The 72,089-nt window shown below is 33.0% G+C and overlaps 1 protein-coding gene and 1 non-coding gene across 2 annotated transcripts; both read left to right on the forward strand.

Annotated features, from left to right (window-relative positions):
* The first annotated feature begins 16,922 nt into the window (after positions 1–16,922).
* On the forward strand, positions 16,923–19,248 carry LOC7453583 (protein RGF1 INDUCIBLE TRANSCRIPTION FACTOR 1). The gene is made up of 4 exons (XM_002325355.4): positions 16,923–17,108; positions 17,326–17,541; positions 17,860–18,075; positions 18,563–19,248. The coding sequence occupies exons 1-4, from the start codon at positions 17,046–17,048 to the stop codon at positions 18,791–18,793; spliced, it is 726 nt and encodes a 241-aa protein (XP_002325391.2). The 5' UTR covers positions 16,923–17,045; the 3' UTR covers positions 18,794–19,248.
* A 14,761-nt stretch (positions 19,249–34,009) lies between these two features.
* LOC112325378 (small nucleolar RNA R71) lies at positions 34,010–34,116 on the forward strand. The gene has a single exon (XR_002979433.1). It is a non-coding gene; the product is annotated as a small nucleolar RNA R71 (small nucleolar RNA).
* The last annotated feature ends 37,973 nt before the right edge of the window (positions 34,117–72,089 follow it).

Genomic DNA, 72,089 nt, shown 5'->3' on the forward strand with positions numbered 1-72,089 from the left:
TTAACACAAACTCAATGCCTAAAACAGTCCTAAAACATTGATTTTGGACCAAAACAAACCCAAACTAAAACATAAGCCATAAACTAAATGTAAATATCCGATAATAAAATAAAACAACAAATAAAACAATGAAATAATTCAGCCTAAAAGTCATCCCTCCTTGCTTGAAATCCTTTGTAGCTGAAATATAAATCCTTGTATGTTTAGGGTTGTCTTAGTCGTTCCTTGAAGTTCTTCCCTTGCATGGAAGATTCTGAATTAATTGATTGATACTTTTCCCTTGTTTATTACCCTTAAGACCTCTCAAATTTAGGAAGGAATAAGATTGATTTAATCTCTTTAAATTGCTCTGGCTTGATTACGAAGAAGAGGCTGTCTCAGATCATGGGCTATCGGCCGGTGTCAGCCAAAGAAGCGGAAATAGCTTTGCATAAGAATCCTTGTAGCTTAGGAAGTCCCTATAAAATAAGAAAAAATAATGGAAGAAATTTGTCTCTCTTGTAGATGCCTTTTACTTTCCAAGTTATCCATTGAATCCTTGCAAATAAAGGAAACATAATAATTACTCATCAGTTCAATCTTTGTTGCCACAAATAGACTCCCTTTGCACAAGAAAATTTCCCTCCTTAAGCATCCAAAAAGCCACCGGCCATAAATCCCTTTTTAGCTAGGATTTTTGGCAAATCCTTGTAGGAAAGGGATTATAACATTTTAACTAATCCGATACCAAATAGGATTTGAAATTGCCCAAACCAACATATATAATTAAGTCTCAAACTAGACCCAAAATATACTCCAATTAAGCATCATTTGCTACCCATTATAAACCAAACATGGGTTAATATGTTTTGGCCAAAATCAAGCTCAATATATTTTGACTGAACCCGACAACATAAAACTTCCAAGGTTGGTTGAAGTTAATCTAAGAAATAACCTCATATTGGTTTAATGGTCTCTTTACCAAAGCCAAAGACAAAATCGCATGCATTCTTGAAGAATACCATGGTTAAACCTTACCAATGAATGAAGTTACTGTCTTTATTTTTGTTAACAATATCTTAATGGAATGTTATACAAGACATTTAAGACATAAAAAGCGATTTACAATTAAGCTATTCAATTATTACCTACCTATAATAACCAACAAGATAACCATTGAAGCTTATTTTGTCATTTGGGTTAGAATTTATCTAAAAGGAACATGAAAAAAAAGCAAAAAAGAAAAAAGACAAAGATTTACATTTATCACAAAAAAGGAGAATAGCTTGTAAGCGAACATGGAATAAACAAACACATACACATATATGTAATATGTTTGGGTGTGATGAACTAGATGATGGTGCACAAATTTTCTAAAAACAATTAATAATTTTGCAATTGTTTGGGTCAATCTGGATGATTAAAATTTCTAACCCAACATCCAATATTGACAAAGTCTATTTCTGACCCTGCATATCTTCTATATATTTTATTAGGTTCTCAAGAGCTGTGCACACAAACTTTTCATGCACATAATTTTTTCTATTTACACTTGATTTTTTAATATAGAGCAAGCATCATTTTTTTATGCCAATGACACTACCCATCAAAAAAATCTCCACCAATAATGTGTATGACACAACAACCATGTTACGACACAATAACCAACAACCACCATAGTTAGCTAATGGTAACACACAAATTTATCCACCAATAATATGTTCTCCTTCTCCATTAAAAAATTCTTAGACTTGGGTATGTATATTTATACACCTAATCATACGGCAAGTAATAAGGATCCTATCCTTAGCCATGTAGTGATAGCCATAGAAAACAAGGCCACAAGCTAACCATACAAGGGTGCATGTCACACAACTTTTATCCATAGAAAAGCTAGTTGGAACCAGATCAGGCTATAAAATTTCTACACACTCCAAAACCTTTATTTTATTTTTCTCATCTTATGCATTATTTTACCCTCCTATATTTACTAACTTAATAATCAAAGTATCCCTTGTTCCTACGAGGGACTAGTTTTCATAAACATACCAGGATAGGCCAGACAAAGATCTACATAAATACCAATCCAGGATGTAACCGTGAAAAGCCCATATTATGTCTAATATTTTTCACTACTCCATCACTTGGTATATGTGTTAAACACTCGTATATCTCATGATCCTAAAATTAATAAAGCAATTATAGTTAACATGTATTTTGTAATATTAGGGGTCAATGTTGAGCATTGTCAAATTATAAATGAATAATAACCCTAGAAAAAACTTGATTTTTGAAGTTGGAAAATAAAGGTGCATAATTTATGTTCTTAACGGAACTGAATTAAGAAAAAAAAGGTTGAAGAAAATTATAATTTTCGGCAATTATTTCTTTCTTTGTTTTATTTTAATTTAATGTAAAAATAATATTAGCCTAAGAATACAAGTAACATGAAGCAACTCTTTTGTTCATGCTACATAGCAATAACAATGAGATCTTATCATTGTTAGCCTGATCGAGTTATTTCTCATCAATTCTTTATATATATATATATATATAACAAGGACAATTAGTTTTTGTAAAATGTAAATAGCTAAACGACCTTATAAATGACACACGATAGTTTGTTGTTTATATGGTGTTGTGTTCCAAAAAGTTGTATAAAACTTGTAATTAGTTTTTTTTTGTTAGGGCTATGATTTCTCAATACTATGTTGTTATTTGGCGCAAAGATATTTACGTCAATTAGATTAATGAATCATCAATATTGGTACTACAGTAAAGCAGACTAGCTAAGAATATTTTTAGAAAGGATTCAAGTTGGGGCAATGTGATACACTCATATTATTTTATTTTCAGTACTTTCTTTTTAGTCTTTTATTCATGTTGTCTTACCATAGCTTAATAGTTCTATAAAAATACAAAGTGTAAAAAGAACCTAAATAAAGCATTTTTAGCACAATTTCAAGTAAATGACTAAAATGAGCATATTGGGATGAGTGATTAGAGCTAAAAAGTGCAAATCCTAATTGCATTAGGAATCCAACTTGAACAAGGAATCATAGTGGGATTAGGATTGGTCAAAGAAAACTTGACAGATTGGACCTCTATGTACTCTTTGAACCATATTTGAAGCTATAGATGGAATTTTCTTGCGATTCAAGTTGGACTGAAAACTATACATCTCAAGCTTTCTAGCAAACTAGTGTGAGTCTAGCCCATCTTTCCAAGTTGGAATGATGATATAGTAGCTTATTAATGACATGACAAGGATCTCAAATGACTAGAAAAGCTCTCTAAAAGGTTAAAATCATTGTAGTAGCTATAAGAATCAAATTAGTATAGAGTTTTATTAGAAATTAGTTGTTAACTAGAAAATTTCTCCACCTTCTCACACATACATAACTGACCCTAACCCTAAAATATAAATGACAAAACATTTAGAACATAGGAGAGGAGAAGGAGAGGAATTTTATGGTTACAAAACTTTCTTCTTTTTTCGTATTGAAAGTTATGTTAATCATGAATTTCATGCAAACTTAGTTTTTATGTTAAGAGGTTAGTACTCTTAGATCTTAAATTATCGTGAGAATTTGAGCTTAAAATTATTCTATATATGATTTTGATACATTAATATCTTATGTTTTTTTATGGTTAAATTGATGATTGATGAACATAATTATATATAATATGCATCATATGTTTTTAGTTTTAAATTTATTGCTATTATTTAGTTTAAGTCAGACGTATGACTAATTAATTTAAAGTAGCAAAAGTATCTAATTTTCTAACTCATGTTTGATTATTTAGTGGAAGTCCAACCTATCTTTCCATGTTAGTGGAAGTCCAACCTATCTTTTCATGTTAGGATGATGACATGGAAAAGGTCCCACATGACTAAAAAACCTCTCTAGAAGGTCAAAGTCAATGCATAAGCTATTAGAATCATATAAGTATATGAAAACCTTAAAGTAGTCTAGTTAGGAATTAGTTGTTAACTAGAAAATTCATCCACCTCCTCATATAGACACATAGATGACCATGAGCCTAAAAGAAAAGGGGGAAGAACATTCAGAACATAGGTGAGGAGAAGGAGAAGAATTATTTGGTTACAATTTTTTTTCTTTTTCCTTGTTTAAAGTTGCGTTAATCATGAATTTCATGTAAACTTGGTTTTTAATTTTAAGAGGTTACTACTCTTAGATCTTAAATTATCATTAGGATTTGTGCTTAAAATTATTCTATATTTAATTGTGATACATGAATATCTTATGTTTTTTTATGATTAAACTTGATGATTGATGACCAAAATTCTATATGATATGCATCATATGTTTTTTGTTTTAAATCTATTTTTATTGCTTAGTTTATGTTGGATGCATGACTAATTAACTAAAAGTAGTTGAAGTTTCTAATTTTTGAACCCATGTTTGATAATTTTTTACTTGGAAAATATAAGTCTTGATTAAATTAACTACCCATGCGTGTTTAATTATCATGAATAAATTACACCTATCTTGATCTTAATGTTATAACGTAATTAAATTTTGCATGTGTAATGAAGGTTATTATATAATTAGGCTTAGTTGATGCACAAATGCTAGATTAACTAAAAAGTAAGGATAGGTAAAACAAAGTTGTTGTTTTTCATGGTTGATTTATTTACTATTACAAATCAAATTAGAAAAATTTTCTAAATTCAATGATTGATATTTAATTATCCTTGAGGTATACTTCTTATAGAGTAAAAAATTATTCTCTCTTTATTTTATATTTTGTTGAATTTGCCTCTTAATTTTCAAAATTGATTTCTTTTGTTTTCTTAGCTTTCTAAGTTGTTTTTAGTTAGATTGGATCACAAACAAAATCCCAATTTTAGTTACTTATCATTTTAAATTGTATATTAGTTAATTTCATCAAACTAGTATATTTAGTGCATCTTAATTTACTTGGTGTGCTTTAATCTAACTTTAAGACCCCGTTTGTTTGCTGTAAAGTAGTTTTTTTTTGGAAAGTGAATTACTTTCTGATGTTTGGTAATGTAATGGAAAATAAGTTGGAAAACACTTTCCAGTGTTTGGTTATGTCATGGAAAATAAGCTGGAAAATAACTTATTAATATTTTATTTTTCTCAAGTTTATTAAAATAATGAGGAACAAATCTTACAAATTAGAAGTTGAATGAAAATGAAATTGAAAAAAAATATAATTTCATAAATTATCTCAAATAAAATAAATAATAATCAAAATAATAGAGATCAAATCTAAAAAATTAAAAAAAAATGAAAAATGAAGAAATTAAAATAATAATAATCAACATTTCATAAATTATTTCAAATAAAATAAGTAACAATCAAAAGAATGAGGACCAAATTTGATAGATAAAAAATTTCAATAAAAAAATGATAAGGAAAAAGCAAATAACAATTATAAAAATAATGACCAAAATTAATATAAAAATTAAATTTTAAGAGATGAAATTGAAAAATGAATATTCAAAACAAAATATATATAACAATCAAAAGTTTGAGGATCAAATTTGATATAATCAGCAAATAATGACATTTCTAAATTTTTCACAACTTCCGGAAAGTGTTTTCCGCCCAAATTTTTCAGGAAAACACTTTCCTGAAAACCAAGCCAAATTTTTCTTTGACTGGAAAGTGTTTTCCGTTGACTAACTTTTCTAATGGCAAACAAACACAGAAAAGTTTGGAAAGTGATTTCCCGAAAACCACTTTCCAAAAAACAAACACAGCCAAAAGAAAAAACACTTTCCTGGAAACCAAGCCAAATTTTTCTTTGACTGAAAAGTGTTTTTCATTGACCGGAAAGTGTTTTCCGTTGACTAATTTTTCTAATGGCAAACAAATACAGGAAAGTTTAGAAAGTGGTTTTCCGGAAAGTACTTTCCAGGAAACAAACATGGCATAAATAGTTAGTTTTGATTGACTGATTAAGTTCTAATACTATTATCTATTTGGGACAATACATTTACTTTTTAAACTAAAAATTATTAATTTTAAGGATTTAAATTTGCATTATTCAACACTCATCATGATGACATCACAAACTGATGAATTCCTAATACATACGTGTCATAAAGAAGGCTAGATGAGTGAGACCATACATCCAAACTTTTTAACATGCCACTCTTTCTTCTACAATCTAATAATTTATCTTAAGAGAAAAATAATATATATATATATATATATATATATATATATTATTTTGAACAAAAAAATTGTTTGAAATTCAATATCAAATGGGACCTACGAGATTAAGACTAGGTTTCAATTACATCAATTCTCCATAAAAAAAAATACTAATAAATATATTCATGAAAAAATATCAATTAATGAAGTTACAAAGGCAAACATAAAAGAAAAAACAAATTTGGAGGTCGAAGTGTTTCCCACAATTGGGATTAGAACTCACAATAAAAATCAAGTGGCTTTCGATGGTAGTTGATGAGGTTGGAGATCCTCACGTAAGCGATGAAGTGGCTGATATTATGAGTTGTAGAGAGATTGCAACGGTTGAGAATTTGCAAATCAAATCTTCTTGAAGGGTTATAAGAACTCTTCGATCATCATCTCAATAAAGAAAGGAGCTTCAAAGAGCTAAAGTAAGCTCTGTATATACGTGCGTGGTGGGTAAAGAAACCTAAAAACTGGTTATGAAATGTTAAAGAAGAAGTTTGGAAAAATGCAGGGCTTGAAGGGCTCACGAGCCATAGTAACTTGCATGAAAATAAAAACAAAAGGATCAATCACCTTGGAGGATGAAATGGTTAATGGAGTAATATTTAAGTGAAAAGATGCTCTATCACAGTCTAGTTGTTTATTGGTGGTGGGAGAACGCGTGAGGGCATGACCTCAACTGCAAAAAGGTGCGACTGAGACCTCATTTGGATTCACTCACTTGGCCATATTTTATTCAGGTATCTTATCGTTAGGATTGGTCATCACACTGATCATCCAATAAAACTCTATTTGAACACAAGTGATTCTCGGACATTACCACCTCGGATCTTGTCATAACGCAATTAGCATCTTTCCTATATGATATATTTTATTTAAGCATAAACGTGGAATCTATCGCACAAAATGAAAGTGGAGAGGCACAAGTACAAGACCAATAACCGTTGAATTTACAGATACGGTATGTGCTAAAGAAGAGCAATGTGATTGCTGTAATATTTGACTTGGCTTTCTGAAGATATATGTAATATGATTTTTTGAAATCGCATTATAGCCTTTTTGATGCTAATCTTGTGATTATGTGGTGTCACACAACCCATGATAAGATTTATAATGAATCCTAGAAAGCCAAAACATGTTTGATACAAACTAATGCGAACCTCATGATCACATAGTCACATAACCCACACGCAAACGATACAACTCTCGGAAGTTAGAAATCATGTTTAGAAGTATAACTAGCACTATTGGAATCTGGAACCCCCACCCAACAAATAGCAATTCGTGAATGAGAAATATAAGATGACGCCACGAAGACATTTTTTTTTTATAAGTCAAATTTGTTCTTTTTGTCATAGTAAAGAATATGTTCTGCATCATGCAAAATACGAGTTTATTTCATAAATTCATTGCTGCTTAAAATTTCAGCTTACAAAGTTCAACTAAAAACCCTAATGGACTCAAAACTTGTAGGCTAATATTTACCCACTTACAATAACCCAATGTTAATTAAGCCCAAACATGAAGAAAATAATAAAAATAACAAATTTAACACATAAACTAAAGTTGTTGCACCTAATTAAACAAAATTTTCTAAGATAGATAAATTTCTTAGTTTAAATAATGTCATGAACGAAATTTTTATCCTAGAAACACTAGGATCTTTGTTGCCTCATTTAGATATCCAAAATAAACTAGAAGATTGATTGCGGAAGTTGTCACCCCCTTTAGTTTCCTTGTTTGTCTAGGATAATTAATTGTAGCTTTAAAGAATCCTCTCAAAGCATGGAAATCCTTATTGTCTTCCTTTAACCTTTCTTATATAATTGGTAAACTACCCAAAATAAGCTAATAGATCTACCATTAAATACCACCGATCCTTCTTTCCTTGTGTAGCTAGGATGAATAAGATATCATTCTAAGAAAATTATTTTGGGACATTAATGAATCTTTTGCCACACTTGAAAATTATGTTGCAGCCTATTAAAAATCCTTGTATAACTAGAAAATTTCCAAAAAAAGTTATCACATCCTTGTAGGAAAATGATCGTTGCCAAATATAAAGTCTATTAGTCAAAAAGAAGTAAATAATAAAATTCATACAACCTATTCTGATTTATATTGCAAGGCTTTCTTGAACTAAAATTTTACCCTAACATAGAACAATATTTCTAAAAACTCCTATGAGAATTTTAGCATGATCCAACAATAGAGTTAAAAGTTACGCTCAATAGCGTAAAACTAGACAATATAAAATTTTACGTCAAAATCCAAATCTAAACTTGCTTGGATCGTATCAACATCAATGTAATTTATATTAATACAAATTAATGAATTTTCATACCTCCCATGAAATAAAAAGGAAAAAAATTCTTTATACCGGTCACAATCATTTTTCAAGGGCAAAGCATGAAAGGAAATGGAATGGTAGAGAAAAATAATTTATGTCTATTCCATGTAAATTAACTTATTATGAGAAAATAATAAAAAGTATTTGAACAGGTTATTTCCACTTTATGAATTAACAATTATTACTAGTTTTATGAATTTACTATATTATCCCTTATTTTCACTATATTTATGTATCGAAGTATCTTATTTTGATAAAATTAAATTTTATTAATTTATTATTTTTGAATTATTAAATTGCAAACCAGTTCAAATAAAAATGATATGATATATATAAAAAATAAAACATTTCAAAATTATAATTCATAAAATAAATATTTTATTAATGAATAAAGTTGGAAACAAAACAAAATGATTAAAAAAAATTATAAAAAAAGTATTGTGACCAAAAATGTTATTTTGAAGAAAATGATATATATTGTTAAAAAAAAGTGATATTTTAATATCTTGCTGGACATGATAAATCTAAATATGTTTCTAAAATAATTTGCATTTAGATTTGATGTGAAAAAATAAATATATCAAAATATATCTTCTGTCATTGATGAAAAATAATCATGATTTTTTTTAAGGTTTTGGTACTTTTAAGCTCTAATACACTCAAATTTAATCGTGTATTTTTGTAGGTAAAAGTACTGTTATTAAACCCGGCCCGGCCCGGCGGGTCGACCCGGTGGCTGGACCGGTCCAGGTTTAACAAAAGACCGGCTGTGGCAACAGCTCGGCCAAACCCGAGCGACCCGGGCGAACCCGGATGAGACCCGGTTTTTTTTTTTTTTTTTTTCAAATATGGAATTTGAAACACATTAGTATATATACTCTATGTTCCCAAGAAAAAAGTCATGTTTTTTCAATGTGGGATAAAAAACCTTTTGGTTTAAATACTTCAACTTAAAAGGATAACATAGTATTTTTTCAATGTGGGGTTTGAAGCCCTTTCATATATATATACACTATGTTCCCATGAAAAAAACCATGTCTTTTCAATGTGGGATAAAAAACCTTTTGGTTTAAATACTTGAACTTAAAAGGATAACATAGTATTTTTTCAATGTGGGGTTTGAAGCCCTTTCATATATATATACACTATGTTCCCATGAAAAAAACCATGTCTTTTCAATGTGGGATAAAAAACCTTTTGGTTTAAATACTTGAACTTAAAAGGATAACATAGTATCTTTTCAATGTGGGGTTTGAAGCCCTTTCATATATATACACTATGTTCCCATGAAAAAAACCATGTTTTTTCAATGTGTGATAAAAAACCTTTTGGTTTAAATACTTGAACTTAAAAGGATAACATAGTATCTTTTCAATGTGGGATTTGAAGCTCTTTCATATATATACTCCATGTTCCCATGAAAAAAGTTATGTTTTTTCAATGTGGGATTTGAAACCCATTAGTATATATACTCTATGTTTCCAAGGAAAAAGTTATGTTTTTTCAATGTGAGATAAAAAAAAATTTTAGTTTAAATACTTTAACTTAAAAGCTTAACATAATATCTTTTTAATGTGGGATAAAAAACTTTTTAAAATATTCTTTTAAACTTCATAATATGTATAATCTATATTTACATGGATTTTTTCATATGAAATATTAAAACTTTATTTTTTTTTTTTAATTTTTCCGGGTTAATCCGGGTTGACCCGAGTTGACCCGGGTTGACCCCTGAAACCCGGGACCCGGCCCCTTGGCCGGGTCAACCCCCGGGCCGGGTTTAATAACTATGGGTAAAAGTCTATATTTTAGTGTGTAAGCCTAGGGTAAAAACCTATATTTATAGAACAAGAGTCTCATTAACCTCTTAATTGATATATTACTTTGTTGCAATTTAATATGGGAGTTAATTTATTAGACCAAATTAAAGTTCTTGAAAAAATTGAATCTCATATTAATATGAATTTAGTAAAAGCAACTTTAACATTCTCCCACTTTGTCCATACTTTAACCCAATGTCTTAACTTAACCTCATCCTTTATCTTTCTTATAAAACAAATGCATAAATCATGGTGATAAGTTCTCTAAAAACAAGTATTACATTTCATGTATTACAATGCATATAATTTCCCAAGTATTATTCTATGTGTGGCAACCTTACTTAACGAATAAACCTTATGTTTATTCTTGGTTCTATATGGATGAATTTTCTCAAATAAACTAAGGTGCACATAAATATAAGAAAACATCACAATAAATAGAATTTGTTTAAAAATAATATAGTTCATACAACTAAAATCACATAATTGAACCAAGTCTCATTTTCACTCATGATCCTTGAATTTTAACAGTGGCTTGCTCTTAGTCAAAGGATTTGTGATCATCAATTCATTACTAATGTGCTCAATGACCGCTTTATTTTCCTTAACACATTCTTTTATGGCTAAATACTTGATGTCGAAATGTTTACTTCGACTATCATTTTTGTTGTTCTTAGCAATAAGAACAATAACTGAATTGTCGTAATATATTCTTAATAACTTAGAAATAAAATTCATGATTTTAAGCCTAGATATGAAACTCTTTAACCATACATCATGTGCAATAGCCTCAAAATAGGAAATGAACTTAACTTCCATAGTGAAAGTAGTAGTCCAAGTCTGCTTAGCACTTCTCCAAGATACAGCTCCCCTAGCCATCATAAAAATATATCCTTATGTTGATTTATATGAATCAATATAGCTAAAAAAATGTAAATCTGAGTAGCCAATTGCTTCCAGATTGTTCGTTCATCTACACATAAACATGTAGTCTTTATTCCCTTGAAAGTACCTCATTACTTTCTTTACAACTCTCTAGTGGTCTATATTTGGATTACCTAATATCATCCCAACATTCTCATAACAAATGCAATGTCAAGCCTTATATAGACCTGAGCATACATCAGGCTTCCTACAATAGAAGCATATATAATGTTATTAATTTGTATTTTTTAAAGATCATTTTAAGCATATATAATGTTATTTATTTATATAGACCTATCATTTACTACTAAATGTTAGTAGTGGGAATGATATGTCAAATAACATTAAATTGTGAAAATCCTATGTAGATTGAGGGGATGTTTTGAATAACATGTTGAATTTATGAAATTTGTAATCCATGTATACTTAATTTGTTATGCTATAAGGTAATGGTATGATTTTTATTCTAAATTCTTAATATTTATATTTTGATAGTTTTTTCATTTGTTCCTTGATTCTAGACTTGCATGATAAACTTTTTAATTGTTGGTTTTTAACCAATTTCTATTTAGTTGTAGGATTTCCATATTGTATGGTATGATATGCATAAAGCTTCTTGAGAGAATGTAATAAACATAATTGTTGAATTTTTAAGCATTATTATTTTATTATGGTAAAGTTGTAATAATGACGATGGAATTATTTGTTTGATTATTAATATGAGATTTTAATGTTTTGCCTTGTAAGTCATTTTGTTGTGGAATTATATTGTAAAATTTAATCTATGATTATGTGATATGGAAACATATATGGATGGTGTGGATAATGTTATCGGGTGGGCATAAGCACACCTGAGATTGTAATTCAAAAAAACAATTTCACAATACTTATGTAATATGTTGCTAGTTATCTTGTATGATTACATACTGAGCATGTAGGGGTGTTATAGTTGTGATTCTGAATAACCCTTCTTAAAAACTATATTCTTGATTTGATAACCCCTACTAATCAAGTTATTTTTAAGAAACTTTGTATTTTTTGATTCCATAATTCTAGTGTTAAGAGATACCTAATAAAATTTATACCCTTTAGACCTTTTAACATATCAATAAAATACCCTAGTCTATAAGTCTAGCTTATTTTCTCATGGATTTTAAATTCTTACTTTAAACGGGTATCCCTAAACACACGCATGGTTCAAACTCGATTTCCAACTTTTCAATAACTCAAATGGTATTTTTGGAACAACCATGGTTGAAACTCGATTTAATATGTACATTGTCATCTTTATTGCTTTAGTCCACAAAGATTTAGGGAGATTAGAGTTATTAAGCATACCCCATATCATATCCAATAATGTTTGGTTTTTTCTTTCTATGACACCATTCTAGTCTAGTGAACTAGACATAGTGTTTGTCCATTTTTTGTGTATCTACCATAATATTATCCACCTCTATTTAATCTCACAATCTTAATTTGTTTCTAACATTATTTATCTACTTCAACCTTAAAAATCTTAATGTTTCATTCTTGTTATGAAGTAAATAAAGATACAGTATTGTGAATAACCATCTATAAAAGACATCTATTAGTATGAGTGATTTCTAATATGTTTGAACTCTTAATAACATCTTTATTTGACTTGTTGGTTTGCTTTCTCTTAATAAAATACACACAAGTTTCAAAGTTTATAAAATCAAGAGTACTAAGCATCGTATCATTTACTAGTATTTTAATTCTCTTTATAGAGATATGTCGGAATCTCTGGTTCAATATCATAGAGGAATCCTCATTAATAATATATATTTGTAATGCTAATGTAAACATGCATTGAACTATAAGTAATATTGTTTTATAAACTAATGTAGTAAACACCATCAGATAAAATATCATTTCTAATACAATCAAATTTATAAAATAAACTAAAAGTTTTTGAAAACTTAATGGAATGTTCAAAAGGTACAAGTTTTGAAACTGAAATCAAGTTTCTAAAAAAACTTGGAACATAAAAGGTTATTTCCAACTCTAAAACAAAACCAATATTTAAAATTAAATAGCATGTTCATATTGACTTCACATGTGAACATATCTTGTTTCTTGAATAAATATTTTTCTCAATTTGCATTGCTTTCCTTAGGTTTTCTATACACTAAATGTATTTGAAATATGAATTGTAGAATCATAATCAATCCACCATGTGTTATAATTAACATCAACCATATTATATTCATAATAAACAAATGAGATTGGAACACATTTTCTTTCAAGCCATTTTTTATATTTAACACATTCCTTCTTTATATGTCCCTTCTTTTTATAGAAAAAAGATATGGATTTCTTTTTAATGTCAACTTGGGAAGACATGTTACATTTTCCCTTCTTATTGGCTTTAGTTTTGTCCTTCCTCGTATTGTCAGCATTGCACTTACTTCCAATTCCATTACTAGCCTCTTTTCCTCTTAAACACACATGGTCATCAGTTCATTGATTTACCATTTATCTTTATGTGTGTTTTATAAGATTTTAAAGGATATGTGTTGTTGTGGAAGAGTATTCAGGATATAGTGCACAAATAAAGATTCTGACATCACAACCTCAAGATTCTTCAATTGAGCCACAATGTCCCTCATTTGCATACACTAGTGAGCCTCATGGATGAGAACTTCATGATTAAAGTGCTTGCTAGTATCTTATTTAAAGTGACAAATTGATCATCAATTGTTTTTATCAAATTACATATTTTCCCATGCTGATCAACCAAACCACATATACCAGTGGATATTCTAGTTTCTATGAACATCCTCCTATCATTTATAAAGTGCAATATCCTCTAAAGTGTTAGTACTAGTAACTGCAGGTGGTTCATCTTTTCTAATTGTATAATCTATGTCCATCCACCCTAAATAAAAGAGAATTCTTTCTTTTCATATTTTATAATTATCACCCTTTAGATTGGGAATGTAATAATGAATATTAAAGAAATTTCCAGGTTGTATAACTACAAAAATAAATTTAAAATACATGTTTATATCAAAATTGAGGTGTAAATAAAATTTCATGCTTTACCAATGTAATTCATGCTAAAATTGAATTTAATAACATAAAAATTGCTTGTGGGCTAAATTTTTAATTCAAATAGATTCAAATATATCGTATGATAGAATTATCAAATTATGTACTTAATTCATAATTTTGTGTATATATATTATGAGAATAATTTGATATTCTATCATAAACCTTACTATAAAACTATCAAATTATGTACTTAATTTATAATTCTTGTGGATATATTATAAAAATAATTTGATATTTTATTCTAATCAATTATATAAATATAATGAGAAATTGTTATGGGATGATATTTATTATATTTAGTATAGTTAATTATAATTAATGTCTATAATTTTTTATATGATCCTAACATAGCATAATATATAATGTTAGTAATTAAAGATATTGTGGCTAATCCCTAATTAATTAAAATTATATAGATCACTGGACATTAAGTTAAGATATAATTTTATATAACATGAAATAACATGATACCTTTTTATTCATAAAAGAAGCACAAAATAAAACAAAATAAAACCATGAAAATAAATCACACAGATAATCAAAGTGACAACCATACAAATTAAAATTACACAACCCATAGCAAACTAAAATGAAAAGCCCAAACATTGAATGATTAGAAATTATTTTTTGTAATGATTTATTATTATACAAAGCATCAAAACAACCCATAAAACAAAAACCCCAAATGTTTATTTTTGGAAAAAATGGTTTTCAATTTATTCTTATGCTACTGAGCATGTTATGAAAATTATTTCCTTTGCTACTAAGCATCATACTAATGGTAAGTATTAAAACTCATTTCACCATAAACTAAACTTTTAAGCTATAAATAAAGTCAAATTAATCATTAATTCAATTCGGGAGCTAAGGTTCTTCTTAAAATTCTTAGGGCATATAAAATATGGCGGGATAAAAAAATCAATGAACCACTAAAAAATTCCATGAGAAATATAATTAAGCATATCAAATAATTTATTTGAGCACAAAGATTTCTAGACATATATATCAACATGGATATTAAGGAAGATAAAATCTTATTCATCCATAAAGAAAATTTTATCAAGCCAAAGGTATTATTACTGGTGTTGATACCAACTGTTAAATTTAATAGATTTAAACATATTTCTAAAAAAAATGTATTTAGATCTAATGAAAAAAAATAAATAGATCAAAATATACATTCTATCATTGATGAAAAAGATTCACGGACTACTTCTTTTTTAGGTTTTATTACTTCTAAGTTTTTAGACACTCAAATTTAATAATATATTTCTGCATGTAAAAGTTTGTATATTAATGTGTAAGGCTAGAAATAAAAAACCTGTAGTTATATAATAAGAGTCTTATTAAATTTTTAATTGATATATAATTTTGTTGTCTTTAACATGGGAGTTAATTTATTGGATAAAATTAAAGTTCTTGAAAAAATTGAATTCCATGATAATAAGATTTAGTAAAACATAATTTTAACGTATGCGATTTATAAAATGAAAGATTTTTTTATTTTAACTATATTTTATAGATATATTTATTTAATGTCACTATTTGGAAAAAATCTAAAGATAAGTATGTTTATCAATTTAAATAATAAAAGTAGATTATAGAGTGTGAATAACACCGTTGAAATATGTTTTTAAAAAATATGTTATTTTCTTATTTTTTTAGTAAAAAAAATAACTTTTTTCTAAAATATTTTCATCTTTCCAGAATTGTTAATTATTTTTTTTATTGTAAGCATTTTTTTTTTCATAAAATATTTTTGATGATCAAATCTTCTCATACAAGTAAAGATAATAAGAACCATATTTAACGAAAACATATATAAAGGACGCCTAAAATAACATAAACATTGGAGCAAATTGGAATAATATACGTAGAATTCTAACTTGGGTATCCAGCCAGCAAACAAATCCAACAGAATTATTTTATTCTGTACCTAACAGCATCCACAAGTTCTCCTTATTGTCAGGTACTCTTTTTCTTTTTCTTTTTTTCTTTTTTTTCCCCACATTGCGAAGCACTGTTTTATTCTTTTAGGTGGCAATACCAAAGTCCCACCTCGGCACCATACGGTATACAAATGTCCAACACGTGGCATCTTTCTAGTTTTGCTTAATCATCCACTCCTCCTTGTGTCAAGACCACCAAAACCTAGCTGTGATGCCCGATCACAGAAATGCAAATATTAAATTAAATTTTAGGGTGTAATTCAATTAGATAAACCCTGAGTTTATTTTTTGAGTTATAAATTTATTCTTTAAATATTATTAGTTCGAGGGTTCTTAAAATTATTGAAAAATTATATAGTTATTAATTTAAACATCTTAGAAAATTAATCAAGATGTATATAAATTGATCCGAATATTTATAATTAAAATAAAAAAAAGAAAAAAAAGAAAGAAATGCAAATATTAATTTTCAAATTAGAAAGTCTAACAAAAACAACATGGAAAGGAAAAAGGAAAAGAAATGGAGAAGAATTAATGGTGAGTTCCTTGGACCAAACGCATCTAATTTTTTTGGTTTAGGTTCGGATGTAGAGGTTCGGTGGTAGACTTTTAAGCACACAGATAAGCACCTCCCACACCTCATCCACCACCCACCACTACAATCTCCTACCCCCACCTCTCTCTATCTCTGTCTCTCTCTCTTTCTGTGACAAAAAGCTCTCTTTTCTTTCTCCGAAACCGTCCATAGATGATCATCAATGATCAAGAAACCACTGTGAGAGAAATCAAACCCAACATCAGAAGAATCATGGTAATTATAATTAATTGGCTACCACTAGTGCTGTATCTCACATTTATATATCTTGTTGGGAGTAGCATCTGTAATCAAGAAATAGAACACAAGATTAACATCTAACCACATACGTATGTATGTGGTTTGTGTCCATCTTGTGTTTTAATTATTTCTTGATTACAAATGGTGCTGAAATCAAATCCATGTTAATCTTGTTTGAGTATATATATTATAGGGAGGTGGTGGTCCTGATGATGATGTTGATGATCATAAGGAAGATATCAAGTGGCCACCATGGCTGCATCCACTTCTTGAAACAAGCTTCTTTGTTCAATGCAAGCTTCATGCTGATGCTCATAAGAGCGAATGCAATATGTACTGCTTGGATTGCATGAACGGTGCCCTTTGTTCTGTTTGTCTTTCACTCCACAGTGACCATAGAGCTATTCAGGTATGTGCAAAGTGCTAAGGATTTTATACACCATTCTTATAAAGTAGCAATACACACACACAAACACTGCAGTCATCATGAGGCACTGTTCCTTCTTCCCGAGATATCCCCATGTCTCTCATCTACTGATATGTCCAAGATCACATGAATTTGCATCGGTTTCAGCAATGGCATGTGTCTCTTTGATTTGGTGTGTTCAATCCTGAATCCATGGCTTTTTTTTAATTGAGACAAGGGCATCTAGCACATGAGTACTTTTGTCTATTATGGTTTAATCAAATTACTCATTGATGGCATTTTGTCGTTGTCTTCTTGTAGATAAGGAGGTCATCATACCATGATGTGATTAGGGTGTCTGAAATTCAGAAATACTTGGACATAACAGGAGTCCAGACATACATTATCAACAGTGCTAGAATTGTGTTCTTGAATGAGAGGCCTCAGCCTAGGCCTGGTAAAGGTGTTACCAACACTTGCCATGTCTGTGAGCGTAGCCTCCTGGATTCCTTCAGTTTTTGCTCTCTTGGTTGCAAGGTAAAATTAATATGCCCGCACATATTTCCAATTTTATTTTTTTTAATTTTTATTTCCACTCCTTTGCTTTTTTGTCAACTGAGATTTTAATCAATATATTTTTCTTTTAATAGATTAAATCAAATATTTTGCTTTTTTCTTTTGTCTTACTTCCGTATATATTGACTTTGTTTAATTTTACTTGGGAAGAAAGTTGATTCACTTGTGGGAATATTTTCACCCATGGAAATTAAGAGCTTTATGGTACTTTCTTCTTGTTAACACTCCGCCAACCCCCTCCCCTCAGAAGTTAATGGAAAAACATTTAATTCTTCATTTATTTGAGGAGGAGGAGGAGAGCCCGAGCCTTACTAACTTCCATGTAGCTAGATCAAATAAACCTAGCTCGATCGATTTGTCTTCTCTCATTAAAAGAGGGTCCTTCCGCTATAATTACTTTTCTCATGCTCAATATCGTTGTGCCAGTTCTAATTGAATAACATTTCAGATTGTTGGAACATCAAAGAATTTTAGGAAGAAGAAAAGGTACAAGGAGATGGATGGTTCAGACACTGACGAATCAATGAAAGGCATTGGCCATGGAGGTGCTAGAAGCAAAGTACAAAGCTTTACACCATCAACCCCACCTCCAAGTGCTATGAATAATTATAGGACTGCCAAGAGGAGGAAGGGGGTTCCACACAGATCTCCAATGGGAGGATATATCATAGAATACTAGCTAGTGATGAAGAAGACTACAGCAAATATATCAATATATATATATATAGTGGTGACCGACGTCCATCAAAAAAGAATATTATTACTACAGCAAACTACCTTAAGTTATTACCATCTTATATATTATGATCAAGAGCATCACTGTCTCTTTATGCTACTAAGTTGCTAGCATCTGAGCCTTTGTACCTTGAGGCCGGTGTTGGGCACCGATCAAATGTTCTATATATTTATTTAGAACAAAAGAAATAAGTGATATAGGGGGATACAGCTGAAATGAGCAAAAGAAGCTGGCGATGGTAAGTTATATGGGAGCATGAGTAGGGTTTTTTTTTTCCAGCTTTATTATACTAATTTGTCAACTTCAACTTCACTATGTAAATATTAGTTTGTTGAGAGAGAGTAATGTACTGTAAAAAAAAATATTGACTGAATGGGAAGTGCATATTGTGTTGTTAATTATGGTGCCTGCCTGGTAGTGTTTCTCGTGATTATTGTTTAGTGTCCCTGAGATATATATATATATATATATATATAAAATATGCTCTCTAACTTATTTGTATTGCTTTTTTATGTCTCTACGTGTGCGATATTGAATCTTGAAATTTTGCAAGGTTAAAAGTAAAAAAAAACAACATAAAATCTTACAATTTATTTTACATTGTTAATACAATATTTGAGTTTTAATGTTTAATTGTTATTGAGTTTTAAAATATTACAAGTTGTATCGCATAATTTAATAATTTTATCAAAAAGAATCTAATTGTAAATAACAAGATTATAAATGGGCGCATATTTTAATTGATATAATATGATAAAATTTCAAATAAATAGGGATTTTAAAGATATTTATCCCATATTAAGTTTTTTTAATATTTGATGTATATAAAAGATTATGTAATATATATAATATTAATTTTTTAAAATTAGTTTAAGTAAAAATAATAAACGATAAACTTATCATAAGAAATTTGTTTTAAAATTCTTTATTTAAGAACTTTTTTTAAAATTTGTTAATATTTCAAAATTTTGTTTTATTAGTTACACACATGACAAATGTATCTATTTATATAGGTGGCAATTTACTTTCTAAAAATTTAAAGGCATTTTTTTCTAAAAACTTACTAAAATAAATGTTAGATGCATAATGGCGTTTTACAATTGTCATTATTATATCTTTAATATTTAATTATTTGTTTGAATTTTATTCAAATATTCTACTAATGCATGCTAGCATCAACCTCAATGATCAACAACCTTCTCTTTTGTTGCAAAAGTCTCGTACTTTTAAGGAACAAAACCACGAAACTCCCATATAACCTCATACTAGCCATGCCAGTATTGCCTTCGTAGCATTTCTATCACAAATATAGCCACCCATTTAGCTACCTTAATTTCCACCATCTCTGGAAGATCAAATCTATTAACACTAGCTAGTCCCAGCAGGAGTCAACACAATTTTGTATCACCGTGCTCGTAGATGCAATTATCTAGAATTTATACTATAGTTCAATCTTTGTATTGAAAAATGGGGTTCTAAAACGAACCCCACTACTCATGTTTGATTCAAAATCGACTCAATAGAGTATTCGTTCAAGCTCGATGGATTTAGATAAACAAATTAAGCTTAGTCACAATTTTAAAGCTTGATTATATATCTTCTAAACAAGTTGTATCAACTCACTATTTGGTTTGAAATGTTTGTAAATTTAAAATATATCTTCAAAAAAATATATTTTAAAAAATATAATTAAAAACAATATTTATGTTATATCATGAATGCAAAACAATACGATTCAAGAAAAGTTTGAATAATTAGCAAATTCAAATTCTAGCATAATTGATCATAACTCTCAATCCAACAATTGGATTGTACTAAGATTTTATCATAAGTTTCCAGACATATTATTCTATATTGAGTTAAAATTTTAGATCAGTCGAATTTCAAGAAGATGTTGTGATATAGATCAGTAGATGCATTACGGGTTTTGTTATTTATTGCATTTTGACTTATGAATTTCTTATTTGGAAATGACTCTTTTTCTAATGATATAAGGATATTCAACAACTTATTTTTGGGAGTTTTCTAGTTCTTCTAGGATTTTTAATGGGTAAGAACATATAGTTTTCAAGTGTTGTAATGATTCCTTAATGCTCTAAAATTATTTTCTTACAAGAATTTTTTATTTATTTTAGCTATGCAAGGAAACGAGCGATGCAATATTTAATGATAGAATATTTTAGGAGTTTTCATCTTCTACAAAGAAACTAAGGGGCATGAGTTATTACAAAGATTTTCATGCTTATTTAGGATAGTTAAAGTTGGTTTTGGGCTGATTTTTTTTATTGCATATATATTTTTACGCTAATAAGCATAAGTTTTGATTTGATCATTGGATCGGGCTAGAATTTTACTAAAAGTTTCTAGAGGTCATTTTTTATACATGATTAGAATTTTAGGTCAGTCAAAGATCAGAAAGATCTTGAAATAATGTTCAGAAGAAACTAAGCGTAATTTATATTAGTTTTCTAGTTGATTTATGATTCTTTTTCTATTTTATTTAGATCTTTTTTTATTACTTTTCCAGAATTGTTAAACATATATTTTTTAACCTAGTATAAATAGGATTATTTAATTTGTAATTAGATTTTTTTTTTAGCCATCATAATGTTTTGAATAAACCTTTGTTTTGCATGATGCAACACTTTTCTCTTTGTTGGGACAAAGAACAAGTTTGACTTGTGAAGGTATAACTGGCCTTGTGGCGTCTTCCTTATACTTTCCGTTCGCAAATTAATATTTGCTGAGTATGGATTCATTTCAATAGTGTTGGTGCTTTGGTTTAGGTAATCTTCGTATCACACTTCTATCAAACCTGATTCTTTAACTTTCTGAGATTTGCTTTTCCTGTTTGTGGGTTACATAACCATATGATCACGAGATTCACATCACAAAATAACTTGAAAATCACATCAGATGATGTATCGAGGGAGTTTTGTATTGAAATCGAAGATAGTCTATGAGATTAAGATAAGAAAATTAATTGTAAAATAATTATTGTATTAAAAAATCCTATTTATTTGACTTCTTATATTCATAAATTGTTATATTCATAAACAAGCTCGGTCGAAAATTAATAAATCAAATTTGAATGCTACTTTAAAGTTTAATATGATATAGAAGCTTAACTTGAGCTTGATTTAATTTATGTGGGCCAATCTTGAATATCATAACACTTGACTTGATTCCACTCAGTCACATCTCTAGTTGGAATGCAAAATAATTCCTTGCCATCCAAATTCCCAAAGAAAGTGAGATGAGCAAGCATTGATTTGGGTTAATAGTTGTAGTAATTAGCTCCTAAACCTCCCATCATAAGCTAGCTAGGAGGGATTGAAACCAAACATCTCTTGCCATAGAGCATTGGGCAAGAATGCATTGTCGGCAGCCGACGACCTGCCGTTTCTTCCTTCCCTTTTATCTTTTTAACAAACGTTGTAAGAAACTGAAAACTTCGAGCATGGCGTTGTAACATTCTAAAGCCGAGTGGCTCGAGTGGAGCATTGGAGGAATGCCTTTAATAAAGTGATTAAAGTTAGTATATGGGCCCCAAGTCGTTTATTAAGATAAAGTTATTGGAGAGTCACGAGCGAGGAGGATTTCCAATCGCTGGAAGTTACCTGATGTTGACACGTATTTTGTTCTTTCTCACCGGAAATACCGGTCGAGCAAACTTTTTCATCTTCTCGCCCTTAAAAATTTCTTGAGAAAGTGACGCCGTACACGCCGCCCTTTACAAGTTGCCAAACCCGAAACTTGCCATCACTTTCATGAATCATGATTCCCTTGTTTACTATGTGATTGCCACGTGTACCATTAACTCCAATAATTGTACCTTCCTTGGTTCCTAGCCGTCCAATTCTTCGCCCCACCCATCGTTTGCGTTGTACTTTGTTGAAAAAATTGGCAAGAACCACTAGAGAAGATGGGTTTAGTGTGAAATTTGGGAATTGATAAAGGATTGATGTTCTGTATAATATAGTAATGATTTGTGGATTTCCTTGGGGGTTGGTGGTGGTGGACAGAGTTTAATAAAAGAGAAAGAGAAAGAGACACTTTAAATCAGTAAACGTTTTTGGTCATTTTATGAATGCATTATTATGAATAAATATCAAATTATTGTAAAATTTGAAGAGCTTCTATGATTGTAGAGTTAAGTTCTAGATCAATTTTGAGTTGAATTATTATCATTTTATAAAATTAGATTAATAAAAACTATTTACCATTACATAAAACAAATTTCTCACGGCTAAAACTAGGGATGAATATGCTTGTATCATCTAGCATTGAATGCTAGATAATACAAAGGCTAACTTTAAAAAGTTTACTAAAAATCACAAATGTTAAACTGGAATGTCTTAAATATCTGTATTTCATAAATGATTAATTAACAACATCAAGTTTTATTACAAATCCTAAAAAATATTAATAATAAATGTCTAATAACAAGTCAAGAGATGTTCTTCATTAAATAAGTCTTTCAGCTCAACTAAGAACTTAAACTAATGATGTATTCTCCATAGCTCAAAACTCACTAACACCTCTATTAATCCTTTACCTGTCTACATAGGGGGGAAAAAGAGGGGGGAGGGGGTAAGCTAACAATGACTTAACAAGTAAAGCTTCACACACACACACACATATTGCATTGACAATAATGAAACAACAACTTAATGTAATTAAAAAAAATGTTGATAATTTATAGTTCATAAAACATTCCATAAAACAAGTCATCAATACATGCTTTTACTTGGCATTCAATTCCATAAAACATGACCTTACTCTCAGACCAAATTCCTACGACTAAACTTGTGACCAGACCACTAATCAATTATTCCTAAACAACTATTGTAACCTGTTATCATGGTCCATTGTCAATATTATAACCCATTAGCAGGCTATTAGAACTAGTTATAGTGTGAACAACCCAACTCACCAGAGGTCATTACTTCATTTATAGCCATTTGAGTGATTATGCAACAATGACTTAACAAGTAAAGCTCCACATATACACACATTGCATTGACAATAATGAAACAACAACTTAATGTAATTAAAAAATTGTTCATAATTCATAGTTCATAAAACATTCCATTAAACAATTAATTAATACGTGCTTTTACTTGGCATTCAAATCTATAAAACATGACCTTACTCTTAGACCAAATTCCTACGACCACATTATACATGTGACCAGACCATTTGTCAACTATTCCTAAACAACTATTGTAACCCGTTATCAAGGTCCATTGTTAATATTATAACCCATTGATAGACCATTAAAACTAGTTATAGTGTGGACAACCCCACTCACCAGAGGTCATTACTTTATTTATAGCCATCTGAGTCATTATGCAACCATTTGCAAATCTAATCCAAAAAAACTTTCTTTCATAAATCAATTTATAAAACATTCTTATAAAAATTATATACCTTGCATTCACAAACATCATATATAAGAAAATCAATTTCAACATAGCAAGAGCTTGATCTTCTTTTAAAGAATTTAACACATACAATAGAGGAAATATGCACAATTAAGAAAAATAATATTATTTTATTTAAAGATAATAAAGTGTTTGAAGATTTACTTATTTCCCTTACTTAAACAACCAATGTTCAAAATCTCAGCTCAAACAACCTATTCAAATCATATAACCCATTAAAGTCCATCCAACACTTAATTACAATAATTCGTCAATTGCATACAACCTAATAAACTGATCATAATTCCTTCTAAAAGCTTCAGAATTCCATTCCGTTTTTAGAATTGTAAACTAATCTCAATTACCTTTTTTATCTATATATAATTCACCTAGTAATTCTTTAATATAATTTTTTAATAAGCCCTTGAAATCTAAGGGTAAAATCATAATTTTAAAATATTCAAGGACTCAATAGAAAATGTCATATATCAATGACCAAAGTGGAATTCATCATCTTTAACCTTACAATCAGTAATGTTCATAATTTCATAATATGTTTCGGGGGTCAAATCATAATTTTTCAATTCTTAGAGACTAAACTATAGTTTTCACAAATCAAGGACTCAAGTGAAATTTGATCATCTTCAACATCAAAACTAATCTTTTTAGAATTTTCAGCAAAGATTGTTACAAATTTCTTAACCCTTCATACTCATAACACATCAATTAAACAAATATATCTCAAATCACAATTCCTAACAATTCACCCAAAATCAATTATTTCAACTATTAAACCATATTAATCAATCAATCACACTTAAGAACATATACTTCAAATCTCCACCAACCTAAAAAAATTCAAAATCATACTTAACAATAATAATCATGCATATCAAAATCTAATTCTTATATTTACTTATTAAAATATATCATTCATCATCCATCTTCCCCTTCCTTTCCTTCTTCCTCTCTTTCTCTTCTTCTTCTTTTGGTTTCCTCTTTTCTATTTTTGGTTTCTTCTTGTTTTTTTTATCCATGTATACATTTATCCAATCATGTGAAATGCACAATTTACCCCTTAATCATTTTTGTTATCCACTTTTGACCCCACAAAAAAAAAATCCAAAATACAAGAGGATATATATAAAGAAAACCTAGAAGATTTTCCAAGTAGGTGGTGAAGGACCAAAATGAGAAGTGGAAAAGTTGGAGGACTAAAATGTATAAGATTGACAACCTATTTCTAATTGACAAAGGGCTTTATTGGTGAAAGTATTGTTATTTGGGGTAAAGAAATATAAATTTGGATAGGTATGGACTCAATAAGAATTTTGGAAGGCTTAATTAATCTTACAGAGGACTTGATTGTAAGGAAAATCAATTTTTGGAGTTAATTTGGGTGTTAAATGGAATAAATTAAAGTTTGGGGACTTCATTGGTGTTTTGGGAGGATTAATTGGATGAATCAAGGACTTAATTGTAAAAATATTAAAGTTTAATGGATAATCAGGGACTTGATTGAAGAAATCAAAAACTAAGGACCAAACTAAAAAAGGCATGTGATTGTAGGGGCTGAAATTGACCATATCAGAGGCCAAATCGAAGAAAATTAAAAGTTTGATAGTCATTTAAGGGTCCAAGTGCACAAGTCAGAAATCAAGGACCAAAATGAAAATGAAGCTGAACTTTGGGGCTAATGATTGAGTTTGGAAAAGAATGAAATTGCATGCAATTAAATGGTGAGAAGAAATTACTGGTGTAAGTAAAAGAAATTGAAAAAGTAGGGACTCTATTAAACTTTGTCAAATCCCAAATTAAAAACCCTAATTTTTAGGGTTTAACCTAGATGACGCGTCACTTAAGTTTAATGAAGGGATTGAGTGACACGTCGTTCAACCATTATTCAGTTTCTTCTTTAGCAGTTTTGACTTGTCAAGTAGGCTTTTTCAGGTGAATGAATGTGGCATCTCCGACCACCTCAGAGGATCTAACCACCATCATTCAACTGAAAAACATTTCATCTACATAGATCAGCTACTCCCATTGAATATTTACATCATATTGTTTTTAACAAATTCAACAACATCTTGTCCCTAATTAGCTATCACTACGTTTTAAAATTTTTAGCTAATCGAGTTGGCACCTTCAAACGAATGAATGTGGAGCTAGCTCATAAATTAAGCAAGAATGGATCCAATCGAAATGTATGCTTCTCCTCTACCAATTTCAGGTGGTCTCAGATAATGTTTATATCGGAGTTGCTCTAGCGAAACCTTGAAATTGGTCAACTTAGTCAGCCTTAACTGAGATACCCATTTATGCAAAACAACTCAACTTTTTCGTGTTCACACATAAAAATTCCTAGAGGGTTCTTATCACGGGTCACAAATCTTTCATAAAAAATCAGAAGGTAAGGGATGCATGCCTTTATCTCCAAGCAAAAGAAAACCACTTACGCAAATTTGTTATAAAACCACCATCCCAAAACCATTGAAGGATAGAGGTTCCGACTGTTAACATTTGTCCATAACCCTCTCATTTTGATCAGAGGGCTAAGCTTTGATCTATCTATATTTGAATCTATCAAGAATCCATCAAAATTTATTGCGATGTCACGGTAACACAAATTAATTACCCTAACTTAAATAAATAAGATAGTATAGAGCTAGCAAGGGGTCAATCCCACGAGGAAGGTTTAGTTCAGATTATTATATTATATGATATGCAAATGAGGGGGGATTGAGGTTATCTAGGCTATAACAGAATTAAACAATCAAGCTAAATTAAATAAATAAGAAAATATCAAGAGAACAAACCTTGGTTTCAAGTAGACGTCCACCTATGGAAATCAGAACCGATCATTGCAACGATACATCAATCTATGTTCTGAATATTTATCTCTTCTTAATGTTTGTTAGTTAACAGATCCGTCGTATAACTAACCCTAACCATCAAACAACCACAGTGTGCGTACTAGTAATTTAATTGAATGGCAGCATTAAGAACTAGATAAGTTGATTAATCAAGAAAACATAATTGTCTGCAATCCATGTTTGATTTGATCGAATGTTTTCCCTAGACTAATAACATAGATCCGCTACGATTATTAAACTCAGTTTTTCACAATTTATATACCACAACTCCAGTTTTGATAGCAAACATAGCAATATATTATTTACAATAACAACTTAGAGTCTGCTCTAGCAATTAAAATAAACAATTATAGAGTGTGTTTGGCAGTGTGGTAGCGGTTGCTTTTCAAATAGCTTTTCGTGCCGAAATACATGCCAATGATGTTTTTTCATTTTTAAAAAATTATTTTTGACATCAGCACATCAAAACGATCCAAAAAGTACAAACCGCACTCAATTTTAGCAAACAAAAAAAAATCAAAATTTGATGAAACGCAGTTACAAACGCAATGCCAAACGGTCTCATAGAAAATAAGCATAGAAAAACAAGCATGTTCATCAAATAAATTGAAAAGAAAAGATAAAATAAATCTCACAGTTCTTGAAAATCGAAGGTTTCTGTGTCCTTGCAACCAAGAAAAAAAGCTTAGCCTTGCATGTCTATTGAACAACTAATTGAAAAGAAAGAAGAATGCATGATTTAGGGTTTTGGAGGAAAGGCTATGTTTTTTCTCTCTTTTCTAGCCACCCCCTCTCTTCCTTTCGCTTTTTCTTTTTATTTGATAGGAAACCATAATTCCTTTTTCTTACAAAATAGTCCTTACCTAAGTAGACAATTTAGATTTAAGTAGTTCAATAACTATTTTCTTAAAAAAGAAGAAATAGCCTTGCATAAAATCCTCAAGCTTTGACTTTGGACTTAGAAGAGTTAAATTGCTGAAATAAAGACTTGGATGTCGGTTTGGATGCTTTGGGAAGTAATTTGGACTTGTTTCTTTACAAGACTTGTCTGTGGTAGAATTTATTTGTCATCTTAGAAATATCATATCTCTCTTATATGAGCTCGTTTTCTGTTGAAATTTAATAGGCTGATAGGTATTTAAGTCAGGAAACTAAAACAATTGAGTTTGCCTCAAATGGACTTCTCTAACGCAAGATATTAAAGTCGGAATGGCCAAAGGTCAACACTGGCAGATTGCGAGATTTGTCTTTGAAGGCTGTGATTTGCATGCTCTTTTGTTTTTCTTGACATAAATGCATAGAAAGGTATGGATGTTAGATTTCTAATGCATGTTAGATTTCTAATGCCACTAAAATCACTTTGTTTTGACCTCTAGAGCTCAAGTTCTGCACAAAACATCGACCCAAGGTTAAATCTGTCAATTATCTCCAATTTACTTCTTTTTTAATCTTACATCCAAAAGTGCCTTTAAAACATAAAATAAAGAATATCAAGGCATTTTATATATAAAAAATGGGCAAAATACTATGTAAATGTGGGTAAAACTATCAAATAACATGGTTGCATCAAATACCCCCACACTTAGCTCTTGCTCGTCCTCGAGAAAGGAGAGATGAAATCAAACTTGAATTAAATAAGTAAAATAACTATGACCAAACTCTTAATCTCCCATCAAGTTCCAAGAGTACATGCATTATAAACAGGAATACAATCAAGAAGGATAAAAAACATAAATTTTCATGAATTTATTTACATGTGAACTTCGAAACTCAATTAATTGTTGGGATTTAAATGAAATCTATGTCATGCCAAAGTGATAGGTCATCACATTGATATACACTCCAACACTTACGTGTTTAGGGTTTATGTGTTTAAATCTCTCAAATTTAATCAATGAATATGTTCTACCATAAGCTTGCTTTTTAATCTCATCTCCATTACTAAAATATTACAAACAATGCATGAATCAAAAGGTCTTACTTTTTGGTTGTAATGGGGTTAAGGCTAAAACCAAAGGAAATAAATCATTCTATAGAAAAGCATTTTTGAAACAAGATATCTCATCAAGGCACATAATTTTTCTATCTTTAAGCATCAATACTTAACTTCTTTTGATTTCAAGCTCCATCTTTTCTTTTCTTTCTCTTTTCTCCTTTTTGTTTGGTTTTTTTTCACCTTTGGCAACTTTACCCATCTTTTCATCAAGCATCACTTCTTCCTTTCACATAATTTCCAACCATAATTCATGAGATATCAACAAGTATATGCTCCACTAATCCTTGGCAAGGGGAAAAGGAAAACATATAAAACATTAAGGCTTGCACATGGGTAAAGCAAAGAAAAGATAAACAAGCTTAAAATAGCTCACTAAGGATAATATGCTTTAGGTTGGCTTTTTGGCTCAAGTGGTTAAAAATCCTAACGTCTTTATCATCTTTATGTACACATGTAATGTGAATATAATCTCAACAAGATATGAAGCAAGTTCTTGAGATACATATCATTGAAAGAATGCACAATCAAAGAATATAATGTTGAAGGCTCAAAAGATTGCATTGGTACAACACTATAAAGTCAACATGACATACTTTCAAAGTCAAGCCCTAAACTAATTAAACTTTTAAAATTTGCAAGCACACTCATTCATTCGATTTATATTTTTATCTATCTCAACTAATTCTCATACATAATACTCTTATTCTCATAAACCAATGAGAGTTCAAGAGATAAAACTTAGACTTTTTTTTTTGTTTTTTTAAACAAAAAAAAAACAAAATTCTCCTTATACCTCCACACTTCAAACACAACATTGTCCTCAATGTTGAAATAAAAGAAAAGAAATATAAGAGAATGACAAAAATAAAGTACAATGTGAAAAATAAAAGATAAGGGAAAAAGAAAGCAAATATGAATTTTTTTTTGTTGGGTTGTCTCCCAGTAAGTGCTTTTGTTTTATATCATTGGCTCGACACATCGCATGCTCATACTTCATAGATTAGTTCAGCTAACTCCACAGAAGCGATGAGTTTTGTCGTCCAACCTTCATAGAAAGGTTTCAAGCAATGCCCATTGACCTTGAGCACTTTGTTGGTTTCTAAACTTGTAATTTCAATTGCACCATAAGGAAAAACATTAAAAACAACAAAGGGTCCAATTCAACGAGAGCGCAATTTTCTAGGAAAAAGTTTCAAACATGAATGATAAAGAAGGACTTTGTCTCCAACATGAAACTCCTTTCTTGTAATCATTCGGTTATGAAGACTCTTGGTCTTTTCTTTGTAAATCCTTGTATTCTCATAAGCATCATTTTGTATCTCTTCCAACTCTTGCAATTGCAACTTCCTTATAATCCCAGCAACATCATAATCCATGTTACATTGTTTAATGGCCAAAAATGTTTTTTTTTTCAAGCTCCACCGGTAGATGACATGCTTTCCCGTAAATCATTCTATAAGGTGACATTCCTATAGGTGATTTGTAAGCAGTCTGATAAGCCCAAAATGTATCACTAAGTCACAGACTCCAATCTCGTCGGTTAGGTTGCATTGTCTTCTCTAAAATAGACTTGATTTCTTGATTTGAAATTTCAGCTTGGTCATTCGTTTAAGGGTGGTAGGTTGTGAAAGTCCGATGAGTCACATGGTATTAGCGGAGTAATGCTTCCATTGAACAATTGCAAAAATGAGTGCCACGATCACTAATAATAGCTTTAGGGATTCCAAACCTGTCAAATATATAAGTCCTGATAAAATCTAAAATAACCTTAGCATCGTTAGTTTGTGTGACTTTCACCTCAATCTATTTAGACACATAATTAATAACAAGAAGGATATAAAGATTACCAAAAGAAGAAGGAAATGGACCCATAAAATCAATACCCCAAACATAAAAAATTTCACATACAAGAATATTCATTAAAGACATTTGATTCTTATGAGTGATATTACTTGTTCTTTGGCATTTTTCACATGATTTGCACAAGTGATATGCATCCTTAAAAAAAAAAGGCCAATAGAGACCACTTTCAAGTACCTTAGGGCCATTCTTTTTGCTCCAAAATGCATGCCACAAAAATGAGAATGACAAAAGGCGAGAATGGAATGAAATTCATCTTGTGGTATACATCTCTTAACTACTCGATCCACATAAAATTTTCAGAGATAAAGAGTATCCCAAAAATAATATTTAGCATCAGCTCGTAACTTGTCTTTCTGGGATGTAGACAAACCTGGAGGGACTTTTTTTAATGACTAAATAGTTCACCAAATCAGCATACCATGGTCTTATAGAGGAATGTAACACATACAACTGCTCGTCGGGGAATGTCTCTCTTATTGTTTCGGTTTGTATATCCTTGGTCCTTAGTCAGCTCAAGTAATCAGCCACATGGTTTTCAGCACCTTTTTTTATCTTTGATCTCAAGATCAAATTCTTGTAAAAGCAAGATCCACCTAATCAATAGATCAAATTCTTGTAAAAGCAAGATCCACCTAATCAATCTTGGTTTGGACTCCTTTTTCTTCAAAAGATACCTTCAAGCTGCATGGTTAGTAAAAACAACGATTTTTGTACTAAGTAAATATGACCTGAATTTTTCTAGAGCAAACACCACTGCAAAAAGTTCCTTTTCAGTTGTATAGTAATTGCATTGCCCTCCGTCCAACATGCGGGAAGTATAGGCGATAACATGCAAATTCTTCCCTATTCTTTGTCCAAGTAGAACCCCTACCACGTAATCACTAGTATTGCACATTATTTCGAAAGGTTCATCCCAGTTTGGTGGTTGTATGATAGCGGCAGATGTGACACGTCTCTTAAGCTCATCATGGACATCTTTACATACTTGATCAAACATAAAATCCACTACTTTGGCTAGTAATTTGCACAAGGGTGCTATAATCTTCGAGAATCTTTGATAAAACGTTGATAAAAACCTGTATGGGCAAGAAATAACATCTATTTTAGCTTTATCAACCTCTAATCCACGCGAAGACACAACATCCCCAAGAACTATTCCTTGTTCTACCATAAAATAACACTTTTCATAGTTCAAGACAAGGTTAGTTTAACTGCATCTTTTCAAGACCAAAGATAAATTTTCTAAACACTTATCAAAAGAATCATCATACATCGTGAAATCATTCATGAAAACCTCAATTATTCTTTCAACATAGTCAGAACAAATACTCATCATGCATCTTTCAAAAGTTGTAGGTGCATTACGGAGATCAAAAGGCTTTCTCTTATATGCATATGTACCAAATATAGTCTTTTCTTGATCTTCAAGATTAATAATAATCTGATTATATCCACTATATCCATCAAGAAAGCAATAAAAAGACTTACATGTCAGGCGTTCAAGCATTTGGTCCATAAATGGTAATGAGAAATGATATTTGTGTGTAGAAAGATTAAGCTTTCTATAATCAACACATATTCTCCAACCACTCGAGATGCGAGTAGGAATGAATTCATCATTTTTGTTCTTTACCAACGTGATTTCGGTCTTTTTGGGCACCACATGGATTGACGCCACCCATTTACTGTCCGTGATGGGGTAAATGACTCTTGCATCTAATAGTTTCAAAATTTCAGCTTTCACTACCTTCATTATAGGTGGATTCAACCTCCTTTTCATTTTCCTTGTTAGTTTCACATTGTCCTCCAATAATATGTGATGCATACACGTCGAGGGACTAATGCCCTTGATGTCGGCTAAAGTCCATCCAATGGCTGTTTTGTGATCGCACAACAACTTCACAAGTTTTTCCTCTTGCGCACTTGTCAAACCTTTTGCTATGATAATGGGAAGTGTATTGTTGTCGCCAATAAATACATACTTCAAATTATCGGGCAAATGTTTCAATTCTAACTCAGGGGCTTGTAAAATAGATGGCAAAAGCTTTTTATGTGAAAGTACTAAATCAACAAAGACATAACCATGGGGAATGGTTTGCAAAGCTTGCAAAGCCAATGCTGATTCGGTTTCTATCTCCTCTTCTTCCTCCATCTCAATTTGTTTCGACCTTTGCTCTTCAAGTTCTTTCCCATTTTGCAGCGTGATCACACTAACATTCTTTTTTGGATTCAATGCTTGGGATGGCAGTTTTCCATTCATTTGTGCTTCCAATTTCCCTACATTTGAAGCTACTAGCCCATTTACTTCTCTAAGATGTGAATACTTGACCTTGTTTCCTATTGAAAAGACATGATATTTTACTGCAAGGTCACTGTATTAGAAGCCAAGGTTTTCATCATCTCACGAATATCATCACTCGATGACCCCATAACATTGGAATTTGTGAATGCAGGGGGCTGTCTCACTTGATAATTTTGTTGGGACTGAAATCCACATGGATGGAACTGTCGGCCTTGATTGCCTTGTTGAGGCGGGTTCCTATAACATAAGTTCGGATGATCTCTCCATCTAGGATTGTATGTGTTAGAAAAAGGATCATACTTACGTTGGGGATGTCCATTGAATGCTCCATCAATTGCATTAGCTTGTTAAATGTAATCTTCTTGCATGCTTGGGCACATATCCGAAGCATGTCCTTATAACGAGTATATGCTACAAACTTTCACCTGCTGTACATTTCCACAAGCCAAAGAACGCACAAGAGAAGTAAGATCATTAACTTTATTCTCAAGTTTAGCAATACTTACCTCATTTATCCGTTTGCTTGGAAGGTCTCAATGCGTGCCAAATTGTTTCGAGTTGGCTGCCATATTTGAGATCAATTAGCATGCAGCCTTGGGTATTTTATCTACCAATGCCCTTCCACTTGCCACATCAATGATACTGCGGTCAATAGGCATCAGTGCTTTATAGAAATATTGAATGAACAACTGATCGGGTATCTGATGATGAGGGCATTGAATGCACAATTACTCAAATCTTTCCCAATACTCGAAGAGTGTCTCCCTATGAGACTGTCGAATCCCACATATTTCTTTCCTTATGTTGGCAACTCGAGAGGCTGTGAAATACTTTTCAAGGAAAATCTACTTCAAACCATTCCAAGTTCCAATGGAACCGGGAAGAATAGAGAAAAGTCATGCTTTTGCTGCCCCTTTTAAAGAGAACGAGAAAGCTTTCAACTTAACCTGTTCTTCGTCAACTCTGTGCGATTTCATGCCAATGCAAACCATGTGGAACTCCTTGAGATGATTATGAGGATCTTCTCTGGCAAGTCCATTAAATATTTGCAGTAAGTGTATAAAACCAGACTTGAGCTCAAAGTTGACATTGTTGTCGATGGTAATGCATAATGGTTGATTCTGCATGTTAGGAGTAGCGAGCTCCTTGAGTGTTTGTTGTCGTGCAACAGCCATGGTGTTGGTGCGAGCTTCCTTTCGTAACCTGCGTAAAGTGTTTTCTATTTCGAGATCTACCTGCACTTGTCTTTGATTAGTAAAATGGGTTACAAGCATAAATCGCCAAGAAAACTTAAAATAAATCAACCACACAAAAGATTTAAAGTAGTGCAAATTGAATGAAAATCCAACACTAGAACACAAAAACTGCCTAAAAACCCTAAAAAATAGTGGAATTTGGCCTCGATAGGGTGGGGCTAGTTGCCAAAAGCACCTAGTCTTATTCAAAACATTGTTCTCCTTTAAGAAACAAAAGGCTGAGGCCTAATTCCACCAGAAAATCTGTTTTGAACAGTACCTCCACCATAATTGCACAGTACCGCAAGCAACACCTTTTTTGTCAACAAAATTAATAACAATCACATAGCAAATAACAATCATAGCACAAGAATCAACTAAAATTACTTCCCCTGCAATGGTGCCAAAAATTATTGTGATGTCGTGATCACATAAATTAATTACCCTAACTTAAATAAACAAGATAGTATAGATCAAGCAAGAGGTCAATCCCAAAAGAAAGGTTTAGTTCAGATTTTTATGTTATATGGTATGCAAATGGGGGGGAATTGAGGTTATCTAGGCTATAGCAGAATTAAACAATCAAGCTAAATTAAATAAATCAGAAAAATATCAAGAGAACAAACCTTGGTTTCAAGTAGACGTGCACCTACGGATATCAGAACCGATCATTGAAACGTTACATCAATTTATATTTTGAATATTTATCTCTTCTTAACGTTGGTTAGTTAACAGATCCCCCCGTATAACTAACCCTAACCGTTAAACAACCACAGTGTCCGCATTAGTAATTTAATTGAGTGGCAGCCTTAAGAACTAGATAAGTTGATTAATCAAGAAAACATAACTGTCCATAGTCCATGTTTGATTTGATCAAGTATTTTCCTTAAGATTAATAACATAGATCCACTATGATTATTAAATTCAGTTGATTCACAAGTTTATATACCACAACTTCGGTTTTGATAGCAAACTTAGCAATAGATTGTTTACAATAACAACTTAGAGTCTGCTCTAGCAATTAAAATAAACAATCATAGAAAATAATCATATGAAAACAAGCATGTTCATTATATAAACTGAAAAGAAAAGGTAAAATAAATCTCACAGTTCTTAAAATCCAAAGGTTTTTATGTCCTTGCAAGCAAGAAAAAAGCTTAGCCTTGCATGTCTATTGAACAACTAATTAAAAAGAAAGAAGAATGCATGATTTAGGGTTTTTGGAGGAAAGGGTGCATTTTTTCTTTATTTTCTAGTCGTCCCCTCTCTTCCTTTCTCTCTTTCTTTTTATTTGATAGGAAACCCTAATCCCTCTTTCTTACAAAATAGTCCTGACCTAAGTAGACAATTTACATTTAAGTAGTTCAATAATTATTTTCCTAAAAAAAGGAGAAACAGCCTTGCATAAAATCCTCAAGCTTTGACTTTGGACTTAGAAGAGTTAAATTGCTGAAATAAAGACTTGGATGTCGATTTGGATGCTTTGGGAAGTAATTTGGACTTGCATCTTCACAAAACCTGTCTGTTGGTAGAATTCATGTGTCATCTTATAAAAATCATATCTCTCTCATATGAGCTCTTATTCTAATAAAATTTGGTAGGCTGATAGGTCTTCAAGTTAGGAATCCAACAAAATTGAGTTGCATCAAATGGACTTCTCTAGCTTAAGATATTCAAGTCGGAATGCCGAAGGTCAACACTGGCAGAATGCGAGATTTGTCTTTGAAGGCTGCAAATTTTATGCTTTTTTTTTCTCTTTCCATATATGTATAGAAAGGTATGGATGTTAGCTTTCAAATGCCACTGGAATCACTTCGTTTCAACTTCTAGAGCTCAAGCTCTACACCAAACATCGATCGGAGGTCAAATCTGCAAATTATCTCCAATTTACTTCTTTTTGAATCTTACACCCAAAAGTGCCTTCAAAACATAAAACAAAGAATATCAAAGCATTTCATATATAGAACATAGGCAAAATACTAGGTAAATATGGGTAAAACTATCAAATAATATAGTTGCATCAAGACTTCATTGGTTTTTTAGGAGGATTAATTGGATGAATTAGGGACTTAATTGGAAGAATATTAAAGTTGAATTGACACTTAAGGACTTGATTGAAGAAATCCAAAACTAAGAACCAAACTAAAAAAACCATGTGATTGTAGGGGCTTAAATTGACCAAATCAGAGGCCAATTCGAAGAAAATTAAAAGTTTGATGGTCATTTAAGGGTCCAAGTGCACAATTCAAAAACCAAAGACCAAAATGAAAATGAAATTGAACTTTGGGGTTGATGTTTGAGTTTGGAAAAAGGATGAAATTGCATGCAATTAAAAGGTAAGAGGCAATTACGAGTGTACGTAAAAGAAATTGAAAGAGTAGGGATTATATTGAACTTTGTCAAATCCCAAATTAAAAACCCTAATTTTTAGGGTTTAACCTAAATGATATGTCTCTTAAGTTTAATGAAGGGATTGAGTGACACGTCGTTTAACCACTGTTCAGCTTCTTCTTTGGCAGTTTTGAATGGTCGAGTATGCATCTTTAGGTGAATGAATGTGGCATCTCTGACCACCTCAAGGTCTCTAACCACTATAATTCAATTAAGAAACACCCCCTCTACATAGATCAGCTACTTCCATCGAACATTTACATCCTATTGTTTTTAACAAACTCAACAACATCTTGTCCCTGATTAGTTATCACTGCATTTTAAAATTTTTGGTTGATTGAGTTGGCACCTTCAAATGAATGAATGTGGAGCTAATGACATCTAAATTAAGCAAGAATAGATCCAATTGAAATGTATGGTTCTCCTCTACCAATTTTAGGTGATCGCAGATGATGTTTACATCGAAGTTGTTCTAGCGAAACCTTGAAATTGGTTAACTTAGTCAGCCTTAACTAAGATACCTATTTATGTAAAACAACTCAACTTTTTTGTTTGTTCACACTTAAAAATTCCTAGAGGGTTCTTATCAAGGATCACAAATCTTTCATAAAAAATCAGAAGGTGATGGATGCATGCCTTTATCTCCAAGCAAAAGAAAACCACCTAGGCAAATTTGTTACAAAACCACCATCCCAAAACCATTGAAGGACAAAGGTTCCAACTATTAACATTTATCCAGAACCCTCTCATTTTGATCAGAGGGCTAAGCTTTGATCTATCTATGTTTGAATCCATTAAGAACTTTAGCAAAACCCTATAAATACCCTTGGAAAAAGAAGAAAAAAAGGGAAAGAGAGGAAAAACATGGAGAAACACACTGTTAAAAGATCATGGTGTGAAGATTCAAGAGCCTAATATAGAAGGTCTAACAAGCTTTGGAAGGAAAAGATAGTGAAAGGAAAAGAAGGATAAAAAAGAGAAGGAAAAAAGCAGTCTATAGCCAACAAGCTTGGAAAAGTTATAACCATGTAAAAGTTCAAGGGTGGAGTCCATGTGGCCTGCCTATTCATGCTTTTTTAAAGTTTAAACCTCTTTTAATGGTGTTTGAGCGTATCTTGTATTTTTTTTTGTTTGATTTTTTTACTGGAATAATCTGATTTTTTCGTTAGAGTTTGTTTTGTTCTTGTTATAAGCATGTTTTAGATTGTTCAAGCTTTTGTTATGGTAATTTGTTATAGTTTTGATTAATAATGTGTTAGAGAGGCTTGCATAAAGGAATGATTCTTGGTTTTGATGCTTGTTTGATTTTGTGTTTTTAGCCCAATAGCATGTTGATGATGTATTTAAGGTATTTTGATTAGTGTTTGAATATGTTTTGTAATAAAATAGTAAGTTGTTCTTATTTGTGGGTTAAGGATTTGGAAATTATGTTGATCAATTTGATGTCTTTTAGTGTAATTTTGTAGTTCATACAAGTATGTATTTGCATATATATGTAAAAAATATCAAGTTATAAATCCAATCAACATGAGTATGCTTGCTATTTAGCTTTGGTAGTTTTGAACTTTGAAACCTGTTGCATGATTTTGATGTTTTGAGATTATTTGTTAGCTTTGGAAGTCTAAAAGGCCAGTTCTGGGTTTGATAGATTGGGTTTTCTGGGAAAAAATCTAGGTTGGTGTTCTTAATGTTCTTCCCAAGAATGTTGCCTTTGTGATTCTAACTTATTTTGGTTCATTTCTTTGTATCTTCACCTTTTTATGCATCATTAGTCAATAATTTAGAGTCTTCATTCATCAATAACAAGTTTTTAGGAGTTTTAATCCTAAGTTTTTTCTTTTGAACCGAAACCTATTTCTGACAACATTGTGTTGATTGTTTGATAATCAAAGCAAATGAATATTAGATTACTCTTTCTAGAATGATTTCAAATAAAACCCTCGCCTTGATTGCATAAAAAATTATCTAGATTGAGATTTGTGTTTGCTAGGTTCTTGATGAATGTTCTTCGTGTTCTTCACGGCTTGAGTATTTGATCCATTTTTCTAGGAAAATTTTTATGTTTTGTGTTAATTTTCAACTTTGATTTTGTTTTAGTTTAAAGCTTTGTGTTGGTTTAGTTTTTTGGTCAAATCTTGGTTTTTGGTTCGGTTCATGGTTGAATTAGTGTCTTTAAATTAACCCGTTTGGTTTTGTTTTGGGTTAAGTACTTAAGACTTTGTTTGTTTGGACAACTTTTTTGTCAAGGAATTTTTTGTCTAAATGGGTGTTTGGCAAACACACCCTTAAGTCCATTTTGGTAGTTTTCTAGGGAAAGAAAAGATTGTTTTACCAAACATGGTGTTAGAGAAATAAATAATAAAAAAAACCAAAAAATAATTTTTGCTTCTTGCATATGACCTAACCATTACACTAGAAAGTGCATTTTATTTATAAAAAAGAGAGAAATGTTTTTTGCATTGTTTTATAAAATTTTTGTGTTTTTGTTTTTGCATTTTTTTAGAATTTACAATAAGTTTGTAAAATTCCTTAAGGATTTGACTAATATTTCAATAACCCTATAAAATTATAATTCCTGGAAATTAATGGTCAACATTTTGGTATAAATATTGTACCTACTTGTAGATTGATATTTAAGTACCAAGAGTTGACTAGAAAATTCTCAAAATAATTTTGGATATTCACCAATTTTAATTGGGAGTATTTCTCATCACAATATACGAGTTGTGGAAAATACTTTCGCCTTCCAGAATAAGTGAACCCTGTCAAGGTACCTACATGGTTTTTATCTAGTGGTTTAGACAAAGACCATTGGGGACCTTATGTTTTTTATAGTATTGAATTATGATTTGTGTGTTTTATGTGGTTTATGTGATTTGATTTTCGCATTTGGCTTACTTGTGATATATCATTTTGGAATGCATACACATGGAAACTTTAAGTTAGGTAGGGGGTAACGGCTTACCATATAACTTTCAGTCAGGATTTAAGTTTGTGAAACCATCTGACTATTTGGTGAGTACTTGGACTAGTAGTGATTGGTATACGTGCAGTCTCACTACCTACTAAACCCCCATATTACCTTCATGAGGGCAATCACTGGGACACCAAGAAGCCCTTTTGAGACTACATAATGCTTACCTCCATGTCTCATGTAAAAAGACATTGAACCTACCTATAGGATATATGTTCTACAAATAAACATTGTTGCATTAAGACATGCTCAACCTTAAAAAACATCTTGAATTGTAGGACTTAGGGCTGATAAAATGACCATCATTAAAGAGATGACTTCTATTAAATACAGGTTGGATTATGAATCCTCTCAGCTGTTAGAAGGGGATTGCTTGAGACTAGATGATAAAATATGAGTTGCTCTGAAAAAGACTCGAAGAAGGTCATCTCACACATGAAAAGCATTCGTGTGGATAGGTTTTTGAAGAAATATGAGAGGATAATGGAAATCATAAACGTGTCTATGCACAATTCAACAATTAAATCCTTGATGTATTTTTAGAACCCCGAGTACCGTTGCTTCACTTTTAAGAATGAAGACAAATATCCTACTTTGGAAGAATATGGTTTGCTGACCAAATTTGCTTAAAATCTATACAAAGTCTACCACTAATGGCGTGACAAAGTGCTAACTGAATTGATCAAAGTTCCAAATCTCTATAAGATATTGGAGAAAAGTGATAATGGCCTAAAGTGTAGGAAGATCGAAGAAGTATTTGAAAAGAGGAAGAATGACTCTAGATTTGTTGAAGAAAAGGGTATAATACTTGTTTAGGAATCTTCAGGTTGGCGTTATTTCCAAACCTCACTGGAATAATCAGTTTAAAGACAGTTGCAACTTTTTTTGCATATGAAAACACAGATAAATCTCATCGCGGCGATACAAGCAGAAACTATCTTGACGCTCAATCATTGTAAGAGAGTTGGCAAGGGATCAATGAGATGTTATGAACAGTTGTTGTACATATGGCTAATTAGCCATATAAAAACCAAGAAGCTGATATTTAACAACTTCTGGTGGTTTAGTAAAAAACCATTAGAGATAGTTAAAGAAGAGGAGTGAAAGGACTTGAACGAGGAAAACTGAAAAGTAAAATTGCAAGGAATTCTGCAAGGACAAGTGAAGTTGAAAGCCCTATGGATGAGAGCAAAAATTGTTTGATAAGTTGTGGGAAATGACGATGGGTGCCTCTGATTGGAGTGATTAGATATGTCAGTTACTGCACCTGCTTTGGTTGTAAGGCAACTTAGAGGCATACAAAATGTGCTAAGGATGGTCGGGTTATTCCAATTCTCCTGGTTATTCAAGGACCAGTCTTCTTTGGAAGCTTCTGGTATTGGTTAAGAAGGAATCAAATGGTTTGAGAGATCCGGTTACTATTGAAAAGTATATAAGGTAGAGAAATCTATCACTAGTCACCATCCTCACGAGTCTGGAATTTGAAGCCAAGACTTCGCAAGCTGTTGAACCAACTAAAAGAAAAAGGATTAGCAATGAGGAAGAGTTGAAAGTACAATTGGAAAAGCTCCAAATAGAAGTGGACACTAGTAAAGCCCTCAGGATATCCCTCGAGGAGCAACTCCTCGCTGAATAGAAATTGAGAAAGTTCATAGAACAATAGTGATGCAACCATATTATTCAATAGTTTCACCCACATTTAACTAGTGTTTTGCCTATTTTTTATATATAAAATGCCTTGATGTTCTTTGTTTTATGTTTTGAAGGCACTTTTGGATGAAAGATGCAAAAAGGAGTAAATTGAAGGTAATTGACATATTTGACCTTCAATCGATGTTTTGTGCAGAGGGTGAGTTCTAGAGGATGAAATGAAATGATTCTAGTGGCTTTAGAAATCTAACATTCATACCTTTCTAAAAATCAAAAGCAAGAAAAATAAAAAAAAGGAAGAGCTTGGAAATCGCAGCCTTCAAAGTCAAATCTCACAATCTGCCAGTGTTGACCTTTGTCCATTCCGACTTAAATATCTTGAGCTACAGTAGTCCATTTGATGCAAACTCAATTGTTTTGGATTTCTGGCTCAAATACCTATTAACTTACCAAATTTGAGATGAAAAAGATCTCATATGAGGGATATATGATTTTTCTAAGATGACAAATAAATTCTGCCAGCAAACAGGTTTTGTGAAGAAACGAGTCCAAATTATGTCCCGAATCATCCAAACCGACATCCAAGTTTTTATTTCATCAATTTAGATCCTCTAAGTCAACAATTGAAGATTTCATGCAAGGATATTTTGTCTTTTTAGGAAAATAGTTATTGAAGTACTTAAATGTAAACTGTCTACTTAAGGGAGGACTATTTTGCAAAATCCATGTTTGATCTTTTTGAACTCCCATTGGTTTATGCGAATATGAGTATTATGTATGAGAATTAGTTGAGATAGATGAATATATAAATCGAATAAATAAGTGTGCATGCAAGTTTTAACGTTTAATTGGTTTAGGGATTGACTTTGAAAATATGTCATGTTGACTTTATAGTGATATACCAATGCAAGCTTTTAAGCCTTCAACATTATATTCTTTGATTATGCATTCTTTCAATGATATGTATCTCTAGAACTTGCTTTATATCTTGTTGAGATTACATTCACATTACATGTGTACATGAAGATGATAAAAGCACTAGGAATTTTAACCACTTGAACCAAAAAGCCAACCTAAAGCATATTATCCTTAGTGAGCCCCTTTTGAGCTTGTTTATCTATACTTTGCTTTACCCATTGTAATCCTTAACTTTTATATGTTTTCCTTTTCCCTGGCCAAGGCTTAGTAGAGCAAATACTTGTTGATATCTCATGGATTATGGTTGGAAATTATGTGAAAAGAAAAAAAAAGTGATGCTTGATGAAAAGATGGGCGAAGTTGCCAAAGGTGAAAAAAAAAAGAGAAGAAAAGAGAAGTGTTCCATTGTGTTCATAGTTCTTAAAATTTTATGTTGATGGAGTTTGAAATCAAAAGAAGTTAAGTATCGGTACTTAAAGATGGAAAATTTACGTGCTTTGATGGAATATCTTGTTTGAAAGATCAATTTTTTTTAGAATGCTCTACTTCCTTTGGTTTTAGCCTTTTCTTTTACTTTCTTTTACCTCACCATAACCTTAGCCCCATTACAACCGAAAAGTAAGACCTTTTGATTCATGCATTGGTTGAAATATGTTATTAATAGAGATAAGATTGAAGAGCAAGCTTATGGTGGAATATATTCATTGATCGAATTTGAGAGATTTAAATATATAAACCCTAAACACGTGAGTGTTTGAGTGTATATCAATGAGAGGACCTATCACTTTGGCATGGCATAGATTTCATTTAAATCCCAATGATTAATTGAGTTTTGAAGTTAGCATACAAATGAATTCATGAAAATCTATACTCTTTATCTTTTTTATTGTATTCTTGTTTATAATGTATATATTCTTGGACATTGATGGGAGATTAAGAGATTGGTCATAGTTATTTTATCAATTTAGTTTAAGTTAGATTTTATCTATCCTTTCTCGAGGACGAGCAAGAGCTAAGTGTGGGGGTATTTGAAGCAACCATATTATTTGATAGTTTCACCCACATTTAACTAGTGTTTTGCCTATGTTTTATATATAAAATGCCTTGATATTCTTTTTTTATATATATGTTTTGAAAGCACTTTTGGATGAAATATGCAAAAAGAAGTAAATTGGAGGTAATTGGTAGATTTGACCTTCAGTCGATGTTTTGTGCAGAGCATGAGCTCTAGAGGTCGAAAGAAAGTGATTCTAGTGGTAATAGAAAGCTAACATCCATACCTTTCTGTACATATAAGGCAACAAAAATAAGAAAAGGTAGAGTGTGGAAATCATAGCCTTCAAAGTCAAATATCCCAATCTGCTAGTGTTGACCTGCGTCCATTCTGACTTAAATATCTTGAGCTACAGAAGTCCATTTGATGCAAAATCAATTTGTTTGGATTCCTGACTCACAGACCTATCAATGTACCACATTTTAGATGAAAAAAGATCTCATATGAGGGAGATATGATTTTTCTAAGATGACAAGTGAATTTTGCTAGCAAATAGGTTTTGTGAAGAAACGAGTCCAAATTACATCCCAAAGCATCCAAACTGACATCCAAGTTTTTATTTCAGCAATTTAGCTCCTCTAAGTCAAAGCTTGAAGATTTCATGCAAGGCTATTTTTTTTTTTTTAGGAAAATAGTTATTGAAGTACTTAAATGTAAATTGTCTATTTAAGGGAGGACTATTTTATAAAATACAGACGAGGGTTTCCTAGGGTATAAAAAGAAAGAGAGAAGGAAAAGAGGAGGAGAGAGGGGGACGGTCAGAAGAGAGGAACACAAACCCTTGCTCCCACAAACCCGAATTCATGCATTCTTCTTTCTTTTTGGTTAGTTGTTCAATAGACATGCAAGGCTAAACTCTTTTTCTTGGTTGCAAGGACACAGAAGCCTTCGGATTTCAAGAACTGTGAGATCTATTTTACCTTTTCTTTTCAGTTTATATGATGAATGAATATGTTTGTTCTCGTATGCTTATTTCCTATGATTGTTTATTTTGATTGCTAGAGCGGACTCTAAGTTATTATAGTGAACAATCTATTGCTAAGTTTGCTATCAAAACCGGAGTTGTGGTACATAAACTTGTGAAGTAATTGAGATTAATAATTGTGGCGAATCCATATTAGTAATCTTAGGGAGAACATTTGATTGATCAAGTCAAACATCGACTGCGAGCAGTTATGTTGTCTAGATTAATCAACTCATCTAGTTCTTAAGTCTGCCATTGAATTAAATTACTAGTGCAGACACTGTGGTTGTTTGATGGTTAGGATTAGTTATACAACGGATCTGTTAACTAATCAACATAAGAAAAGATAGATATTCATAGTATAAATTGACGTCTCGTTTCTATGATCAGTTCTGATTTCTGTAGGTGGATGTTTACTTGCGACCAAGGTTTGTTTTCTTGATAATTTTCTAATTTTATTTAATTTTGCTTGATAGTTTTCTATTTACTTTTGCTTTAGCCTAGATAACCTCCAAACCCCCCCTAAATTGCATATCATCTAGCATAAAAATCTGACTTAAACCTTCCTCGTGGGATTGACCCTTTGCTTTCTCTATATTATCTTGTGTGTTGTGTTTTAAGCTAGGATAATTAATTTGTGCAACCGCGACATCACAACAAATTTTAGCGTCGTTGCTGGGGAAGTGATTTTGGTTGATTCTTGTGTTGTGCTTTTTATTCGTTGTGATTATTATTTATTTTGTTGAAAAAAAAGAGATTTTTGTTTGCGGCGGTATTGTATAGTACGGTATAGTTACTATTCAAAACCAATTTTTTGATGGAATTAGGTATCGACCTTTTTTTTCCTAAAGGGAAACAACATTTTGAACAGGACTAGTCGCTTTTGGCCACTAGCCCCACCCTATCGAGGCCAAATTCCGCTATTTTTTAGGGTTTTTAAGCAGTTTTAGTTTTCTAGCGTAGGATTTTCGTTCAATTTACATTGTTTTCAATCTCTTCTGTGGCCGATTGTTTTTTAGTTTTCTTGACGATTTATGCATGTAACCCGTTCTACTAACCAAAGACAAGTGTAGGTAGATCTTGAAATAGAAAAAACTTTACACAGGTTATGAAAGGAAGCTCGCATCAATACCCTGGTTGTTGCACGACAACAAACACTCAAGGAGCTTGCTGCTCCTAACGTGGAAAATCAACCATTATACATAAACATCGACAACAATGTCAACTTCAAGCTCAAGTATGGTTTTATACACTTACTGCAAATATTTAATGGACTTGCTGGAGAAGATCTCCATACACATCTCGAGTTCCACATGGTTTGTGTTGGCATGAAACCGAATGGAGTTGATGAAGAACAGGTTAAGTTGAAAGCTTTCCCTTTCTCTTTAAAAGGGGCAGTAAAGACTTGGTTTTTCTCTATTCTCCTAGGTTCCATTGGAATTTGAAATGCCATGAAGAAGATTTTCCTTGAGAAGCAAATGCCAACATAAGGAAAGAAATATCTGGGATTCGGCAATCTCATGGAGAGACACTCTTCGAGTATTGGGAAAGATTTGAGTAACTGTGCATTCAATCATCATCAAATACCCTATCAGCTGCTCATTCAATATTTCTATAAAGGATTGATGCCTACTAACCGTAGTATCATTGATACGGCAAGTGGAGGGGCATTGGTAGATAAGACACCCGAGGCTGCACGCCAATTGATCTCAAATATGGCAGCCAACTCCAAACAATTTGGCACTCGTGGAGACTTCCCAAGTAAATGAGTAAATAAGGTAAGTATTTTTAACCTTGAGAATAAAGTTAATGATCTTACTTCTCTTGTGCGTTCTTTGGCCTGTGAAAATGTACAACAGGTGAAAGTTTGTAGCATATGCTTTTTACAAGGACATGTTCGGATATGTGCCTAACAATGCAAGAAGATTACATTGAACAAGCTAATGCAGTTGATGGAGCATTCAATGGACAACCTCAACGAAACAAGGTCAAGAATTCACAACTTGGAGAAGAAAACGGGGCAAGTAGCTTCAAGTGTAGGGAAATTGGAGGCACAAATGAATGGAAAGTTGCCCTCCCAAACATTGAATCCAAAAGAGAATGTTAGTGTGATCACGCAACGAAGTGGGAAAGAACTTCAAGAGCAAAGGTCAAAACAAATTGAGATGGAGGAAGAAGAGGAGATACAAATTGAATTGAGTATAAATAAGAAACATCCTATTCCTCCACAAATTGAAAAAACGACCAACACTCCAAAGGTATGTACTAACTCATTAAATTCCAGTTTTAAAACAATTCCACCCTTTCCTTTGAGTTCTTCTAGGTCTAAAGAAAGAGGACAAAGAAAAAGAGATTTTAGAGGTTTTCAAGAAAGTGAAACTCAACATTCCTTTGATTGATGATATCAAGCAAATTCTCAAGTATGCCACATTCTTGAAAAAGTTGTGTACTACCAAGAGAGCCTACAAGCTAAAAGGTCATGAAATGGTAAGTATGGGTGAAGTTGTATCTGCTGTTGTTTAAACGAACATGCCTTTGAAACAAAAAGACCCAGGTGCATTTATTGTCCCATGTGTTATTGGTAATTCTAGTTTTAAAAGGGCCTTATGCAATTTAGGTGCATCCATTAGTGTTATGCCTAAACATGTTTATAATTCTCTTAGTCTGGAGCCTTTGAATAAAACTAGTATTGTAATACAACTTGTAGATCGTAGTTTTGTTTATCCACTTGATGTGATAGAAGATGTCCTAGTCAAGATTGATAGTTTGGTTATTCCATGTGATTTTTATATTCTTGATATGGAACGTGATTCTTGTGATTCATCAAACAACACTCCTATATTGTTTGGGAGACCATTCTTGAAAACTGCCAATACAAAAATTGATTGTGGTAATGATACTTTGTCCATGGAAGTAGGAGATGAAAAGATTGGATTTAATTTTCATGATGCAATGAAATATCCTTACAACAATGTTTATTCTATCACATGTTATAACCAAGTTGATAAGTGTGTGCAGTAAGTTTTTTATTTTCATTATGAGGATGGATTAAACGTGGCTTTGAGCTATGGCTATGATTTTACTAAGATAGAAGAGATGGAGAGGCAACTATATGTTCCCCAAAACATGTAGGAATCTGCGTTGGCTTTGCAAGCTTTGCAAACCAATCCCCTTGGTAATGTCTTTGTTGATTTAGTATTTTCATATAAAAAGTTGTTGCCATCTATTTTACAGGCCCCCGATTTAGAATTGAAACCTTTGTCTGATAATTTGAAGTATGTATTCATTGGCGACAATAATACACTTCCCGTTATCATAGCGAAAGGTTTGACAAGTGCGCAAGAGGAAAAACTTGTGAAGTTGTTGAGCAATCACAAAACAATCATTGGATGGACTTTAGCCGACATCAAGGGCATTAGTCCTTCGATGTGTATGCATAACATACTATTGGAGGACAATGCAAAACCAACGAGGGAAATGCAAAGGGGTTTGAATTCGCCTATGATGGAGGAAGTAAAAGCTAAAATTTCAAATCGAGAAATCAAGTCTATTTTGGAGAAAACAGTGTAACTTAACCAGCGAGATTGGAGTCTACAACTTGGTGATGCACTTTGGGCTTGTCGGACTACTTACAAATCACCTATAGGAATGTCACCTTATAGGATGATTTATGGAAAAGCATGTCATCTACCGATTGAGCTTGAACACAAAGCTTTTTGGGCCTTTAAATAATTTAACATAGATTATGATGTTGTCGGGATTGCAAGAAAGTTGCAATTGCAAGAGTTGGAAGAGATGTGAAGTGATGCTTATGAGAATGCAAGGATTTACAAAGAAAAGACCAAGAGTCTTCATGACCGAATGCTTACAAGAAAGGAGTTTCATGTTGGAGACAAAGTCCTTCTTTATCATTCATGTTTGAAACTTTTTCCTGAAAACTTACGCTCTTGTTGGATTGGACCCTTTGTTGTTTCTAATGCTTTTCCTTATGGTGCAGTTGAAATTACAAGTTTAGAAACAAACAAAGTGCTCAAGGTTAATGGGCATCGCTTGAAACCTTTCTATGAAAGTTGGATGACAGAACTCACCGCTTCTGTGTAGTTAGCTGAACCAATCTATGAAGAATGAGCAAGCCACATGTCGAGCCAATGACATAAAATAAAAGCGCTTACTGGGAGGCAACCCAGCACAAAAAGAAAAAAAAATCAGATTTGTTTTCTTTTTCCCTTATCTTTTATTTTTTGCATTTTACTTTATTTTTATCATTCTCTTATATTCCTTTTCTTTTATTTCAATATTGAGGACAACGTTATGTTTAAAGTGTGGGGGTATTGAGAGAGTTTTGGTTTTCTTTGTTGCGTCAAAAAAATATATATTTGTTTGATCTTTTTGAACTCCCATTGGTTTATGAGAATATGAGTATTATGTATGAGAATTAGTTGAGATAGATGAATATATAAATCGAATGAATGAGTGTGCATGCAAGTTTTAACGTTTAATTGATTTAGGGATTGACTTTGAAAATATGTCATGTTAACTTTATAGCGTTATACCAATGCAAGCTTTTGAGCCTTCAACATTATATTCTTTGATTATACATTCTTTCAATGATATGTATCTCTAGAACTTGCTTTATATCTTGTTGAGATTACATTCACATTACATGTGTACATGAAGATGATAAAAGCACTAGGAATTTTAACCACTTGAACCAAAAAGCCAACCTAAAGCATATTATCCTTAGTGAGCCCCTTTTGAGCTTGTTTATCTTTTCTTTGCTTTACCCATGTGTAATCCTTAACTTTTATATGTTTTCCTTTACCCTGCCCAAGGATTAGTAGAGCAAATACTTGTTGATATCTCATGGATTATGGTTGGAAATTATGTGCAAAGAAAAAAAAAAAGTGATGCTTGATGAAAAGATGGGCGAAGTTGCCAAAGGTGAAAAAAAAAGAGAAGAAAGAGAAGTGTTCCATTGTGTTCATAGTTCTTAAAATTTTATGTTGATGGAGTTTGAAATCAAAAGAAGTTAAGTATCGGTACTTAAAGATGGAAAATTTACGTGCTTTGATGGAATATCTTGTTTGAAAGATCATTTTTTTTAGAATGCTCTACTTCCTTTGGTTTTAGCCTTTTCTTTTACTTTCTTTTACCTCACCATAACCTTAGCCCCATTACAACCGAAAAGTAAGACCTTTTGATTCATGCATTGGTTGAAATATGTTATTAATAGAGATAAGATTGAAGAGCAAGCTTATGGTGGAATATATTCATTGATCGAATTTGAGAGATTTAAATATATAAACCCTAAACACGTGAGTGTTTGAGTGTATATCAATGAGAGGACCTATCACTTTGGCATGGCATAGATTTCATTTAAATCCCAATGATTAATTGAGTTTTGAAGTTAGCATACAAATGAATTCATGAAAATCTATACTCTTTATCTTTTTTATTGTATTCTTGTTTATAATGTATATATTCTTGGACATTGATGGGAGATTAAGAGATTGGTCATAGTTATTTTATCAATTTAGTTTAAGTTAGATTTTATCTATCCTTTCTCGAGGACGAGCAAGAGCTAAGTGTGGGGGTATTTGAAGCAACCATATTATTTGATAGTTTCACCCACATTTAACTAGTGTTTTGCCTATGTTTTATATATAAAATGCCTTGATATTCTTTTTTTATATATATGTTTTGAAAGCACTTTTGGATGAAATATGCAAAAAGAAGTAAATTGGAGGTAATTGGTAGATTTGACCTTCAGTCGATGTTTTGTGCAGAGCATGAGCTCTAGAGGTCGAAAGAAAGTGATTCTAGTGGTAATAGAAAGCTAACATCCATACCTTTCTGTACATATAAGGCAACAAAAATAAGAAAAGGTAGAGTGTGGAAATCATAGCCTTCAAAGTCAAATATCCCAATCTGCTAGTGTTGACCTGCGTCCATTCTGACTTAAATATCTTGAGCTACAGAAGTCCATTTGATGCAAAATCAATTTGTTTGGATTCCTGACTCACAGACCTATCAATGTACCACATTTTAGATGAAAAAAGATCTCATATGAGGGAGATATGATTTTTCTAAGATGACAAGTGAATTTTGCTAGCAAATAGGTTTTGTGAAGAAACGAGTCCAAATTACATCCCAAAGCATCCAAACTGACATCCAAGTTTTTATTTCAGCAATTTAGCTCCTCTAAGTCAAAGCTTGAAGATTTCATGCAAGGCTATTTTTTTTTTTTTTAGGAAAATAGTTATTGAAGTACTTAAATGTAAATTGTCTATTTAAGGGAGGACTATTTTATAAAATACAGACGAGGGTTTCCTAGGGTATAAAAAGAAAGAGAGAAGGAAAAGAGGAGGAGAGAGGGGGACGGTCAGAAGAGAGGAACACAAACCCTTGCTCCCACAAACCCGAATTCATGCATTCTTCTTTCTTTTTGGTTAGTTGTTCAATAGACATGCAAGGCTAAACTCTTTTTCTTGGTTGCAAGGACACAGAAGCCTTCGGATTTCAAGAACTGTGAGATCTATTTTACCTTTTCTTTTCAGTTTATATGATGAATGGATATGTTTGTTCTCCTATTCTTATTTCCTATGATTGTTTATTTTAATTGCTAGAGCGGACTCTAAGTTATTATAGTGAACAATCCATTGCTAAGTTTGCTATCAAAACCGGAGTTGTGGTACATAAACTTGTGAAGTAATTGAGATTAATAATTGTGGCGAATCCATATTAGTAATCTTAGGGAGAACATTCGATTGATTAAATCAAACATGGAGTGCGACCAATTATGTTGTCTAGATTAATCAACTCATCTAGTTCTTAAGGCTACCAATGAATTAAATTACTAGTGCAGACACTGTGGTTGTTTGATGGTTAGGATTAGTTATACAACGGATCTATTAACTAATCAACATAAGAAAAGATAGATATTCATAGTATAAATTGACGTCTCGTTTCTATGATCAGTTCTGATTTCTGTAGGTGGATGTTTACTTGCGACCAAGGTTTGTTTTCTTGATAATTTTTTGATTTTATTTAATTTTGCTTGATAGTTTTCTGTTTACTTTTGCTTTAGCCTAGATAACCTCCAAACCCCCCCAAATTGCATATCATCTAGCATAAAAATCTGACTTGAACCTTCTTTGTGAGATCGACCCCTTGCTTGCTCTATACTATCTTGTGTGTTGTGTTTTAAGCTAGGATAATTAATTTGTGCAACCGCAACAAATAGCTGGAGGAAAAAGGCAAGAGAATCATGTCCTTAGAGAAACAATTAAAAGAAGAAAAGCCAGCTAGAAACCAAGCTGAGAAAGAGCAAAAAGAGTTATGTACAATTGGGTGCAAACCAATACTGAGTTAGAGGCTTTAAAAACCAATTTCAACAATTTCTAAGAAAGGGCTGATATGTCTTTAAAGACCCAAGTTGAGTTAGAAAGCCGAATTGAGCAATATGAAAGGCTATACAAGAAGCATGTGATGCTAGAAAGTGAGTTGGCTAAAGCAAAAGCCAAAGGAAAATTTGTTGGGGTCTTCAGAACTGATTTGGATAATAATAGAAATGAGATCAACCTGCTAGAAAAGAAGCTCCACAAGGAAAAGGCCAAGGCAAAACATTTGGAAGAAAAGAACGGGCTATTTGAGTGCTATAACCAGATGATTAACACCAACAACATGTTATTCTTGTAGAAGATGAAAAACATGGATGAGCATATTAACCGAGCCTTTGTCTATGCCCAAAGAATCTATCATAATGCCCGGTAGGTTGGAATGGATGTTCATCGATATCAACAAAGTATGGCTAAGACTAATGCTTTTTTTAGGGACATAGAAAACAAAGGCTTTGCCTTTCTCCCTATAAATGATGATGATGAGTAGACTAGCTTTCAAATATAAAAGTTTTCATCGAGTATTGGTGAAAAGGGCTTAGACCCAACATTTTGAGTAATATCTCTTTATGATAAGTGTATTTTTATTAAGCATTGACTCAAATTAAATTGTCTCAATAGCTACGAAAGCATCAGAATCCTACCTGTTTATATAGGAATGGTGGCCATATATAAGCCTGAGGTATAACTAATTTATATCCAATATATATCATCATGCATAATCATGCATCCATATGCATTTATGTTTATGAATTATGGAATGTGCAAAGTAGGTATTTGAAATATATATTCCTCTGTTAGAGTCTATAATACTAGGCTTTGTTGAAGGATGGAGAACGAAGAGAGGGCTCATCTTGAGACCCACTACCAAAAAGAGCTGAAAGATGTTAAGAATAATATGACTCAGATGGTTAGCTTACTTGAGCAGCTTTTATGAGCGTTTTCCAGGGAAAGCACATCCAGTTAGTAGTGAACTATGTTATTACCGCCAACAACTCTAGTTATCCTCAACTCACAAAACTTGGGGGCAAATCCCACTACTAGACCACAAGGAACAATGAGCATTTCGATGACTTGCCCGATTACACCTGCTCAAATGCTAGCCATAATAGATCTAACAATGGAGGCAGCCCACGAGGTTAAATCCTCTGATTGTCTTGAACAAGATAAGTGGGTTGTCTGAGAGGAAAGATTAAAGGTTGTTGATGGATTTGGCGTCTATGATCCGGTTAGAGAATATGTTTGGTGCCAAATCTAGTGGTGCCTAAGAAGTTTAGGATGCTAGAATTTTTCAAGTATACAAGACTAGAATGCTCTAATACGCACTTAAGGTTATATTACAAGAAATGGTAAAAATCATACGCGATAAGAGGTTGCTCATCCATTTATTCCAAGACAACTAAATTAGTTCTACGTTAATATAGTACATGACCTTGGATAACACAAGGGTCAAGAAATGGAGTGATCTTGTTGATGATTTCTTGAAAGAATACAAGTTCAATATTGACATCGCTCTAGACTGAATGAGATTGATGGTGATCGATAAAAGCAACAAGGAAATTGTAAGGGAGTATGCTCATAGATGGAAAAACAAGGCAATGCATGTGTAACCACCTTTGTTGGAGAAAAATATGGTGACTCTATTCATCAATACTTTCAAGTCCTTATATTATGAGCATCTGATAGGTAGATCTTCCCAACATTTTTATGATGTTGTTGTTATTGCTGAAAGAATACAACAAGGGATAAGAGCTGGTAGAATATCAAAACCTACCGAGAAGAAAGGGTTTACTAAGAGGAAAAAGGATGTTGAGGTGAGCAATGTGGAATAAGGGTGTCGCACCCGACATCGCGGCGGCCCACAAATAATTCTCTTGAATTATGGAAAAAGAACAGATATCTGGCATCTTGTTCTTTTAGGGGAAAATGTCTTGTTTAAGGAGTCGCCACCTAGTATTATGGTCACTAGGAACCCTAACTGGTCAACAGAAATTCTATGGCTCGGGATTGGTTACGTAAAAAGGAAGATATTATCACCCCTTAAACGTTCTGCCTAAGGCAGACTGCATTGCTGGTTTTGTCTTAAATTGCTAAACATTTATTCGCTTATGCTATGATGATTTGTTTATAATATTCCTGACTCTGGCGCCAGTAAATATTCGACCTCGAATAATTCCAACTCTGACGTTGGTAAAAATTCGTAGCTACGAAAAAAAAAATTAGATTAATATTTTTTATTCCTTACTCTAGCACCAGTGAATAAATAAATAAAAATAAATTTATTTTTACGCATGCACATATTTTTTTTATTTTTCTAGCTAAATAAAATAAAATACAACGAATAAAAATAATATAAATTTAAACCGGTATTTTTATTCCTGACTCTGGCGTCAGTGAATAAACCAATAAATTTGCATTATTTTTATTCACGCATTCACATTTTTTTTATTTTTTCTACCTTTTTTACTTTTATGTTTTTTTTTGTTTTTTTATTTTTTTTATTTTTTTGGGTTGGGCCCAGCTCAGCCCACATGGGCTGGGCTAGACCCAGCCAGCCCAGCCCGGTCACTGGCCCAAGCCAGTGACCCGGCTGGGCCACATGAGGCACGCGTGATCCAAATCACGCGTGCCTGGCCTTTGTTAATTAATTCCAAACAGACGGCGAAAATGAAGTAATGAAAAGCTGGGAAAACAGAGCAGAAGACTTACCTGGTCCTTTTGCAGGGAATTTGCGCGTGATTGCTGAGGGCGACGCTTCTGCCTTCGAATTTCTTCTTACTCCTTCTGCTTTGTATCTCACGTTGTATTCCTTTCCTGTGTCTCTGTTTCGGCTTGTTTGTTTTTGTTTCTTTACTCTGTTTCAGAACACTGTCTGTACTCTCTCTCGGCTGGTTTTGGTTTTCGTTATTTTAGGCCGGTGCTAGTGAGGAAAAGTTCACTTCTGGTATGGGGTTCTAAACAAAACACTTAAAAGTTCACTTGTTTTTTGGTATCAGTCACTTTTCGGGTTTCTTTCGTCTCTCTCTCTACCAGCCAACCCCGCTCCTCTTCGGTGCTGCTCGGTTTATATAGGGCTCGGCGGGTTGATAACGGGCGGTAGGCTAACGGTCGGCCACCATTAAGGCGCCCATAACTGAAGCCAACGGACGACGATTACTGCTGCAACGTTCCTCCCTCCATTACTGCGGAAACGGTCACTGGCTTAAAGGAGAAGAAGATGAACAGCATCTTCAAAACGACGTCGTTCGGCCATTTTTTCGTTTTGATCCATGCAGTTTTGAAAGTCTTGTAATTAAACCCCTGGTTTAAACTGTAATTGGCCCCCTGCATTTGCGCGCCTTTTTCAATGTAATCCTTGGATTAGGTTCTCGCAATTTGGACCCCCAATTAACCCCAAACTTTGTTATTTCTTCAATTAAGTCCCTCATTAATTTAATTAAATCCAAAATTCAATTAAGTCTAAAACTTATCAATTCTCTAATTAAACCCCTGATTGGATTAATTAAATTATTTTCAAGCTTAATTAAGTCTCAAAACTTATTAATTCTCCAATTAAACCCTTGATTGGATGAATTAAATTAATTTCAAGCTTAATTAAGTCTCAATTCTCCAATTAAACCCTTGATTGGATTAATTAAATTAATATCAAGCTTAATTAAGTCCCAAAACTTATCAATTCTCCAATTAAACCCTTGATTTGATTAATTAGCCAAGTCAAAAATTTAATTAAATCTTTAAGCTTCCAATCATGTTGCCATTAACCCAAATTTTAATTCATTCTTCATTTATTTCATTTTTATTTTTTTCATCATTATTATATATATATATATTTTCATCATTTTTTTTCTTTTTATCATAAAATTAAAATAAAAGGGTCAAAAATTGGGTTATGACAGTTGCCCCCTCTTTATAATATTTACTATGCAAAGATATTGGAAAATTTCATTTTCTTTTAGCTTTGTGTAGTAAATTTATAAAGAAAAGTAAATACAGAAAGAACCTTTTCTCTCTTTTTTTAGTCTTGAAAGCTTTGAAAACAGTAGATTGACACACGACCTTTACAGAGAGATGTAGAAATCAAGAAACAAATCATTTGAAAGACGACCCACCTTTTTTTATTTTGTTTTTTTTGTTGTTTTGTTTTTTGTGTTTTTGTTTTTTTGTTGTTTTTGTTTTTTTAAAAGGATCAAATTGTTTTGGGCAACCTGCCCGATGATAAAAGAACGCGAAGAATTTCGCGAGCGGTCTAATTGTTCCAGGCAACCTGCCCGATGAAGAATAAAACGCGAAAAGGGTTTCGCGAGTGGTCTAATTGTTCCAGGCGACCTGCCCGATAGGAAGAGTAAAACGCGAAAAGGGTTTCGCGAGTGGTCTAATTGTTCCAGGCGACCTGTCCGATAAAGAATAAAACACAAAAAGGGTTTCGCGAGTGGTCAAATTGTTCTACGTGACCTGCCCGATAGGAAGAGTAAAACGCGAAAAGGGTTTCGCGAGTGGTCAAATTGTTCCAGACGACCTGCCCGATAGGAAGAGTAAAACGCGAAAAGGGTTTCGCGAGTGGTCAAATTGTTCCAGGCGACCTGCCCGATGAAGAATAAAACGCGAAAAGGGTTTCGCGAGTGGTCTAATTGTTTCAGGCGACCTGCCCGATAGGAAGAGTAAAACGCGAAAAGGGTTTCGCGAGTGGTCTAATTGTTCCAGGCGACCTGCCCGATAGGAAGAATAAAACGCGAAAAGGGTTTCGCGAGTGGTCAAATTGTTCCAGGCGACCTGCCCGATGAAGACTAAAATGCGAAAAGGGTTTCGCGAGTGGTCAAATTGTTCCAGGCGACCTGCCCGATAGGAAGAGTAAAACACGAAAAGGGTTTCGCGAGTGGTCTGACGACCTGCCCAATAGGAAGAGTAAAACGCGAAAAGGGTTTCGCGAGTGGTCTAATTGTTCCAGGCGACCTGCCTGATGAAGAATAAGACGAGGAAATTTTTTTTTTGACAAATACAAAGAAAAGGGTCTCATTGTAATGGGTGACCTACCCAAGTAAAAAGGAAAGGGTCTCATTGTGATGGGTAACCTACCCAAGTAAAAAGGAAAGGGTCTCATTGTGATAGGTGACCTACCCAAGTAAAAAAAAAAGAGAAAGGAAAATGAGGGCTCGAAGGCGCACTCAAAAGGATGGTTGAGGGCTCGAAGGCGCGCTCGAAAGGAAGCGAGGGCTCCAAAGCGCACTCGAGAAGAAGCGAGGGCTCAAAGGCACGCTCGAAGGGAAGTGAGAGCTCAAAGGCGTGCTCGAAATGAAGCTAGGGCTCGAAGGCGCATTCGAAAGAGATGAGGGCTCAAAGGCGTACTCGAAAAGAGATAAGGGCTTGAAAGCGCTCTCAAAAAAGGAGGTAAGGTTAGGAAACGCACTACCTTGGATGGTCAAATGCTTAAAGGCGCACTTGAAAGGAAATGAGGGCTCGAAAGTGCCCTAAAAATGATGATTGAAGGCTCGAAGGCGCATTCAAAGGAGGTGGAAAAACACAGAGATTTTTCAGGTGGCCTAATTCTCATGGGCGGCCTACCCAGGTTGAAAAATTCTCAAAAATGAAAAATTTTCAAAAGCAATTTCAAGTCGGCCTTCCACTTGATGGATTCCGCCAGAATTTTCTCTTATGAAATTTGCAAAACTCATTGTCCAATATCTCAAAGTTTAGATGATATGCATGCATCTTTACCTGTTTTGAAATGTAGGCCCCCATTTCTTCTTAGTCTTCTTGTTGCTTGACTGATGAGGACTTGCTACCTCTGATTTGGGTCCTCTTTGTCACTTGGCTTCTAGCCCACTCGAGTTGGCCCATATAAGTCCATTTCCAGATTTGTTTGCACAACTCAACCTTTGTGGTGCCCATCGTGACCCACTTGCTTGCTAAGGATTTTTTTGACTCGTCAAATAATTTGAGAGGACCACTCATTACTCCTCGTCTCAATGCTAAAAACATTCGATGTCACTTGCTGAAAGGATTAAACTGTCTTTCAAAATGCCTCCTTGTCTTGTTGAAGGAAATGTTCCTCTCTTTTTCCTAGAAGGGATCGCTTCTCCTTCTAAACCCAATGTTGCCCTCTTGTACTGGTCATTGCCCCCAAGTGTGCTATGTCAGTGACTTAGACAAATAATGGTTTTAAGGGACCATTCTCTCATTTCTCTCCTTTTCAGTTTGGTGAAGGAATATGGGTCTAGAATGAATCTTGAAATCTTGATCTTGCATTTTGAAAACAAAAATTATTTCGATGTGAATCTAAAATAATTTGCTTTTGAAATCTTGCAACTCCTTGGTTATTTTCTTTTTTTGGAAAAGAGATTATTTGCTCTTGTGTTTGGCAATGAGATCTTTGGTGGAAATACGTCATGAGATGACATTTTGTTTCAAAGTGAAGGGCTCGAGAAAAAACTCGAGGTTTTGTTTGAGAAAAACAACTGGTCTCCTTTTTAACATTCATTTTTATCAGCATGAATAATAATGAGTAGTTTATTCTTGATGTCATGACTTATGAAAAAAGTATTCTTTGCATTTTGAGAGCATTGTTTATTGTTCTAGGTTGCTTGCTTGCTTGATTAGAAAGGACTTCTACATGCATGTAATGTAGGCTGTGGTTTTTGGCTATGAAAGAAAATGATTCATAAGGCTCATAGAGTGTTTCAGGGTTTCAAAGACTGAGGATCACTATCAACAGTTTGACTCTTGACGTCATTCATATTTTCTTTTGCCGCTCTTCTTTGATTTGATGCTTCTTTTTTATTGCTTTGCTAGGACATACTCATTTTATCTTGAATGTCACTTTTTTTCTAGTGATTTGGGCATGCCCCCTAGCATTTGAGATTCTTGAGCTCTTATGCCTTTTTGGCTTTCTCACGGCTTTTCTCTTTTCTCATTAAAATTTTCTCTTGCCCCCCAGTATGGGGTGTAATCCTAGTCGGGATTTTTTCCGTGAAAGAAAAATTATTCAGACTCAAAAAAAGGATTGCAAGGGATGTACTTATTTCAGAAAGTGAAAGGAATAACAAAGATGACCTTTCCTCATTTCAAGCGCAAGCGGTTAAGATCAATAAACTTTGACCTCATCCGGTATGATGGTTTGGTCTTTGCAAAGATGCATTTCATGAGTCATGAGTAACTAGTTCACTACATACCATTATTCATACATTTAAAAACACACGATTCAAGAGTCATGGGGTAAGGGTGTTTATTCATTTCTTTTTTCTTTTTTCTTTTTTCTTTTTTTTGGTTTATAATTTAGTCACCTCAATGATGGAGTTGCTTGATTTAATTGTCATTCTACAAGTAGAATGTTAAAAATATCATTTTTGAAAGAACATCAAATTATTTTTTGAAATCAAAATACCAGATCAATTTTTTCAAAACTCTAATAGGGAAATGGATTTTGGTACAAGAGATGAATTGCATCTATGAGATCACGCGAGGCTTCAAAGGTGTGTTCGTGGGTTCTTATAAGAAAACTCTCTTAAGAAGATGAATAATGCTTGGTCGTAAACATGATTAAATGAGAAACTCATTATTTCATTGAAACTTTGGAAAAGAAGTTTAACAACAAAGAACTTATGCCAACATGAATACTAGCATGATAACACCAAAAGGAGCTAAACATTTAGTGATCATTCATTGGAATTTTCAAAATCTTTCAATCATTCATTCTCCTTGACAAGGGCATTTTTTCAACACTTAGTTACAGTCACATGCAGACCATTTTTGCCCTACTATCACCATAGCTTTATCTTCAAAATAGTTGATTTCTGGGAGTCGGTGTGAAGCAATTAGCTATAGGAATAATAAGTGCCTTGGCAACCACCTTCAGTGAAATTGTTCTTCTCAGTTGGGTTAGCAATCTTACCTAACCCAATGGCTTGTTCAATCCTCTCAGCTGTAACAACCAGGTCAGTGAAATGTTGTGCAGAGCTTCTAACCAAGTATTCAAAGTACAGAGCTTTAAAGGTGTTGGAAAATAAACTGATCATCTCTTTTTCCAATATGGGAGGATTAACTTGTGCAGCTACCTCACTCCATCTTCAAGCATATTCTCTTATGGACTCCTTGTTGTTCTTCTCCATAGCTTGCAAGCTTAACCGATCAGGGCCCACGTCTATATTGAACTTATATTGCCTCATGAAGGCATCAACTAAGTCCCTCCATATTTTAACCTTGGTATTGTCCAAACGCATATACCAAGTGAGGGCAGCGTCACTCAAGCTGTCTTGGAAGAAATGAATCAGCAATTTCTCATCATCAACCACCTCAGCCATTTTGTTGCAGTATGCTTTGAGATAAGTTATAGGGCATTGAGTTCCCGTATATTTAATGAATTCTGGCACCCTAAACTTCTTAGGAATGACTACGTTAGGTACCAAACACATATTAACGGCTTTTACCAGGTCACACAAATGGTTTCCTTCAACTGCCCTTAACCTCTCTTCTAAGGCAGTCCATTTTTCCAAACCCTCTTCTTTCACCATCCTGCCCTTTTGAGATTCTTTCTCGGTAGAATCAATGGTAAATGGCATTCTCATGGGGTATGCCGGCTGGAAATGCATAGCTTGTTGAAATTCAGATGACACCCTATTTACCCCTAGATTCTGTGGATCGAAATGAGTTACATGCATATCTTCAGGCTGAGTTATAAGTGTTGCTTTTTTGGATTTATCTCTCAAGGCCTGCTCGAGTAGACTAGTAAGCCTTGTGACTTCTTCTTTAAGATTATCCATCTTTTTTTTATGTTGGGCTTCCAACTGGGCTCTTTCTTCGTTTTCCATTTGTCATTTTCTTGAACGAGTGTTATAGATGGGTTTCAATGGGGAACCTATATTCCAACCTGCTAAATGTAAATCATGCAATTATGCAAAAATGCTGAAGCAATTAGAAAAAATGCGTATGAAATGCGGACTTGCCCTTCACGGGATGACAACCTAATAGGAATATCCTAATTGTTGAGTGCATCAAGGGGTTAGTCATTACCTAGTTTCAAAGGGTCTCTCGCATGCTCAGTGATCGTCCTCAAAAGATCGATAAGAGGCTTACAAGTAGTGTGAAGATAAAGGCCCTGAGTAATATCAGTTTGGCATATCAACCACTTCCAAGTAAACAATCAAGCGAGAGTTGGATTGTTTCACGAGTCTTACCCAGGCTAAAGCCATTGGGGTACCGTTACTCCCCCACTTATCCTAGGTTGTAAAGTGTGTGCTCTTAACGTGATGCATGACAATATAAATAAGGATGCATGCTAAAGCAGTAAATGCAAGAAAAATAAACAAATAAACACAACATAACAAATATTATAGCAATTGAAAACAAAAGGCAAAGCTTAAGCCTAAAAATCCCCAGCGGAGTCACCATTCTGTCGCACCCGACATCGCGGCGGCCCACAAATAATACAAGGAAAGAACATATTTCTAGCATCTTGTTCTTTTAGGGGAAAAGGTCTTGTTTGAGGAGTCGCCACCTAGTATTATGGTCACCAGGAACCCTAACTGGTCAACAGAGATTCTATGGCTCGGGATTGGTTACGTAAAAGGGAAGATATTATCACCCCTTAAACGTTCTGCCTAAGGCAGACTGCATTGCTGGTTTTGTCTTAAATTGCTAAATGTTTATTAGTTTATGCTACGATGATTTGTTTATACTATTCCTGACTCTGGCGCCAGTGAATATTCGACCTCGAATAATTCCAACTCTGGCGTTGGTAAAAATTCGTAGCTACGAAAAATTAGATCAATATTTTTTATTCCCTACTCTAGCACCAGTGAATAAATAAATAAAAATAAATTGATTTTTACGCATGCACATATTTTTTTATTTTTCTAGCTAAATAAAATAAAATACACCGAATAAAAATAATATAAATTTAAACCAGTATTTTTATTCCTGACTCTGGCGTCAGTGAATAAACCAATAAATTTACATTATTTTTATTCATGCATACACATTTTTTATTTTTTCTACCTTTTTTACTTTCCTGTTTTTTTTATTTTTTATTTTTTTTTATTTTTTTGGGCTGGGCCCAGCTCAGCCCACATGGGCTGGGCTAGATCCAGCCAGCCCAGCCCGGTCACTGGCCCAAGCCAGTGACCCGGTTGGGCCACACTAGGCACGCGTGATCTAAATCACGCGTGCATGGCCCTGTTATTGAATAAAACACGGACGACGAAAATGGAATAAGGCAAAGCGGGGGAAACAAAGTAGAGGACTTACCTGGTTCGTTTGTAGGGAATTTGCGCGTGATTGCTGAGGACGACGCTCCTGCCTTCGAATTTCTTCTTACTCCTTCTGCTTTTCACGTTGTATTCCTTTCCTGCGTCTCTGTTTCGGTTTATTTTTCTTCGTTTCTTTTGCTCTGTTTTCAGAACGAACCTATGCTCTCTCTCTCGGTCAGTTTCGTTTTTTTGTTGTTTTAGGCCGGTATTGGTGAGGGAAAGGCTCACTTCTGGTCTGGGGTTTAACCAGAAAACTTAGGAATCCCTCTGGTTTACTTGTGTCTGTCTTGTTTCGGGTTTGTTTCCTCTCTCTCTCTCTCTCACACTCTCCCTAGTTCTTCCCCTCCCCGCGCTCTCTCATCTTCTCTGGCTTTATAGCCAGAGAATGCCAAGCATCTCTACAATTGAAACGGCTTCAAAGCCATTATTGCAGAAACCGTTCCTGTGGAAGAAGACGAAGAAGGCGACGGCTGATTTCTAGAAATGGCGCCGTTTGTGTGTTGGGAATGGCCATTTGCAATCTAGTCACTGAAGTTCTGAAATCGTGTAATCAAGCCCCTGGATAAATTGTAATTGGACCCCTGTTTTTCAGCGCTTTTTACAAACTAATCCTTGGACTTTAATCTATTTTGCAATCGTGCCCCCAATTAACCCCAAACTTTGCTATTTCTTCAATTAAGTCCCTGATTTCATTAATTTAATTAAATCCAAAGTCCAATTAAGTCTAAAACTTATCGATTCTCCAATTAAGCCCCTGATTGGATTAATTAAATTAATTCCAAGCTTAATTAAGTCTCAAAACTTATCAATTCTCCAATTAAACCCTTAATTGGATTAATTAAATTAATTCCAAGCTCAATTAAGTCTCAAAACTTATCAATTCTTCAATTAAACCCTTGATTGGATTAATTAGATTAATTCCAAAGTTTAATTAAACCCCAAAACTTCCAATCATGTTGCCTTTAACCCAAATTTTAACTCATTCTTCATTTATTTCATTTTACTTGCTTTTCATCATTATTATTTTTTCATCATCAATTTTTATATCCTTTTCAGTAAATAAAATAATAATAATTAAAATAAAAGGGTCAAAAATTGGGTTATGACAGAGGGTATGTGAGTAAAAAGAATTACCAAACCCAAAGCTACCAAACCCTATCTTCCAACATATCCAATATTAACTTTGCTAAGCCTTTTTCGGTGAACCAGCCCATCAACTCGCCAGAAAACTAAGCCAAAAACAATCTAAGAAGAGCCTGCTAAAAAACCAAGAACAACTCTCATCTTGACCTATGCCCTTACAAGAAATGTATGCAAAATTGCTAAGCATAAGTCATGTGGCCCCTCTTCCATTTCCACCATTAAAGCCTCTCTTCCCAAATTAGTACACACCAGATCTAACATGTAAGTATCATGTTGGAAACCTTGGCCATAATATTGATACTTGCTTAGCATTCAAGAGGAAGCTCTTGCAATTATTCAAATCAGGATATATAACTTTTGAAGATATCCCCAACATCAATTCTAACCCCCTGCCTAATCATGCTTCTAGTAGTTGAGAAGTAAATGTTATGGAGTTTGGAAGAAAGAAAGATAGGGTTTTAAGGGTAATTATGGATAAGTTGTATGACATGTTAGTGCGCCAACAAAAAATGAATCAGATTCAGATTCAAGAAAGAGTGATAATTTTTGTAGGTTCCATGAAGAAATTGGACATAACATCGATGAATATGTAAAGTTTCACTAGAAAGTGATATAAATGATGACTTGTGGTCTGTTACAAATAAAGAAGAAGAAAAAGGATGATGTTGTAGGCATAATAAGTTTCTATGGGAAGAAAGCAGAGATGTGTAGGCTTTAACATACCGTGAGCGGTCCACCAAAGCATATCCTGACAAGGCGTGACATTACCTACAATGGGAACTATAATCCATCAATCTCGGTTATACAACATGTTATTATGAAGGCCTTGGATACATGCTGCTGGTGTCGTGACATCATCCTTGCATCAGTGTTTGAAGTATATTATAAATGGAACTTTGGTGATAGTTAAGGAAATCTGAAAGCGGATCGTCCACAAAATCACGAACACATTACACTAAGAATGAAAGGCCAAATTTTGATGAGTACACAATTGTAATAGAAGAAAATGAATGGGAAGAGGATGATGTCAAAGAATTCTCTAAGCTAGTAGAATAATTAGAGCGAGCTTGGAATCATGTAAAATAAAAGTTAGAGAGCGCCAACATGGTACTCGCGGGTGAGGTCGGGTTTGTATAGATTAGGGTAGGGTGGTTTTAGAGGCGTAAGTGGTTCTGGAGCTATATGTTCGATGCTTAGTAGCTTCTGGTACATCTTAATGGAGGTAGTTGTTCCTGTACTCTTTGGAAACTCTTAGTTCGTTTCTTGATTTGAGGCTTAAGTTTTCTAGTAGGAAATAGAGGTTTGAAATTGATATTGGCAATTTAGGATGAAAGGGATAGAGTATGATAGCTTTGGACCCTTATAGCCACCTTAACATGATCAACCTGCTTCTTTTTCCCTTCAGAACATTTTTTCTCAATGGGCACAGATATTCTGCAACCCCTTACTCCTTGATATATACGATTAGCTACAACTATAATGTTAGTGAATTGTTGTACTAAACTACCCATCACATGCTCGTAATGAGCCTTGAGCATATTTTCGAATAAGGTGACCATTTCATTGTCCAAAAGTGGAAGATACACCTATCCAGCTAGATCTCTTCACCTTTAGGCATATACTCCTTTATGCTTTCCTTATCCCTTTTCTCCATATTAGACGAGTTGGTTCTATCAGGAATGATATCCATATTGCACTTGTACTGCTTGAAAGAAACATCAACTAGGTCTTTCCATCTTCGGATCTTTGTATTATCCAGTCTTACATACCAACTCAGTGCTGCCCCACTTAAACTATCCAGAAAAAAATACATTAGTAGTTTTTCATCGTGTACTACTTCTGTCATTTTGTTGCAATAGGACTTGAGATGAGTCATGAGGCATTGAGTTCTAGTGTAATTGATAAACTCTAGAGCACGAAACTTCTTCGGTACAACCATATTCGAGACCAGACACATTTTTACGGGCTATATTGTGTCATACAAGTATAACCCTTCAATAGCCCTGATTTTGGCTTTCAACGCTGCCATGTTATCTTTATTAATGCCATCAAATGACTTTATGGGTTGTTGGTGAATACATATACAATTGCAGGGGCTGGTGTCGATGCTGCTGACTACACAGATGTTGGATTGTATTGGGGCGCCTAACCATGTTTGCCCATTCTTTCTTTGGGTTCAGTTATTGTCAGATCTAAACAGAAGTGATGGGTTGGTTGGAAGGACCTTAACCAGAGGCATTTCTAAGTGCTTACTTAAGTAAACAAGTGAGGCGGGCCACGCTAGCCTTCAGAGATTCCAACTCTTCTTGGAAATGAGCGTTATGGTGAGCGCGCTCTTCGTCTTCCATACCTTTTAGTCTAAGTCAGGTGTTGTAGACTTTATGGATTAGAGCTCTTTAGGGACTTATATTTCAACTTGTTATATGTATATATGTCATTCAAACTGAATGTATACAAATGTATGTACATGCAAATTGAGTATGGATTATCTTGTTTGAAGGGCTAATCAATGACTTCTTTATTGACTATGAACAAAAATTTGTAGTCTGATTAATCTGAAAAGATCTCTCCCAAGTCTTTATCTTAGTTAAATCACATACACATAGAATTTATTCATTGTAATCTCCCAACTTTGTTCCTTGGGCAATTACATCATCTCAGATTTTTACCCATATTCAAAAAAAAAAAATTCATGGTCTTAGCTCAAGAAATTATGTGAAGTTTAGGATAATTGACCAGGTTTGCCTTGATGCAAAATGAATTATTAGGGAGTCCATACCCTAAAGGTAGTTTTTAAGCCATTACATGAGGGGTAAGCTTTCTATCTGGTCTCAAAAGGATCTTTGATCTGCTTAGTGACCACTTTTCATGAAGGCATTATAAGGGTTTACAAGGAATAGTTGGGGCATAGTGTGACCATCATTATTAATCAAACACTCTGTTCATAGTTACATGTTTCACGAATCTGAACCCTGACTGAAAGTTATGAGGTAGACCACTACTCCCCACCTAACCTAAAAATGGGTTTATTCACAAAAATAAAATGCATGAAGGCATTAATCCATAATCGATGTACTTATGCATGAACAAAAAGTAAAAATGCACGCTAAAGCAATAAACATGCGAGCTAAAATTAAACAGACCAAAATAATCAAGCAAACAATGAAGCAAGCAAAGCTTAGTCTAACCAGACAAGACGTTCCCTAGTGGAATTGTCATCCTGTCACGGTGTGTGCGCCATCAAGAATGACGACGGGTGTGCCTTCTAAGGGTGTTGGAAATGGGTTTTGGGTTTAATCATAAAATTATGATTATGAAGTTCAGGAGTCGCCACCTAGTATTATGGTTGGAAACCTAGTATTATGGTTTTGGGATTAATCATAAAATTATGATTATGAAGTTCAGGAGTCGCCACCTAGTATTATGGTTACTAGAAAACCTATAGTCTGCAAGAGTTTGGGTAAGGGACTAGTTGTGCAAAGGGAAGACATATCACCTCTAGTGCACCATACCTAAGATAAGCTGCATTGTTGTTTGACTGCTTTTCTAGGTCATGTTTCTATCAATTAGTCTTGCCTAAGGTTCAAGGTAGATCTCCTTTTATAACGAAGTCTCTACCCTATTGGGTTAAATCCTAACCATTATAGGGGCCAGACTTATATATTTCTTGGATATAGCTAAGTCCTAGCATTCCGAATACAAAATAATTGTTATTAGCTTTTTTGTATTTTGACAAAATCCTAATGGATAATCATAAACTGGTTACAATATCTATTTTTATATTTTAAAAAAAATATATAAAAATATGATTTTTATCTTTTAGAAAGTATGCATGAAAAACCTTTAGGATTTTGGAGTATGGATTTTGGAGTATGCACGAAAACAAAACATTTCTTTGTTTTTTTAAGAGAGAATGAATTTAAAATTTTTTTAATGTTTTTGAATTTTCAAAAAAAATTTAAGAAAAGTTTTGGAGAAAACGGGTATTTTAATATCGGATTTGTATCTTATAGTGTAAATATACAGCCCGATATTATGCAAAATTATTAGAAAAACAAGAGAGAAAATCACAAATATTTTGAATTTTTATATTTTTTTATATTTTAGATATTTTGATATTATTATATTATTATTAACTATATTGGGCTGGACCCAACCCGGCCATCCGAGTTGGGCTGAAACGGGTCCAGCCCGACATAGTCGGGTTTGGCCAACTGGTGGCCCAACATATTCTTCCTTTTTTTTTTAGTTTAGGCTAAACCCGACCTAGCTAGCCAAGCTGGGCTAGAACAGGTCCAGCCTGGCTAGGTTGGGCTGTCTAATGGCCCAACAACCTTCCTTTTTATTGTTAAATTATTTTGGGTTGGACCCTGCTTAGTCATATGGGCTGGGCTAAAACGGGTCTTGCCTGACTCAGTCGAGTAGACTGACTGTCGGCCTGACATCTTTTTCTCTCTCTTTTTTAGGTGGGCTAGAACCGACCCACCATCTAGGCTGGGTAGAAACGGGTCCAGCCCAAGCCCATATGGTCACTAGCCCAGCCCAGTAGCCATGTTAATTAAAATTTTCATTACATGTAGAATGAATTATGCATACAACGACTACAGAGAGGAGGATGAGCGGAAGAAAAAGGATGATGATGATGATGATGGAGATAAAGAAAAAGAAGATGAAGGGGAGAAGGTTACCTGGCATGGGAGTCATTGATGGTGGTCTGGGAGGGCCTGCGTGAGGATGGTGGTGGTTGTCAGAGAGGTTGCGGTGGAGGAAGAAAAAGAAACTTGTGGTGGCATGGCCACTACTGGAAGGGCTGCCTTCTGACATGGGGGTGGTTGGCTGGTGGTTGTGCTGAGGGCCCGTAGTGGAGCTGGTAATGGATAGATATGCCGACAGCGAGATGGTTGGTGGATGAAGAAACAGTGAGAGATAAATAATAAAATTTGCAAAAAAAACAGGGAAGAGATTTTTTTTGCCAGCTTTGCACACTGATTTCTTAGTCCTCAATGCTTAGAATCCACCTCTATTGAGAGGGTGGTACTTTTCCATTTTTGGAAAAAAAAATCTTGGCCCCTGATTCGAACCAGAAGGATTCCAATTGTTGGCTCAAAGTGGCCATCATGAATTGTCAAAATTTGACAGTTAAGGCTGCCTGAGTTGGCCTTTTTGGGATAGCACTACAGCCGTTGTGGTGTTAATTGGCCAGAAAGAACCATACCGCGGTGTAGTCAAATGTTAGGCCATTATGGTGGTGTATGTTTTGTTAAGCTTGGTGAAGAGACGAAGCATTAAAAGCCCCTGAAACATATCCACCTAAGCGGCTTTTTCAGGAAAAAAAAAATAACGAACAGTAACCAGAATACATGTTGTCTGGTCTGTTCTTTTTCTTTCTTTTTTTGGTACTATTCAGTTAAAACGACGCTGTTTTGGTTAAAATGCGTTATTTCTTTAAATAAAATGGCGTTGTTTTGGCTTTCAAGATTTTAATTTAGGGATTTGGCTAAAGATCAATTTAGTCCTTCAGCTTTTGATTTCTTTCAATTACACCCTTAATTGACCCCAAACTTTTGATTTAATACAATTTTACTCCTACTAAATTTCAACATCAGCCCTGAATTGCAGCGCCTTTTTTATTTTGGTCATTGACCTCGGATTTATGCAAATTAACCTTTAATTTACCATTAAACTTTCAAATCTCTTCAATTTCACCCCTGATTTCAATCAATGTAGTCCCAAGAGTTCGGCGCCTTTTTCAAAATGTTCCTTGGGTGCGAGTTTTTTCAATTTAGCTCTTAATTGACTCTAAAATTCATATTTTCTTGCAATTTCACCCATGATTTGAACCAATTGACTTGGTAAAAATTAAATTTGGTCTCTTAAATTTCAATCTTCTTATTTAAGCCTAAATTAGACTCTCAAACTTAATTTTTTATCAATTAAGCCCATAATAAAATTAATTTGACCAATTGAAAGTATAATTAAGTCCTTGCATGTAATTAAATTCTTTAATTTCACTCAAATTAATTCTTAAATATAATTAAACTTTTAACTTGGCCCATGATTAAATCAAATTGGCCTATTAAAAATCTAATTATGTTCTTAGGCTTAATTTTTACGCAGATTCGTTCAATAATCATTTAATTGGACCTTGAATATGCATTATCTCTCCAATATTGGGTACAACGGAGTGTAATTATGCTCCAAATTTGTTCAAAATTTCAACATGATTTTTCTGTATGTATTTGGGGATCTTCTTCGGCCAACTTTTGCCCCATCGTCAGTACTTTTTCTATTATTATTTATTTTTTAGTTTGAATAACGTTTTTGGAATAACAAAAAAAAGGTTATGACAGAGCTAAAACATCAGTTTGGGACATAGGCCCAACAACCATGGTCAATCTTTATATTGAGAATATAGGCGTTGGATCCGAGAGAATAATAATATTTAATTATATATTTTCCCATTCTATTTAATCATATTTAATATAGAAATAAAGATTGTCACTCACACTTGATAGGCCTTTATGAAATCATATTGACCTAGCCCAAGTCCACTCGTTGCAAAAATGGTATATGACTTGGTTTAGAAAAAAATTAAGCAAACACCCACAAATATTTAAAATTAAAATTTAATAAGCTATATATATATATATATATATATATATATATATATATCAAATGTTGTCACCTAGAAAAACAATTTATATGTAATCAAAAAAGAAAATAGTGTATTAACTATATTCAATAATTTTCAACTTTCAAGAAACAAGACCCGATTAAATATCATAATATCCTTGAGTTGAATCTTAAAAAACAATAGGCATGTGAAAAACTACATAAAAAATCAAAATATTATTTTTATTATATGGAAATAAAAGTCTCAATTTTCGAGTTACACGACCCAATTAAGGATCTAATTGTTCTTAATAATAATATTAAAAAAACTATCAATATACACACAAAAAATAACCCAAGAAAAAGTGAAAAAAAAACTATATTGTAACAGACCGCAATTCTAAAATGTTTCAAGTCTTAAACTCATATGAAAAGCGGGGTAATTTTTTTTCATGTAGATTAATTCAATAATCCTTAAATTCCTTTTTAATATCATGTTTGGGATCAATTTAAACTATCATAAATTCTACCAAAACTTCCATAAAGTTTCCACTTAAAAGTAACATTCCTAAAAATTCAATATGCAGAAGAACTCATCTCAATTTAACATATGGTTCGGTCCAACTATCCTAGACCATTAACCCAGCGTCAAGGCTACTCCTATAACATATATTATCATCTCTCTATCAATAAATCATATCATTTTCAAACATTACATTTAACATATACATGAGTATAATATTTATACATAAAATTTACACAATATAACTAAAAATCATCAATTAACTATACTATATTGTATTGAATTCATTTAGATGACAAAATCTACCAATTTGATTAATAACATAATAGGTAATTTCATCTTACATTCACATATTCATTACCTAAAGTTAAAGACTAAAATAAACAAACAGAACTACTACTCTTGCCGAGTCTGTGAAGATCCTATTATAAACATACATCATTGTAAATACGCATCATAATTACAAATACTAAAGATTAAATAATACTTCTGAAATTCTATCAGTAAACTCTATTCTAAATAGAATATAATCTCTTTATAACAATTAACTTATTTAGGCTTTGTCATCCATAAGAATGACATGTAAACCTGGTCAACTACAAGATACCGATGATCCTAGCTATCCATACAAAGATGTTAATACAATCTCCATGACACTTTTACTTGCATTTTTATATCTTTTTATTTCAATAATCAACATATGCATCTACATTTAAAGAAATTATAGTTACATGATTTTATAACATTCTAAAAGTGGTATATGTCAAGCACTTATTCAAAACATGTTCATCCATTTCCATGCAACATATAACCCTAACTTAAACACATAAACCAATAAATAACCCTTTACTCTCCTGTATCTAGAACCTCTTTATGTTGCAATATCTTCCACTTTTGGTCATCATAACCTATTTTTCTTTCTTGTGTAAGATTTACCAAAATGACTTTCTTTACACTATTTTTAAGGCTGTTTATTTCAACCTTCTTTTGCAACTCAATCTGACCCTACACTAACTTATATTCATTCCATCTCTATTTTGAAAATATGCTGCTTAAACAACCCTATTTCATAAACACAACCCACTAGTGAAACAACCACGGTTCTTGCATTATCATGCTACTGGAAATGGCACTTTTCACACCTTAGCATACTACCAAACAAACTTTAATCTTGACTTGATACTATGTTATTGACTTGACTCCTCTTCCTCTCAATCGTTCTCTTTATAATTAGTTTTTAACCTATTTTTTTCATTTTAACCAACTATACAATCCTGAAATCAAAACACCTGATATCATTAGTCACCATTCTCATGGTTGACTAATCAAACAATTTTCCAATATTGTTATCAACTAAAACAATTAGTCTCTACCCTTAGTAGACTAATCAATGTCAATCATCAATATTACTAATGTCATTAGTCTTCACCTCCGGGTAGACTATCAATCAATGTCGGTCATTAGTATCACTGATGTCATTAGTCTCTACCTCTGAGCAAACTAATTATCAATATTGGTTATTAGTATCACTGATACCATTAATCTCCACTTTTAGGCAGACTAATCAATCAATTTTGGTCATTAGTATCACTAATGACATTAGTCTCCATCTCCAGTCAAACTAATCAATTTATTGTTTTAATAATTTTCTTCTTTACCAAACTACCATCTTACTTAATT

This window comes from Populus trichocarpa, chromosome 19 (genome assembly GCF_000002775.5).
Source record: "Populus trichocarpa isolate Nisqually-1 chromosome 19, P.trichocarpa_v4.1, whole genome shotgun sequence".
Taxonomy (NCBI): domain Eukaryota; kingdom Viridiplantae; phylum Streptophyta; class Magnoliopsida; order Malpighiales; family Salicaceae; genus Populus; species Populus trichocarpa.

What these genes read in the sequence shown, in the direction of transcription:
- LOC7453583 (XM_002325355.4), top strand. Translation starts at nt 17,046, where the DNA reads ATGATCATCAATGATCAAGAAACCACTGTGAGAGAAATCAAACCCAAC. An exon ending in CCAACATCAGAAGAATCATG is followed by an intron (nt 17,109 to 17,325) that starts GTAATTATAATT and finishes TATATATTATAG; the next exon opens with GGAGGTGGTGGTCCTGATGA. An exon ending in GTGACCATAGAGCTATTCAG is followed by an intron (nt 17,542 to 17,859) that starts GTATGTGCAAAG and finishes GTCTTCTTGTAG; the next exon opens with ATAAGGAGGTCATCATACCA.